Here is a 72,089-nt window from a genome sequence, read left to right as displayed (position 1 = left end):
TCATATCTTAGCGTATCTGTTACTGTAAATTTGCCTGACAACTTCCGTAGATTCCTCCGTAACTTATGGGATTTTAGTATTATATATGCATATGTAAATAATGTATTGCAGGGTACTAATCTACGTCCTATAATCTATTTCTTATCGAAAATTTTTCATCAGATCGTACGAGATGAATCCTGCAACCAGTTCGAGTCTCTCAGATTCCAATAGCTATTCCGATAGTTATTCCGACAGCTATTCCGACATAGATGTTCACCTAAGCTCCGAAAACAGCGTCATCGGCATGAATCAACCAATCAGCCATTATAAATTCATCTGATGGGTTCGTAGTGGACTTAATTAATGGAAACGCGCAGAAGGTAATCCCTTCCACCAACCGAATTCACCTCTTGACAATGAACCTGAAGCGTTTACCGGCGAACCTGTTCGAGACACCATTTTCAGTCTCATTTCCAGGGTAACTCGACAAGATTATATTCTATCCACAATTCCGAACCTTATTCATCCGCTCGTTCCGACCGACAATCATCCTGGAATAATAAAAGAAATCAACGAACTTCGCGCTCGAATAAATCAATTTGGAGAACATGGTGCAAAATGTACCAGCTTCAGCAACATCACCGGCACCAACAGTACCATCAGTAACAGCACCAGTACCATCAACAATCCATGACTCAAAATCTCATCCTATACCTCGTGTATAAACATCGTTCTATGTATCGTTCTACGTATCATTCTACATCAATTATCTTCGTTCTTCATGACGATTATGTAATCTCTAATGTTTTAGAGATTATGTATTCTAGTTCGGACGTGAAACCAAATGAGATTAATATCATATTATCTCATTAAATCCATAATTACATCTGAAGAAAAAATATATATGTAAGTATATTTTCATAAATATTGTAATTAAAAATTCTTTTGTACAAAGTGATAATGGTGAAAAAATTTTAACGGGTAGGTAATACCCGAGGAATATTTAGATTCCACATTAATAAGTTACACTGTACACTCTTTGAATCTGATTCAACAGTCGTTTACTATCTTACTTATATCCACCGATAAACGTACCCGTTCACCAAGGAATAACTATTTTCATTCAAATTCAAATTTCATATTAGGATTTTGACATATCAGAATCCAACAAGTGGCATAATGAAGAAAAAATGAACACAATAAAAATTGATTAGAAACAGACTAATTAACAATATGAAATTTTGTTAAGAATCCACGCTAATAAAATCCTAGCTAACTGTTCCTAGCTAACTGTTAATTCCGTATTACATTTTATTTATCGCAATTTATTTTATCGCCATTTAATTCTCGCAATTTTATTTATTGTTATTTAAATTCTGTTATTTACTTTACGCACTTTATTTATCGTTATTTAATTTCTGTTATTTATTTTACGCACTTTAAATATCGGGACACGTATTCAAGGTTTTGACATATCATATCGACGCATATATATATATTATTTGGAATCACCATAGACACTCTATATGCAGTAATGATCGAGTTCTCTATACAGGGTTGAGGTTGATTCTACAATAATATATATAGTTTGAGTTGTGATCGAGTCTGAGACGTATACGGGTCACGACACGTATTAATTAATTCGAATATTATATATTAAACTATATATATGAATTATTGGACTGTCAACTGTGGACTATCGACTGTGGACTAATAACATTAAATAATTAAAATGAATTAAAATATTGATTATAATATATGAAACTAAACAATTCTTCAAGTTTGCCACTTGATTTCATCTCAAACCTCATTTGTATCTTGAAGATTTCAATCTACGTTCAAACCTTTCATGATACTTAAAAACACCTCAATCGAGAGGATGAACCAACCGCACATCATCCATGGAAGAAAAGATCTATGCGTATAGTTATGCACTTGAAAACACTCGGAACCTGAGTACACGTTTAACAAGTAGCTGTGCTAATTCCTTTAGCGTTATTATTACAGAAAATAACTTTGCAACTCCTGTTCAAGATAGCCAGTTTTGTCACAGCTCCAGCAAGTCAACTTCGACTTTTAATCGTATTAGCTTATTATAACCCTGAAATATATAGGTTGCCTTTCGTCATCGATACCGGAAAACCGTTTATATCTCACTACACTAGCAGTAAACTTACCAGCAACGTCATTGATCTTTGACTTTATGAAAATTATTATATTCATTGAAATTCTATCATCTACTCATCTGCATCTGATAACAAGAATTGCCGTACCAAATACCGAGAATCAGCAATCAGTATTTTGAAATCTCGCAGCAAGTCTACATCAACAGTTATATGTATACATATAACAATTATATCCTAGAATTACGATCTTCAATTCTGAAATTTTGAACAGCACCCGGCCTACGAATTAATACATTGAACTTTGAAAAAAAAAAGCTGAATGAAGCAGCAGAAACTGTAGAAAACCGTAAACGACCTTAACCGTCGAAAGTTTGATGATAAACTCAATAGAAAATTTAGTACCGAGAAGCGGATTATGCGAAACTATAAAGGAAGCCGTGGACAAATCACAAAGAATAAGTTTGACTTCAAAGGATCCAAATGAATCAATACCTGCTGAAGTCTTTAGCGAATATCTTGCTCCTTACTCTAAACCCTTGCGGACAATAGTTTCTATCATCCGCGGATCTTAGATATTCTGAGATATTATCGTATCTTTCATTATAAATATCCTCCATATTTCTGGAGATATTTTTATAACTATTCTTATCTGAAATCATTAATCTCTTCGTGCTATCAGTATTACATTATAAAGAAACTGTTAGTTTCTATATTCTGTAAACTTTCGAGCTTAAAATAAGAATGTTATAGAAGTAATGTTGGGAACTGATGCATGAATTAGTATAATATAATGACACTTGATCAACGTGATTATATTACAGTAAGTCATGCCGAGTTTCTAATGGAACGTGATGATTCACAGATCATATCGTCATCACGTGCCATGTTATATAACTTTTTCATTCTAACTAACTTCTGAACATATCAAGAAAGTATATTCTTGATAGCTCTATTCTCAATGATTCTGGTAATCTGACGAATTAAATCGTGCTATTACGTTCTTTTTTGATTATAACATTAAATTCATTCGAAACTCCATACTTACAAACTCTAGACCATTACTAGCTTTACTAGAGATCGAGAGGAGATTAAAAAGATGAAGAGCTCTGAAACATAAAGGAAGATATAAAACTCGACAACAACACTTAAATTTCAATAATTAAAAATTAAAACATCACGACAATTAAAAATTAAAAGATTACAATCAAACTACTCGTCGTCGTCAATTGTCATCTGCAAAGTAGCGTTCACCAGTCATTTCACCATCCGTGAGGTACTCTGGAGACATCGGTATTTCTCTTGATGCCTCAACTGCTGCTTCAACTGATTCATCGAGGTAACGATAACCCAACGTCTCTTCATCTTCAAGAACCGCATACAAAGAAATGCGTTTACCGCGATCTTCAATGGTATCTTTTATAAAGTACCATTGATCATCGGTACACAGAAAACTTGCCCTACAATCCGCATCATAATCGTCTTTATAAAAGAACACAGACGTGAATTCACACGGAACTTTTTCCTTCAGAAAGGATAGCAAGTCTTGTAAACCAACATCACGAATATCGATATCTTCAAACGAAATACTGTCGCCCCACTTATATTCCTTCGTTTGATTACAGAAATCACCTCCGTAATGAACATCGAATGAAACAATCATTGGGGAAAGTGTTAACATTTTTGCAGTTTGGGAGTGTTTGATTTTGATTTTGAGAAAGGTGGAATTATAAAAGAAATATGTGTTTGAATGTATAAAATGAAGTATATGATTGGTGTTTTTATAGTGTAAAAGTGACCGTTGGGATAGCAGTTGGAATTTTTTATTTTATTTTACTAACGGCTAAAAATATGGCCAAGTTTTTGGGCGAAGGTGGACGATGCCCGTTGGGACCTCTCTCATGATAGTTTCACTCGTACTCTTCAAATAATCGAATTATTTTTATCTGTATTATTCAAATAATGATAAAACTCTATTTATCAGCTCATATTCGTCAGGAAAACATATTTATTGTTAGACATGACGACCTCACTCAAATTTCGGGACGAAATTTCTTTAACGGGTAGGTACTGTGACGACCCGGGAATTTCCGACCAAATTTAAACTTCATCTTTATATAATTCCGACACGATAAACAAAGTTTGTAATGTTAAGTCTTGAAAGTTTTAAAATCTATATTCATGTCATCAGTTACCCTTTGACCAAGCCTGACGATTCACGAACAATTGTTTATAAATCAATATGTATATATATATAAATATAAGAATATAAATAATTATTATGATATATATATTGAATTATATATATAAAGTATAAATATTATATGTTATTGTATATAGATATAAATATCAAATGATACATAATTAATAATAGGTAATATTCAAATATTGAATTTAATTACAAATTTCAATATAGTTATTATGTTATTATTACATTCATTATTATCATTATGTATTAATATTTGCATTAATATTAGTATTATTAACAATATTGTTTTTAACATAAAATGTGATACAAATAACTTGTTATATTTTAATTATCACTTGTATTATTATTAGATATTATTATTAGCATTAATAATAATAATTATTAGTATAAATTATTAATATTATTAATATTAATGTGTTATTATTATTAGGAAATAATACATTTTATGATTATTATCATCTTATTTATTATTACTATCATTATTAGTTATTATTATTATTAATACTTGTATATTTATTCCTTATCAAATATATATGAATTAAAACAACAAATCAGAGGAAGTACCAATCAGGTTGTGTACAATTTTGTTTTGTGCATCTAATTTGCGTACCAATCTTCAATCAAGAACAGTTCCAACCAAAAACAGTTACAACTCGACATCAACTTTTAATATTTTAATTCTTAATCCCTGTTTGTTTCAATAAAACTAATCGACCACTTGTGCTATATAATTGAATACAATTCAGTTGATGAGGGATACCACACGATTTTACACCATCAAATATCATTTACTAGTAACTGCAATAACATTTTTTTTTCCTGATTCAATTCAAATATATATTATTTTTACAGTCACAGAACTCTGTCCCTGAACTCAGTTTAACAAAACTCGATTTCGAATGATTTTTCAAAAAGTATAAATGCCATGTTGTTAGGATTATTTCGTTTCAACTACTTGCCAAGTTTCAAGTTCCAATTGTTAGTATCGAATTAGAATTTTCGAGTCAAAGTTCGTGTTATAAAAAGTCAAACTTATGAACATGTCTCAAATTCGAAATTCCTGTCATGTTTTAAGTTTAATTGACACTCCAGAAAGTTTATAGTATTGATTTACAATCTTTTTCATGAAGGTATTGAGATCTCATAACCTCCCAATCTCAAAAATCAATTATTGTTCTTCGTTATTTTTCAAACAGACCAATGTTCTTAATTTTTTTTTTTCCTTCTTTCTTCTTTTGCTGTTAATTTAAGTCACTTCAAATAAGCGTTGCTGTTTTGTTATTAACCCTAAAACCAATTCTTTGATAACCGAATGGTAGTCACTGGTCGATTTATATTTGAAGAAGATGAATAAAATCAGGAAACAGAAGGATGGGTTATATATAATTGATACGGGAATAAATCAGATAATTTAAAGCAGACGAGTGGTGTTGGGTGTTACGGGTTAACGAGAGGTCTTAGGTTCGATTCTCTGTTGGGGCAGTTTTCTTTTTTTAAAGACAGTTTCATGGAAGGTAGTTTTTCTTATACTGTATACTTATTATTATTATTATTATTATTATTATTATTATTATTATTATTATTATTATTATTATTATTATTATTATTATTATTATTATTATTATTATTATTATTGTTGTTGTTATTGTTATTGTTATTATTTTTATTATTATGATTATCACTAAGATTGTTATTATTAGTAATATAGTAATTATATTTAACATCGTAATTGGAAGAATTAAAAGTACTACTAATGTTAGTATTATTAATATTAATTGTTATAAATATCAGGATTTTTATTATAGTTATTATCATTAGGTATTAAAGTCATGATTATTAGTATTATTATTATTATTAAAGTAATACAATTTGTTACAATTAGTATTAGTATCTTTCTATAAATAATAGAACTATTAATATTAACATAAGTAGTATTAATTGTATTATCACATGTATTATTATTATTATGTAAATACTAAAATCAGTAACATAGCTATCATTAACTTTAAAAATTAATATTTTACAATTATAACTATTAATATCATTATAAATATCATTAAGTATTATAATTACTATCATTTCTACCACTACTAATATTATTTTGGTTTTATTATAACTACTATTATTATTAAACAAATATATATGTTAAAATTATATTTAATACATATGACATAACGAAAGGTAATAACAAAATGAATATATGAAATATATATATTATTAAAAGTATATATAATTAATAAAGTTATATATATATTGTAGGGTTACAACTATGTATATTAATAAATATACAAAATGTTATAGTTTCGTGAATCCGAGGCCAACCTTATACTTGATCAATGATGTTATATGTATTTTTACTACAAAATACATTAGGTGAGTTTCATTATTCCCTTTTTATATACATTTTGGGGCTGAGAATACATGCAAATGCTTTATTAACTGTTTTACAATATTTATATGCGTGAGTTTCATTTGCTCCCCTTTTACTCTTTATATTTTTGGGGCTGAGAATACATGCAAATGCTTTATTAACTGTTTTACAATAATTATATCCGTGAATTTCATTTACCTTTTTACCCTTTATATTTTTGGGCTGAGAATACATGCGCTGCTTTTATAACTGTTTTACGAAATAGACACGAGTAAATCAAAACTACATTATATGGTTGAATTATCGAAATCGAATATGCCCCTTTTTATTAAGTCTGATAATCTAAGAATTAGGGAACAGACACCCTAATTGACGCGAACTCTAAAGATAGATCTATCGGGCCCAACAAGCCCCATCCAAAGTACCGGATGCTTTAGTACTTAGAAATTTATATCATGTCCGAAGGAGGATCCCGGAATGATGGGGATATTCTTATATGCATATTGTGAATGTCGGTTACCAGGTGTTCAATCCATATGAATGATATTTTTGTCTCTATGCATGGGACGTATGTTTATGAGAAATGGAAATATGAAATCTTGTGGTCTATTAAAATTATGAAATGATTATTTATGTTAAACTAATGAACTCACCAACCTTTTGGTTGACACTTGAAAGCATGTTTATTCTCAGGTACGAAAGAAATCTTCCGCTGTGCATTTGATTATTTTAAAGATATTACTTGGAGTCATTCATGACATATTTCAAAAGACGTTGCATTCGAGTCATTGAGTTTATCAAGATCATTATTTAGTCAATTATAGTTGGATATATTATGAAATGGTATGCATGTCTGTCAACTTCAGATGTAATGAAGGATTGTCTTTTCAAAACGAATGCAATGTTTGTAAAATGTATCATATAGAGGTCAAGTACCTCGCGATGTAATCAACTGTTGTGAATCGTTTATAATCGATATGGACTTCGTCCGGATGGATTAGGATGGGTCCTTTCAATAACGGACTTTGCTTATCATGTCAGAATTATGAAATCGTATCGAGAGTTTGATTTCAAATTAGTCGAAATTTTCCGGGTCGTGACAAAGTGTGAGGTCTACGGACCAGGGGTTAACAGAACGAAAGGAACAAATGGTGTCAGAATGAGTAATGGTGGAGCAAGTAGTGTCGGAGCAAGTTATGCCAATGTAGTTTGTTATAAATGTGGAAAACCGGGCCACATTATTAGAAATTGCCCGAACCAGGAGAACACGAATGGACAAGGCCGCAGAAGAGTTTTCAATATTAATGCGGCAGAGGCACAGGAAGACCTGGAGCTTGTTACGGGTACGTTTCTTATTGACAATAAATATGCTTACGTTTTATTTGATTCGGGTGCGGATAGAAGCTATATGAGTAGAGATTTTTGTGCTAAATTAAGTTGTCCATTGACGCCGTTGGATAGTAAATTTTTACTCGAATTAGCAAACGGTAAATTAATTTCAGCAGATTATATATGCCAGAATCGAGAAATTAAACTGGGTAGCGAAATATTTAAGATTGATTTGATACCAGTAGAGTTAGGGAGTTTTGATGTAATAGTTGGCATGGACTGGCTGAAGGAGATGAAAGCAGAGATCGTATGTTACAAAAATGCAATTCGCATTGTACGAGAAGAAGGAGAACCCTTAATGGTGTACGGAGAAAAGGGCAACACGAAGCTACATCTTATTAGTAATTTGAAGGCACAAAAACTAATAAGAAAAGGTTGCTATGCTGTTCTAGCACACGTCGAGAAAGTACAAACTGAAGAAAAGAGCATCAATGATGTTCCCGTCGCAAAAGAATTTCCCGATGTATTTCCGAAAGAATTACCGGGACTACCTCCACATCGATCTGTTGAATTTCAAATAGATCTTGTACCAGGAGCTGCACCAATAGCTGGTGCTCCTTACAGACTCGCACCCAGCGAGATGAAAGAACCGCAAAGCCAACCACAAGAACTATTAGAACGTGGTTTCATTCGACCAAGCACATCACCATGGGGAGCTCCTGTTTTGTTTGTCAAGAAGAAGGATGGTACATTTAGGTTGTGTATTGACTACAGAGAGTTGAATAAACTTACCATCAAAAACCTTTATCCACTGCCGAGAATTGACGACTTATTTGATCAACTACAAGGCTCGTCGGTTTATTCGAAAATCGATTTACGTTCTGGATATAATCAAATGCGAGTAAAGGAGGATGATATTCCAAAAACTGCTTTTAGGACGCGTTATGGTCATTACGAGTTTATGGGTATGTCGTTTGGATTGACTAACGCACCAGCTGTGTTCATGGACCTTATGAACCGAGTGTGTGGGCCATATCTTGACAAGTTTGTCATTGTTTTCATCGATGACATACTTATTTACTCAAAGAATGATCAAGAGCACGAAGAACATTTGAGAAAAGTGCTAGAAGTATTGAGGAAAGAAAAACTGTACGCTAAGTTTTCAAAGTGTGCATTTTGGTTGGAAGAAGTTCAATTCCTCGGTCACATAGTGAACAAAGAAGGTATCCAGGTGGACCCAGCAAAGATAAAAACCGTTGAAAAGTGGAAAACCCCAAAAACTCCGAAGCATATACGTCAATTTTTAGGATTGGCTGGTTACTACAGAAGATTCATCCAAGATTTCTCTAAAATAGCAAAACCCTTGACTGCATTAACGCATAAAGGGAAGAAATTTGAATGGAAGGATGAACAAGAGAAGGCGTTTCAGTTATTGAAGAAAAAGCTAACTACGGCACCTATATTGTCATTGCCTGAAGGAAATGATGATTTTGTGATTTATTGAGACGCATCAAAGCAAGGTCTCGGTTGTGTATTAAGGCAACGAACGAAGGTGATTGCTTATGCGTCTAGACAATTGAAGATTCTTGAGCAAAATTATACAACTCACGATTTGGAATTGGGTGCTGTTGTTTTTGCATTAAAGACTTGGAGGCATTATTTATATGGGGTCAAAAGTATTATATATACCGACCACAAAAGTCTCCAACATATATTTAATCAGAAGCAACTGAATATGAGACAACGCAGGTGGATTGAACTGTTGAATGATTATGGTTTTGAGATTCGATACCACCCAGGGAAGGCGAATGTGGTAGCCGACGCTTTGAGTAGAAAGGACAGAGAACCTATACGGGTAAAAGCTATGAATATAATTATTCGTATTAACCTTACTACTCAAATAAAGGAGGCGCAACAGGGAGTTGTAAAAGAAGGAAAGTTGAAGAATAAGATACCCAAAGGATCAGAGAAACATCTTAATATTCGGGAAGATGGAACCCGATATAGGGCTGATAGAATTTGGGTACCAAGGTTTGGAGATGTGAGAGAAATGGTACTTAAAAAAGCACATAAATCCAGATATTCAATACATCCCGGAGCGGGGAAGATGTATAAAGATCTCAAGAAACACTTTTGGTGGCCGGGTATGAAAGCCGATATTGCTAAATATGTAGGAGAATGTTTGACGTGTTCTAAGGTCAAAGATGAACATCAGAAACCATCAGGTCTACTACAACAACCTGAAATCCCAGAATGGAAATGAGAAAACATTACCATGGATTTCATTACTAAATTGCCAAGGACTGCAAGTGGTTATGATACTATTTGGGTAATAGTTGATCGTCTCACCAAGTCAGCACACTTCCTACCAATGAGAGAAGATGACAAAATGGAGAAGTTGGCTCGATTGTATTTGAAGGAGGTTGTCTCCAGACATGGAATACCCGTCTCTATTATCTCTGATAGGGATGGTAGATTTGTTTCAAGGTTCTGGCAGACGTTGCAACAAGCATTGGGGACTCGTCTAGACATGAGTACTGCCTATCATCCACAAACTGATGGGCAGAGCGAAAGGACGATACAAACGCTTGAAGACATGCTACGAGCATGTGTTATTGATTTCGGAAATAGTTGGGATCAACACCTACCGTTAGCAGAATTTTCCTACAACAACAGTTATCATTCTAGTATTGAGATGGCGCCGTTTGAGGCACTTTATGGTAGAAAGTGCAGGTCTCCAATTTGTTGGAATGAAGTGGGGGATAGACAGATTACGGGTTCGGAGATAATACAAGAAACTACCGAGAAAATCATCCAAATTCAACAACGATTGAAAACCGCCCAGAGTCGACAAAAGAGCTACGCGGACAGTAAAAGAAAAGATATAGAGTTTGAAATTGGAGAAATTGTCATGCTTAAAGTTTCACCTTGGAAAGGCGTTGTTCGATTTGGTAAACGGGGGAAACTAAATCCAAGGTACATTGGACCATTCAAGATTATAGATCGTGTCGGACCAGTAGCTTACCAACTCGAGCTACCTCAACAACTCGCGGCTGTACATAACACTTTCCACGTCTCGAATTTGAAGAAATGTTTTGCTAAAGAAGATCTCACTATTCCGTTGGACGAAATCCAAATCAATGAAAAACTTCAATTTATTGAAGAACCCGTCGAAATAATGGATCATGAGGTTAAGAGACTTAAGCAAAACAAGATACCGATTGTTAAGGTTCGATGGAATGCTCGTAGAGGATCCAAGTTCACCTGGGAGCATGAAGATCAGATGAAGAAGAAATACCCGCATCTATTTCCATAAGATTCGTCAACACCTTCAATAGCTTAAAATTTCGGGACGAAATTTATTTAACGGGTTGGTACTATAGTGACCAGAACTTTTCCATGTTTATATATATTAATTGAGATTGATATTTACATGACTAAATTTTTCCAACGTGTTATGCAATCAAACTTGTTAAGACTTGATTAAATGAAATAAGTTTCATATAGACAATTGATCACCCAAGTTGACCGGCGATTCACGAACGTTACAAAATTGTGAAAACTACATGTTGTGGTATATATAGACATATATATGTGGTTGACATGAGATTATGATGAGTAAGTATCTCACTAAGTATATTAACAATTTGTGATATACATAAGAAATGAGATTACTAAGCTAAGAAACTCGAAATGATATATATAACGATTATCGTTATGATAACGTCTACTAAATATATATGTATCATATTAAGATATTGATACACTATATTTAACATGATAAAATTATATTTAAATATATCATTAAGTGTGTTAACAATGAACTACATATGTAAAAACAAGACTACTAACTCAAGAATTACGAAACGAGACTTATATGTAACGATTATCGTTGTAACGATATTTTAATGTATATATCATATTAAGAGATATTAATACATCATAATATCATGATAATATAATAATTTAACATCTCATTTGATATAATAAACATTGGGTTAACAACATTAATTGAGATCGTTAACTTAAAGGTTTCAAAACAACACTTACATGTAACGACTAACGAAGACTTAACGACTCCATTATAATGTATATACATGTTGTGTTTTGATATGTATTCTTACACTTTTGAAAGACTTCAAGACACATATCAAAGTACTTCTACTTAACAAAAATACTTACAATTACATCCTCGTTCAGTTTCATCAACAATTCTACTCGTATGCACCCGTATTCGTACTCGCACAATACACAGCTTTTAGATGTATGTACTATTGGTATATACACTCCAATGATCAGCTCTTAGCAGCCCATGTGAGTCACCTAACATATGTGGGAACCATCATTTGGCAACTAGCATGAAATATCTCATTAAATTACAAAAATATTAGTAATCATTCATGACTTATTTACATGAAAACAAAATTACATATCCTTTATATCTAATCCATATACCAATGACCAAAAATGCCTACAAACACTTTCATTCTTCAATTTTCTTCATCTAATTGATCTCTCTCAAGTTCCATCTTCAAGTTCTAAGTGTTCTTCATAAATTCCATAAGTATAGTTTCATAAAAATCAAGAATACTTTCAAGTTTGCAAGTCTACTTCCAAGCTTTCTAATCCATTCCAAGTAATCATCTATGATCAAGGAACCTTTGTTATTTATAGTAGGTTATCTTTATAATTCAAGGTAATATTCATATTCAAACTTTGATTCAATTTCTACAACTATAACAATCTTATTTCGAGTGAAAATCTTACTTGAACTGTTTTCGCGTCATGATTCTGCTTCAAGAACTTTCAAGCCATCCAAGGATCCTTTGAAGCTAGATCCATTTTTTTCATTTCCAGTAGTTTTATCCAGAAAACTTGAGGTAGTAATGATGTTCATAACTTCATTCGATTCATACATATAAAGCTATCTTATTCGAAGGTTTAAACTTGTAATCACTAGAACATAGTTTAGTTAATTCTAAACTTGTTCGCAAACAAAAGTTAACCCTTCTAACTTGACTTTTAAAATCAACTAAACACATGTTCTATATCTATATGATATGCTAACTTAATGATTTAAAACCTGGAAACACGATGAACACCATAAAATCGGATATACACCGTCGTAGTGAAACCGGGGGCTGTTTTGGTTTGGATAATTAAAAACTATGATAAACTTTGATATAAAAGTTGTTCTTCTGGGAAAATGATTTTTCATATGAACATGAAACTATATCCAAAAATATTGGTTAAACTCAAAGTGAAAGTATGTTATTCAAAATGGTCATCAAGATGTCGTTCTTTCGACGGAAATGACTACCTCTTTAGTAATTGACATGTAACTTAAATTTCTGACAATAAACCTATACTTTTTCTATTTCGATTCTTAAATTATAGTTCAATATGAAACCATAGCAATTTGATTCACTCAAAACGGATTTAAAATGAAGAAGTTATGGGTAAAACAAGATTGGATATTTTTGATCTTTTTAGCTACGGGAAATGTTTAACAAATCTATACAAATCATATCCTAGCTAACTTATATTGTATTATACATGTATTCTAATATATTATGTAATCTTGGGATACCATAGACACGTATGCAAATGTTTTGACATATCATATTGACCCATGTATATATATTATTTGGAACAACCATAGACACTCTATATGCAGTAATGTTGGAGTTAGCTATACAGGGTTGAGGTTGATTCCAAAAATATATATACTTTGAGTTGTGATCTAGCCTAAGATGTGTATACACTGGGTCGTGGATTGATTCAAGATATTATATATCGATTTATTTCTGTACATCTAACTGTGGACAACTAGTTGTAGGTTACAAACGAGGACAGCTGACTTAATACACTCAAATATTTAAAACATAATAAAAATGGTTGTAATTATATTTTGAACATACTTTGATATATATGTACATATTTGTATAGGTTCGTGAATCGATCCGTGGCTAAGTCTTATTTCCGAAGAAGGAAATATCAGTGAAAGTGAGTTATAGTCCCACTTTTAAATTCTAATATTTTTGGGATGAGATTACATGCAGGTTTTATAAATGATTTACAAAATAGACACAAGTACGTGAAACTACATTCTATGGTTGAATTATCGAAATCGAATATGCCCCTTTTTATTAAGTCTGGTAATCTAAGAATTAGGGAACAGACACCCTAATTGACGTGAATCCTAAAGATAGATCTATTGGGCCTAACAAACCCCATCCAAAGTACCGGATGCTTTAGTACTTCGAAATTTATATCATATCCGAAGGGTGTCCCTGAATGATGGGGATATTCTTATATATGCATCTTGTTAATGTCGGTTACCAAGTGTTCACCATATGAATGATTTTTATCTCTATGTATGGGATGTGTATTGAAATATGAAATCTTGTGGTCTATTGTTACGATTTTATATATATAGGTTAAAACTATAACTCACCAACATTTTTTTTGACGTTTAAAGCATGTTTATTCTCAGGTGAATACTAAGAGCTTCCGCTGTTGCATACTAAAATAAGGACAAGATTTGGAGTCCATGTTTGTATGATATTGTGTAAAAACTGCATTCAAGAAACATATGTCGATGTAATATATTTCTATTGTAAACCATTATGTAATGGTCGTGTGTAAACAGTATATTTTAGATTATCATTATTTGATAATCTACGTAATGTTTTTAAAACCTTTATTGATAAAATAAAGGTTATGGTTGTTTTAAAAATGAATGCAGTCTTTGAAAAACGTCTCATATAGAGGTCAAAACCTCGCAACGAAATCAATTAATATAGAACATTTATAATCAATATGAACGGGACATTTCAGTGTTCATGTATTCATTTACCCTTCGACTATTCCCGACGATTCACGAACAATTTATTTGTAAACAAATATAGTTAAGTACACATGTACATATATATATATATATATATATATATATATATATATATATATATATATATATATATATATATATAGATATAGGTATATATATATATATATATATAGATATAGGTATATATGATAATTAAAAATTATAAAGTAAAATTTAAATATTTGAATTAATTATATAAAATAAAATACGAAATAATTAGGTGCAATTTAAAATAAAATTATATAAATCTATATTACTATGTATAATTACTATTAAATGTACATTGTAATGCATATAATTATCCAAATATGTAATTAGTGAAATATAAGATTAATATATTATATGTAATTATAAGTTAAAGTATAGATGTTATATTAATATTATGATTATTACCTTTTGTATTATTATTAATGATCATATTAATATTAATATTTGTATTATTAGTATTATTATATAAAATGAAATTTGATATGTATAAGTGTTATATTATTGATATTATTATTATTATCATTAACAAAACTAATATTATTATAAGTTGTGTTATTAATAGTGTTATTAAAAATATTATTGTTATCATGTTTTATTACTATTAAACTTATTAAATTATTAATTTTACTAATACTATTATATTTATTATTATTATTAATATATTTTTATTATTATTAATATTATTATCAATATTATAAATCTTATTATTATTTAGGTAATTATTATTAGTATTAATATTATTATTATTAATAAATTTATAAATACAGCTTATAACCAGATATCTATACCTGTACAAATACTGATACACATATACATACGTACAGCTAAATACGTATATACATACAATTATGATTATATACTTAAATATACAGAAACTCATGTATTTAGTTCACCATCCTTATCAAACTGTTTTGTAAATCATTTTATATCTACAACTTGGTACGAATTTTTCCCATTAGTCTTATTAACAGACAAAAGCTGTTAAGATCGATTATTTTATTCTGATAAGATTATTCGGGTCATACCAATCAAACCAGTAAACAAACATTGATTGAATCATATTAGCTGTAATTAAGTCTATTAACATCTATATGTTACTTTGCAAACACAAATTGAGGAAAAACAACAAAAATCAAAAATGTATATTGAAGAACACAGCTCTCTTCTCTGTTTTGGTTCCATTTTTCAAAAACTGTGAAAACAAAACAATTGTCAAAATGTGTAAATGCAATTATATTAGAAAACACTTGTTTAAACAATCTGAAAATTATCAAGGTTCAATTTTATCTATCGAGCCTCAATTTTCGAGTCAAAGATGATATTTTAAAAAGTCAAAGAATCTGTTCTTGAACAAATTCGAAGTTTGTGTTATGATTTATGTTCAATTAATGTTTACAACAGTTTCTAAACAGGATCTCAAACCTTTTTCATGTTGTAATCATCATCCAAAACGATCGATATTTCAAAATTTAATTTCAAGTGTTCTTCGATAATTTTTTTAGCTGTACAGCACTTTTTTTTTCTTCTGTTTATACAATTTAAAATACATTAAATTGTTTCTAAGTAGTTGTTAATTCCTAAAATCAATTTATTAATTCACTAAGTTAATTGGGTGTTGGATTCTGTTGAATTAAACGATGAAGATGAAGGAGATTTTGTAATCGGGTTAAATAGTTTGGGAGGGATGTTAAAACAGAAAAGCTGGATGGTGCAGATGGTCATATGGCCTTGTGTGTGAGCGAGTGGTCACGGGTTCGAGCCCGGTTTCGGGCAATTTTTTTAAAAAAAGCTTTGAAAGGTATAATTTACTACCAAAATTATTATTATTATTATTATTATTATTATTATTATTATTATTATTATTATTATTATTAATATCATTTTTATTATTGTTATTATTATTATTATTAGTATTATTATTGTTGTTAAAATTATTATTGTTATTATTATTAAGTATTAGTATTATTGTTATTATTAAGTATTAGGAATATTATTATTATTATTATCATTAGTATTAGTATATGTATTATTCATATAATTATTATTATTTTTAGTATTATTATTATTTTTAGAATTATGATTATCATTATTAATTAATGTTATTACTACAAGTATTATAATTATTAATACTATTATTACCGCTAATATAAGTATTATGATAAAAATTTCATTTATTATGATTATAAATACAAGTATGAATATTATTATTATCATCACTAACAGTTGTATTATTATTATTATTATCATGATGATTAGGATTATTATTATTATCATTATTATGAAAATAATATAAGTTATCATTATTAATATTAGTATTAGTAACACTTTTGTAACTATTAGTATTATTATTAATAATATCAATATTATTATTATTAATATTATCATTTTTAATAAAGTTATTATTATTATTAGTAAATCATTAATATCAACACTATCAATTTTAAGCAGATAAACATTGTGTACATAAAATATGCTTATTATATATACTATACTTATATTAAAATTTCACATAACTATATATATCAAACCTACTAAGATTATTTATATAAATACTTACAAATAGCAAACTATCGATTTTTAAATATAATATTAAACAAGTATGTATATAAATATATTAATATAACTATATAAATATTAACCATTTTGAATATATACACAAATTAAATATACATAAGATATAAATTAAGGATATAATAAATAAATTAGTTCAGTTACGATTATATGTTTTAATATATAAATGAATAATATAGGTTCGTGAATCCGAGGCCAACCCTGCATTGTTCAGTATCATCATATGTATTTTTACTACAAAATACAGTATCGTGAGTTTCATTACTCCCTTTTTAAATGCTTTTGCAATATATATTTTTGGGACTGAGAATACATGCGCTGCTTTTATAAATGTTTTACGAAATAGACACAAGTAATCGAAACTATATTCTATGGTTGGATTATCGAAATCGAATATGCCCCTTTTTAGCTTGGTAGCCTAAGAATTAGGGAAATGGCCCCTAATTGACGCGAATCCTAAAGATAGATCTATGGACCTTGACACGTCCCATTCGGGTTACGAATGCTTTAGTACTTCGATTATCATGTCCGATGAGAGTCCCGGAATGATGAGGATATTCTATATGCATCATGTTAGTTCGATTATCAAGCGTTCACCATATGAATGATTTTTATCTCTATGCAGTTTGCGAAATGCCTGATATGAGATGTATATTTATGAGAAATGAAAATGAAAATCTTGTGATCTATTAAAATAATGGAAATGATTATTTATGATAAACTAATGAACTCACCAACCTTTTGGTTGACACTTGAAAGCATGTTTATTCTCAGGTATGAAAGAAATCTTCCGCTGTGCATTTTCTCATTTTAGAGATATTACATGGAGTCATTCATGACATATTTCAAAAGACGTTGCATTCGAGTCGTCGAGTTCATCAAGATTATTATTAAGTCAATTATAGTTGGATATGTTATGAAATGGTATGCATGCCATCAACTTTCGATGTAAAGAAAGTTTGTCTTTTAAAAATGAATGCAATGTTTATAAAATGTATCATATAGAGGTCAAGTACCTCGCGATGTAACCAAATGTAATGTATTCGTCCAGATGGATTAGGACGGGTCATGAAACAAAGGTATAAGGGCACATAGGTACGTAATATAACAGGGAGGTTATATACGTTTGAGTATATGTAGTAACAAACATAGAAATTTCAAAAATCATGGATAACATTTCATGTAATACATACGTAATACACAAAACCATGATAGATGACATAGGAATGTCAAGAATTTCAGAAATCATGAGTGACATCCCTTGGTTCCCTTAACCAAGGTGGTCTTATAAAGATAATGCGCGTGAGTTATAGAATATTGTGAATCACAATGGGAGTTCCTCGCGGAGTCACAGAATAAGAGATATGTATATGTGTGATGACCCGTAAATTTCTGACCAAATTTAAACTCGATCTTTAATTGATTTCGACACGATAAGCAAAGTCTGTAATGTTGAAGTCTCAAAAAGTTTGAACTGTTTCATATATTCAATTGACCTTCGACTGCTCTCGACGATTCATGAACAATTAATTGTAAACAGATATGTGTGTATGTATATATAAATAATAATTAGAAATATAATTTGTAGTATTATATGTTGTTGTTATAAAAAAAATTATTAAAATAAGAATAGGATATTATAATAATTATTATTTAAAAAAATATCTCTATATATAAATAAGTATATTAAAAATAAATATTAAATGATTGTAATACTCGTTTGATGTTTCGATTGATATTAAGCAAATTAAATTCAAACTTATGTAATTTTAAAATAAACGGTGATACGAAAATAAGTTCTATAAATTTTAGGCTTATTAGAAATGTATTTAGGAACTATTTGTTAAGTTTTAACACTTTTTATATTTTACCCAGAATTGGGAGGGACAGTTGATGTAATTTTTATTTAACAAATTAAGGATCGAATTTTATACCATAATGACAAAAAATAGATAAATATAATTATTGTAATAATTTAAGAATTTTTCGAAGACTTTTAATCATCACTAATTTATCAAAGGGGTACGAAATAATAGTCCGTGGAAACTGTCGGTAGAAAGAAACAAACTGAACGATGGCTTACTGTTTTCAATTCAGGAGCACACGTTTAATTATTGATAAATTATATAATATTAATTGTTACTGTGCGTTCTTGTTTTCTTTCTTTACAATTAAAGATTACAGAGTATTACATATACATATACAACTCCTTCGTGTAACAGCACAACCTTCAACCACTTCACACCCGAGTCATTGTGAACCACCCGCAACAACAACCCTGCAGTCATCACCCTCTCCCACCATGACCACCGAACCATTCTCCTTCTTCGTGACCACCTATCACCACCAACGGTTACCATCACTCTCATCACTATATTCAACCATCACCTTGTATACGTTTGATCACCAACCCCTTCATCATCGAAACCCCATGAGAACCCATCACCATTTCATTCGAACTAAACCCATATACATACATGCATCATGACTAACCCAAATCATTCATCACTATTATCTATCTCCTACAACCATTCGATAAACACTACCACCTTCATGAACTCCTAACGAGCCACCTTTTTAATCAAAACCATTACTCATCTCCTTATCCATGTTACAAATCGAAAGTGTTCACTAATGATATTCATGTATCTAATCGCTACTGCTCGTCCCTTTTTATTTCTAGTTTTAACCCATAACAAACCCACCATATTACCACCGATGTCCATCACCATACAACTGCAACCTTCATGGCCTCTCACCACCGTAAATCACCAACCAAGCTCCATTGTAACCTACCTTTTGTTCTCGATTCTGGGTGACGGACATGACATTCAAGAACACACCAAATTTTTTTATAGTCCCAAATGATCAACCTGTTAATCGATATTTTTTTTCTGGTTCACTGTTACAACAACGATAGATGATGCTACATGAAACAGCTACTGTGTGTTTCTATCAATGTTTAAGCGAAGATGATGTTTAAAAAGAAAAAGAGAGTAAAGAAAACGTGGCAGGCCACGATTGCAAACACACACTTAAATCTTTCGATGGTATTTTATTTTTTATTTTTCTATTCATTTGGATTAATATAAGTGGAGAACAAGCTAGTTAAGAAACAAGTACGTGGGACATATAAAGTTGGAGTAATAATAATTAAATAGGATTTTGTTGGAACTCCATGTTAATCAATCATCTTTAATAGGAAACGAGCCAGCAAACAATTACTTAATTTTTTTTGGCCGTGAGGTTGCTTGGGCCGAAACCCAGATAATTGGGCTTAAGATATTGATGTTGGATCGACTTAAGACTGGGTCGAATTACTTTTAGTTTAGGTATTGGGTCAAGATCTATATTAAGTTGTCTGTTGGGCCAGAAATATTGTAAGTGAATTTTGCAATATGGACATTTTGATGTTGGGCCGATTGGGCTGCCATATTATGATCTGGGCCACGATTTTTGTTGTTGATCCGAAAAGATGAGAATAAGGAATGAGGGTTACGGTTTATAGATAGGTTTATAGATATTAATGATGGTTAACAGTGAATTACATTAACGATAATGATATAAGGTATAGATGATGTCGTGATGTGGTGATAATAATGAAGTCGATGACGACTCGAATTCGATGATGATAAAGCGTAATGATCATGATGTGATTGAAACTAGGATCGAATGGTTATATGATTAGTGTATGATGATCAAGTTTAGATTGATATTAAGATGATGATAATAATAAAGATAATTAGATGATAACTAAAAACAGAAAAACAGAATTGGAAGTATGGTTAAGGATGTTATCGGGTTAGCGGGACGTCGCGGGTTCGAGTCTGGTTCGCGGCATAAATTTTTTTTTTGAAAAGCCTTGGAAGGTAGTTTTCTATATCAAAACTATTATTATTATTATTTATCATTTAATTTTATCATTGTTATTATTGTTATTATTATTCTTATATAAGTATTCTTGTTATTAGTATTATTATTAGCATTAGAATTATTATTATTACTAGTATTATTATTATTAAGTATTATGAATATTAGTTATTACTATTATTATTACTAATATAAGTATTAGTTACCATTTATTATCATTATTATCATAACCCTAGTTACAATGATGATGATGATGATTATTATTATTATTATTATTATTATTATTATTATTATTATTATTATTATTATTATTATTATTATTATTATTATTATTATTATTATTATTATTATTATTATTATTATTATTATTATTATTGTTATTACTAATATTATTATCAAAATAGGTATTATTATTAAGTAATATGGTTATTAATAGTATCATTAATAATAAGATTTATATTATTATTATAAGTATCAGTATTAACAATATCATTATTAGTACTTTTATTAATAAAGTTATTATTATTATTATTATTAGTAAATCATTATTATTATCAAAACTATCATTTCAAAATAAATAAATATGTTGTACATAAAATATACTTATTACATATATTGTAATTTTATTAAAATTTCACATAATTATATATATCAAACCTATTAATATTATTTATATAAATACATACAAATAACAAACTATCAATTTTTAAATATAACATTAAACAATTATGTATATAAATATGGATATATTAATCTAACTATATAAATATTAACCATTATGAATATATACACAAATTAAACATACATAATATATAAATTAAAGATATAATAAATAAATTTGTTCAGTTACGATTATATGTGTTAATATATATATATATATATATATATATATATATATATATATATATATATATATATATAAATGATATAGGTTCGTCAATCTGAGGCCAACCCTACACTTGTTCAATGCCGTCATATGTATTTTACTACAAAATACAGTATTGTGAGTTTCATTTGCTCCCTTTTTAAATGCCTTTGCAATATATATTTTTGGAACTGAGAATACATGCGCTTCTTTTATAAATGTTTTACGAAATAGACACAAGTAATCGAAACTGCATTCTATGGTTGGATTATCGAACCGAATATGCCCCTTTTTAGCTTGGTAGCCTAAGAATTGGTGTTTATGATAATTGCCACCAATTGACGCGAATCCTAAAGATAGATCTATTTGGCCCAACAAGCCTCATCCGAATTACGGATGCTTTAGTACTTCGATTTATCATGTCCGATGAGAGTCCCAAAATGATGGGGATATTCTATATGCATCCTGTTAAGATCGGTTACCAGGTGTTCAATCCATATGAATGATTTTTATGCAAATGCATGATATTTATGAGAAATGAAATGAAAATCTTGTGGTCTATTAAATTAATGGAAATGATTGTTTACGATAAACTAATGAACTCACCAACCTTTTGGTTGACACTTGAAAGCATGTTTATTCTCAGGTTTGATAGAAATTTCCGCTGTGCATTTGCTCATTTTAAAGATATTACTTGAAGTTATTCATGACGTATTTCAAAAGACGTTGCATTCAAGTCGTCGAGTTCAACAAGATTATCATTAAGTCATTTATGATTTGGATATATTATGAAAGAGTATGCATGCCTATCAACTTTCGATAAAATGAAAGTTTGTCTTTTAAAAACGAATGCAATGTTTGTAAAAATGTATCATATAGAGGTCACATACCTCGCGATGTAATCAACTATTGTGAATCATTTATAATCGATATGAACGGGGCATTTCAATATGTATAATGCAAGTAATAATATTTTAAAGCTATAGGTCAGGCTGTAGACTAGACTTTAATGCACCCAATTAATCTGGGTTATCCACACTAAGACTGCCTAGTTCCCTACAACCACCGCTCTGATACCAACTGTAACACCCCGTCAAAATCGACATTGACGCAGACGTTAACTCTGGTCCCAGTGCATGGCTTGACTTCTAAGTACATCAAAGTTCTACAGCGGAAGCATAATATATAAGTACCTGAGAATAAACATGCTAAAAAGTGTCAACCAAAAGGTTGGTGAGTTCATAGGTTTATCATAAACAATGATTTCAGTAATAGTAATAGACCACAAGATTTAGTTTAAAGTTGATTGATACCAAATATATCAATCTAAAAGTATTGCTGCAGTTTGTAATATCGCGACTAAACAAAAGTTACCCCGTGACACTTTGTTATTCGTGTCGTTGAATCATTATTATGTATCCAAAGACCAACTGTCAAATGGACAGAGATGTTACTCTCAATAGCGCTATTCACAATAATTAAGCTTGCCAAAATTCCAGCAATTGATGATATTACGGTAGGGATTTAGCATGAATCATAGCATGACATAGCATATAAGTTTGAGTACTTGTGTCTAAATGTAAAGCAGTTATAAAAGTAGCGCATATATTCTCAGTTCAAAAAAATATATTGCAAAAGCAATTAAAAAGGGAGCTATGAAAACTCACGATACGATATTTCGTAGTAATTATGCGTATGACGGCACTGAACAAGTGCAGAGTTGACCTCAGATTCACGAACCTATATCAAGTATATATATTAACACATATACTCGTAATCGAACAAATTTATATATTATATCTTAAATTATATATCTTATATATTTAATTTGTGTATACATTTAAAATGATTAATATTTATATAGTTATGTTAATATATATATTTAATTAGTATTATATTAAAAATACCTAACTTGTTATATATGAATATTTATATAAAAATTGTTAATGTGATTAATACATACTTTTATGTAATATTACTTATAAGTATATTTTTATATACATAATATTTATTTGGTAAAAAAAATATTAGTAATAGTAAATAAAAGTTATATTTTATTATAATGATAATATTAATAATGACAATACTGATAATTATAATAAGAATAGTAAATAATGTTAATTTTAATAAAAATGATAGTTTTAATAAAAAATGATAATTTATTTTAATAATATAATGATAATAATAACAATGTTAATAATAATAATAATCAGATTTATGTTAAACTTTGTGTTTAATTTCTAAACTTATAACCACAGTTCCTATAACTCAAATTCATAACTATTTTCCAAAATTTTACCACATCAACTGTTATTATTAATTTCATAATATAAATGTTATTAACATGTTCAAAAATCATTTTAATAATAATAACAATAATAATAATAATAATACTAATAATAATAATATTAGTAATGATAATACTAATAATTTTTAAATGATAATACTAATAATAATAATGATAATAGAATAAATTATGTTTATGATATTAATAATCATAATAATAATAATAATAATAATAATAATAATAATAATAATAATAATAATAATAATCATAATAATCATAATTGTAATAATAATAATAATAATAATAATGATGATGATGATGATAATAATAATAATAATAATAATAATAATAATAATAATAATAATAATAATAATAATAATAATAATAATAATAATAATAATAATAATAGCAGTAATTGTAACTACCTTTAAAGCTTTTCCTAAAATAAAAAAATGGCACAGACCAGGCTTGAACCCGTAACCTCTTGTTAACCTGACAACACCCTAACCATTCCTCTATTTCTGCTTTTCTGATTTTATTCCCAACTTAACTTTATTTAACTAATATTTCTGTCTCTCCTTCTTCTTCAAATTAATTCGATTGACCAGAGTATTTAAGAATCATTACAACAAGACATTGATTTGGTTTAGGATTTATAAACAAAACAGCAACGATTAATTGTGGTTGACTGAATTAACAGAAAAGAAAATCAAAGCAGCAGCAACAGACGCAAGAACACCAATATGAACTCAAACATCAAATTCGAATTTTCGAACGTTTTAGATCACGATTACTACACGAATTATGTTTCGAATCACTCCTAGAAACTTTAGGAATCGTTAATTTAACTTAAATCATAACAGAAACCTCGAATTCGTTCAAGAACAATTGTTTGACTTTTAAATTTAAAAAATTTGACTCAGAAATTCGTACTCGATTTTAGGAATTGGGAGCTGAACCTTTGCAAAAATATTCACTGGAGGATTCCTAACATAATTGCATTTCCAGATTTTTCTAATTCATTAGAACTTGTGCTTTTGTAACTTTGAAGTCGATAACAGGGGACCGACGGTTGTTTTTGACTTTTTGATTTAATTCTACAGAATGCAGTGATTTATAATTGATGATGTAAAATGAGGATGAAAGATTCGAACGGTTTTTCCATAACATTGTGTCGAGTGAATTGTTTTATAACAAGATTAGTTGACAGGATGATTCAATCCAGAGTGAAAAAACAAAAAAAAATATAAAAAAAATAGATTCGTACATATTTTTTGACTTTTAATTTATTTTTAATTGATATTATTATTAAATATATTAATAAATATATTAATAACTGATTAATAAATATATTAATAATAATAATTTGATAATATTATTAATAATAATAAAAGTAATAATAATGATAATAATAATAATTATAAATATAAATATGATGATTATAATATTATTAATGATAATAATAATAAATTGTATTATATAGTAACAATAATAACACTGATATTAATATTTAATATTTATTTTAATAATAATAATGAAAGTAATAATAATAATATTAGTAAAGATAACAAATTAAATGTATTAAATTTCATATATATATATATTATCTATTGAAAATTTTAATATAACTAATACTGATATTAATATTAATATTAATATTAGTATTAATAAAAATAATGAAAGTATTAATGATATTGCTATAACCACTATAATTTAACTTGTAATTAAATATATTAATATTACAATTTATTAACTATGTAATATATAATATGTATATATATATATACATATATATTTACAACAATTGTTCGTGAATCGTCGGAAACAGTCGAAGGGTAATTGAATCCATATAAACAGTTCAAAATTTTTGAGGCTCAGTTTAACAGACTTAGCTTATCGTCTCAGAATTATTAAATCATATATAGATTTGGTTCAAAATAAGTCGAAATTTTCCGGGTCATGACACAGTGTCCCTCCGTCAACCAAAAGTTAACTTTGGACGTTAAGTCCCATCACGTGCCTGAAACGTGAGGGTAAAATGGACTTTTACACTTATTATCTGAATTTGAAACTTGCACTTGCTAAACTTGTTTTTCCCAAAATTAAAAACCCTAATTTTTCTTCATTCCCAATTCATCAAAACTTTTATAACACCAGATCAAAAATCATAATCATCATCGTGACAAACCATCTTCATCTTATCATCTCTTTATCTAAACAACAAAACAAACAAGAGATTCATTTCTATGATCTGAATTGATCGTCAGATTATAATATCATCAAGTCCAGATTCAACTCATATTCATCGTTCATCTTTATCATCTTAACTACTAACCTAAACCGATTTAGGCATTCATCATATTGAAGATTAAACAACAAACTGAGACAAGATCCTTGTTCCTTATTATAAATCGAACCTTCATTATTCATCAAATCAAATAGCAGTTTCAGATTCAACGATTTTCAGATCACGTTCATTGATAGCCGAAAAGACGAACAACCTTAGTGCTCGGAACGATTCGAAATGACTCAGCGAAAAGTGAAAATGCATATGTATTAGCAATGATTTCGTGAACGTTTCTGCAAATTTTGAGGTTGTAATTCCTTCTCTTGATATTTAATTTGTGAGTCAAAGTTGAAAATCGAAAAGTCAAACTGATTTCTATCAATCGAATTAGGATTTTTTTTTTATTGTTTTGGATCCAAATTCTTATTTTCGATTGTTGATAACCTGATTTAGAATCACTTTCATGTTATAAGTTTAGTTTAATTCGAAATATGGATTGAGTTTTTGATTTAAATTTGTTTGTGTTTATAACAAAACTTACACTACAGTTCTTGATGATTCAAGTTGTTTAAGATTCTTAATTCAAGTTTCGAGCATTTTTACTTTTGATCATAGAGCAAGTTCTTAGTTGGTTAAATCAATTAAAAACATTTATAAATTGATTTATGAGTTGTTTCAACTTACACGATCTGCTACTATTCTTCATGTTGATAATATGATATTGTTTAATTTGTGAGTTTAAGTGATTGAAACAGGTCTCTCCATGATAAGGAATCCATTGAACATATAATTTCATGTTAATTCGATATGTTTATAAATGGGTTTCTGACAGAATAAAATAAAATAGGGAATAACAAAATTAGGGTTTGATGGTGAGGATGATAAATTTGTGAAGTAAAAGAGAGGAGGGGAAAATGACTAAAATACCCTCACATGTATTGTACATGTCAAGATTTAACGGACTTATTTAACGGATTGTTGACGGAGGGACTCGGTATGTTTAAATGGGATAATGGAAGAATGCTGTAAGCAGAAGAAAAAAATGAAAGGGATGTTGTTCACTATTTGGTGTATAATGGAGGGACCAACGGCACAAAAAAGTCAAGGTGAAGACTATACGCTAAGTGTATTATGTTGAGTTTAGTAAAACTTCAATCATCTTAACAGATGACAAATATATTTTTTGCTAAGTAAGGGTTAGTAAGCAATAATCAAAATGGGAACTCTTTGATATCAAAATTTCTAGTATCCAAAAGTATACATGTAGTTTGAAAGACAAAAACTACCCGCGACTAACTGTCCCTTTAAAAATGTAGAGATAATCTCCATTTTCCACCCCATGCCATCTAAGGCTACAATTTTCTCGCATGATCCTTTGTTTGTGAATAAGTATGTAGTCGTCCATCGGTAGCAATTTCCTAGACAAAAGTGACTCTCTTAATTCTTGCACCGTGCTCGAGTCCTTCATCTCCAATGGGAAACATGTCGAATCAAGTAAAGCCGATGAAGTTTGCACCACAAATCCTAGTTTACGCGACGGAGGCTCAGCCACAGACCGACTCATGCTCCTCAAAAACACGACGATTTCTGAAAAATCACTAACACCATAATCACTCAGATTACGAAAATCCTCATCCATTTCCACTCCTGAAAAGAAAAGCCTCATTTGCTTAATAGGCGTCCCATCGATAATGTGGATCTTTTCCTTTAGACTTCCTACTGTTTCTGTTTTATCTACTTCTATATTGTGCTTTCGTGATGAAAATTTAACGGTAATTTGGATTTGTGTACGATATTCTAGAGATGGGATGTGATTGATTGTTAGATCAATTTTTGTACCTTCGGTCACTATTGGATAATCATCCAAATCAAGCCCATCAAGTAGTTCCCAATCGCATACGCTAAGAGTTTGTGAAGAAATGGGGATACCGAGACAATTTTCAACTTTTCGCTTGATTTCTAGGATGGTTTCTTGCATAGCAACTTCGATTGTTAATACGTATGCCCGTGTTAATATGTGGATCTTCATATTTTGGTAATTCTGTTATAGTAACAAGACAGTTTTCTATGTGTGTGTGGTTGAATGAGGATGAAAATTGTTTTTGAAGTGTTCAAAGTTTGTTATAAGCATTATTTAGAACCTACGCTCATGATAAAAGAATGAAAATGGTCATCTCTATGTAATTTCAAAACACCAATTTCATGTGTGGATCATGATTTCATGCTATTTTCATTGGGTTCAATTCAATCTCTCTCCGTCCCAAATTACTCACCGCGCTCACACAATTATGGCAGAACAGTATAAGCGCGTAAATAAAGAATAAATGTTTTAATTAGTACTTATATATGATTCGAAGTGACACATTCACAAAAGCCCAAACTATAAGACCAAAAGCAATCTTGATATTATGTACTCCGCATTAATTTATTATTTATTCTGTAAAATCTTGGAATTGCAGTTAAGTATCAGGTTAAACTCAAGTTAGTGAGTTTGAAGGTCGAAAGGTCAAGGAATATATTACTTGTGGAAGATTTACGGGGACTCAAATGGGTCAATAAGGCACTGTAGTGGATTGTTAGTAAATGGGTATGAAATTGATAATCCTTGATTGTTTCTTAAATCGTGAATCACTTTTCGAATTAACTATTTCGACCCTGCAAGCCTCGGGTATCACGAAATGTTAATTGGGATAAGACAAGAAATCAATTCGATTGCAGGCAAGAACAATTCGAATTATAGTATTAGTAAGAACGTTTTGTGAATTCTGTATGTGTTATATGAAAAGCAAAATGCCAAAAACGAATTGTATATTTTGTTGGCAGTTAATATTGAAAGGATACAACCCTTTCAAATTGGCGGGAATAACTGTTATTCACCAGCCAGGGGCTCTGCCCCTTGGACCCCGAAAGGGGGCGCGGCCCCCTTAACTCCCGCCATATTGCGACAATGTCTAGTCAACTCTTACGGGCGTGCACTCCGCACTCTACGAACCCGTTACCAAGTATAACTAGATACTCTTGCTTTTCTAGTAAATTTCAATTACCTAAAATGATTGTTAGATGACACTAAAATCACTAAATGGATATGATTATTTGGTCTATTTTAAAATTCAATCTCATCCTTCAGCGTGCCATAAAAATGGACATCTTCGGATTTGGTGTTGAGAGGTCCCGAGGTTTACCAAAATTCATGTTGCGTCCCTATATATTCTTTTAATAACGTGAGGGTCATCGTAATTGACAAAAGTTACGTAGTGGTTCCTGAAACTAACGATCGTTATATAATTTCGTTAAGTCATTACATGTGCAATCCACGTGAGGGGTGTTTTCCGTTATTTTTCTACCCCCTTCTTCCTCATCTTCTCCCCCCTTTCTTCTTTTTCTCCCCCTCCGTCGTCAAATTAAAATTGAAATTCAGATATGCAAATGTAATTCACATCACACAATTTATAATATCAAAATCAAAATTCATAAATACAAATCAAATCTTTATATTTTGACTGGGTGAAGAAAATTATAAACCTAAACTTATTTTTTTGGCAAGTAAAAATTCCATCGGTGTAAATCAGTAAATCACCATTACCATTCTTAATAAGCCAAATAAATCATTGTTATCAAATCCAAATCCCTAGTGATGACCGGGATCTTCTTTGACTTCATAAAGAAAATAAGCCATTGTTATCAAATCCACATCTGTATAAATTAGTAGATTACCTCTTGGACTTCATATTAATAGCGACAAAATCTTCTTATTTTGATTTAATCAAAATCGATTGAATCCGAATCGATTGAATCCGAACCGATTGAATCCATAAAACTTGGGTTCTGCCAGCGTTACTAGCAATCTATTGAAATCCGAACTCGTATGTTTGATTTGTGTTGTAAATCATCCCAAAGAGCAACTGTACAAAGAGCGTTGTAATCAATGCTTGGATTATTGTTTTAGATTTGATTTTGTTTTTAGGAATTTATAATCGTTTATGATTTGCAGGGTGCTAACAGGTAAAAAAAAAGGATGGGGAGGTTAAAGGATACATGACAAAGTGGGTGGGTGACTGGGTGTACAAAAAGTGGATCAAAAGGGTATAAAAGAGAATTACATCCTCACTTGTGTAAGTGTTGCAAAACTTGCAAATGACTGATTTTTAACAAATTTATTTAACGACCGTTAGTGATAGAGATCCCATGTAACTTCAGTGATTCTCATGTCGAAGATAGAGTACATGGATGCGGCACGAGATTTGTAAACTACAAGGTCATATTTTCTTTACCTTGAAAAAAAGAACTTCGCACTTTTCTTGCATTGCAGTTGATTGTACAATTTTACGAGCAAAGGCGATGATCCTTTGTCGGACTCATTGTGTAGCTTGCTTGAAGAGCAAATGTACATTTGTTAAGACAAAACAATGATCAACCCTGACTAATAAATCTGAGAAGTAGAACCATAATATGGTGAGTGAAAATTTGACCAAGTGTTGAAGTATGGTATTTTTCATACTTCAGGGTACAGTGGAACAACATCGACCAAACTTACGGTGGATTTTTCATGTTTAATTCTCAACAAGACTTCTGATAATTATAAAGATTATTGTTGCACATATAAAATATATTCAAACTTGCTATGTGATCATATCCTTGAAAAGAAGATCAATGTATTTGATGAAATCAAGCGAATCCGGAAGGAAGGGATCAAGCTAAGAATTATTCATTCTATGTTAATCTAAAGATGTTCTCATTGTTAAGTCCCTGCAAATGAACTTATTAATTCTTATTGTGTATTTTTACAGTATATAAGTAAAAGTATATGAATAGAGTTTGTTCAATCTTATTATTCTTCACTTTTCATTGTTCAAATATTGTTATTAATAATCGAATTCTTCCTTTGAAATGATTAATCAAGTTTATGATCTATTCCTAGGACCCAATAGCACCCACCAACACAATGACACTGATTGAAATGCATTTGATATGCTACTTACGATATGGTTGAAACGGACGGTTTTGTTCGTGCCGTGTCGTTAGGCCGCAGGACGTCAGATTCAGTTGATCAGGGTAGCACACAGTGGTTTTGTTTATTTATATTATGCGGGGGCCTAAATTTACTTTTACTTTCTAAGGTGTAGAAGATGTAAGTTAACCTAGTGTCGTGTTTTTAATGGATTAACGAATTTAAGATCAAGTGGATAATTGTCTTTTATTTAAATTACCTAGATAAATGATATTAGTTGTTTTAAGCTAAAAGTTCTAAGTGCGGAAAAGTAAATAAGTGGAAGGATATCCGGAGTATGCAGATCAGGGAAATGTTAACCAAGATATCAGTGTTGGGTTAGGGAAAGGTAATTATGCTTATGTTAAGACTATGCTTGGAATGATGTAGATCTGGTTGGATGAGCCAATTACACAGACCTACTTGTCTCTGAACCCTAGGAGTTCTCTTTAAGCAGTGAGAAGTATGTCACTTGGTTGTATAATTGAAAGGTAGTTATACCTCGGAGGTTATCCTTAGTAAAGTACTAGGTTTATTAGTGAGTTGAGCTCTAATCCTAACCCTCGTTATCAGTTTAGTTAACTGAATAACAACGTGTCGTGTTGATTGAACACTGATCACAAACAGAAGGAGTCCGTCGGTTTAAGTTGGCAAAACCTTAAAAGAAAACTAACAACCATTCCATCATACTAATGAGATCATATCAGTTCAAGCATTATACAGCATTACAGTTAATATACTAAAAGTAAAGCAGATAGAAACCTAATGAATACCTAAACAGTTGATATGACTAAGTCCTAAGGCAACAATCAAACAAGAACATGCAATAGGCTTGGGTCACACAGTGAAGGCACTAACTAGATCTTAACAGCTCCTAAGAAGTCTCTTCGGAACAGTCAATAGGCATACTAGGTCATTCATGTCTCAATTCCTAAGTTCCGTGTCCTAAAAGCGCATTAAATGCCTCTCGAGAACTCCGGTCATACCGAGTTAATAGAATCTTCAGATACAGTATAACCAGGGGTCTTAATCCTATGAAGTAGCTAATTTTATATAGGCGGACAAGTCCTGATCACAACCTAGGTTGGTCAATCCTTAAGATGCTAGCATACAAATCTATCAGACTTCCTAGTTCAGTATTACGACAGTAATCATACTAAATTAACATAATTACGCTAACCTAAACTTCTATCATGGCAACATACAGATTAATTAAGCTATCATGGTAATATCGGAATGTATTATTAAACATAAAAAGTAAGAACATATGTTTAATACAAAAGACAAGCGTTTCGAATAAAAACCTGAAAAGGCCGAAGAAATCTGGCCGAGATCGCAGGGACTCTCCGGGATATCCTCCGAAAAATAAAAGCTAAGCTAACTACTACTAAAAACTAACTAAAAGCTTGAAAACATAAAATGAATTACAAATTGAGTGTTTGTTGAAATGGATGGAGAAAGCCCTTTAAATAGACTTGGATTTTGCCTGCAAACGGCTGGCAGGCTATTTGGCAAGCTGTTTGGCAGGCCCTTTGCAGGGACTGTTGATGTCAAAGCGAGGGGTATACAAAATAGATTATATTTTACTAGGAAAAACTATTAAATATGATACAATTTTACACAAGATATTTATTTATTTATAGAATGGATATACTTAAACCTTGCTACAACACTTATAGGCAGTGTACCTAATCGTACAGTAGTGTAGTTTTTAGTAAGTCCGGTTCGTTCCACAGGGAAATCTTTAAACAAAGCTCAACGCTATATTAGTTTACTTTTATAAAAATACAAATATATATATAAGTAATATTATTATTATAAAGGGGGGTTTTTACCGTTTAATGACCGGTTTGTCGATTTTAAGACTTTAGTCGCAGTTAAAACCTAATGTAAAATATTAAATAAATAAAAGACTTAATTTAAAGCGTAAAGTAAATAACGATAATGAAATTGCGAATAATAAAAGTGCGATAAAATAAAATTGCGATAATTAAAAAGTACGATAATTAAAAGTGCGATTAAATAACAATAAATAAAAGTGCGATAATTAGAAGTGCAATTAAATATAAAATAAAGGAAATTAAATATGAAATAAAAGAATTATGCTTATTTAAACTTCCGTAATCATGATGTTTGACGTGTTGATTTTAGTTTTATGCCCATGGGTTAATTGTCCTTTGTCCTGGATTATTTAATATGTCCGTCTGGTTTTTGTCCATAACAGTCCATCAGTCATAAATATAAAGTGCGAGTGTCCTCGTCAAATTATTATTATACCCGAAGTTAAATATTCCAACTAATTGGGGATTCGAATTGTAACAAGGTTTTAATACTTTGTTTAATGAATACACCAGGTTATCGACTGCGTGTAAACCAAGGTTTTACTACTTTGTTAGCAATTACACCAATTACCCTTGAATGTAATTTCACCCCTGTTTTAATTATTCTAGTGGCTATTAATCCATTCCCGTGTCCGGTTAAATGAACGATTATTCGTACATATAAATACCCCGCCCATCGTGTCCGATTGAGTGTATATGGTAATTTATAGGGACGCCCAATTGTAAATCTTTATATTAACATTAACAAACTTTCATTTAGTTAAACAAATATAAAGCCCATTAATAGCCCATAGTCTAATTTCCACAAGTGTCGTTCTTTTGTCCAAACCCCAATTATGGTACAAAGCCCAATTACCCAATTTTAGTAATTAGCCCAACATCATGATTACTTCGTTTTAAATAAGCATAATAATAACTTAGCTACGAGACATCAATATAAAAAGGTTGAACATAACTTACAATGATTTAAAAATAGCGTAGCGTTACACGGACAGAATTTCGACTTACACCTTTACAATATTCGCTAACATACCCTTATTATTAGAATTATAATTAAAATTAAAATATAAATTATAAATATAAATATAAATTTTACGTATGAATGAGGAAGAAAAAGATGATGGTTTTTGATCAGAATTCGGTTGGCTTTATAGGCAGTTTTCAAATTTAGGGCTCCGCGACTCGCGGCCCTTTTGGCCTTCACACTCCGCGAGTCGCGGAGATAGAAATTACAGCTCACATCTTTTGGAGTCTTTCTTGCCGACGGATTTTATATATAAATATAAAATATAAATAATTAATATAATTATTTATATATTATATTATATTCTTGTGCATAGTAGACTTGTAATTTTTAGTCCGTTGCGTCGAGCGTTGAGAGTTGACTCTGGTCCCGGTTCCGGATTTTCGAACGTCCTTGCGTACAATTTTATATTTTGTATTTTGCGTTTTGAATCTTGTACTCTTGTAATTTCGAGACGTTTCTTATCAATAATTGGAACCTCTTTGATTGTCTTTTGTACTTTTGAGCTTTTTGGTCGTTTGCGTCTTCAATTCGTCGAATCTGTCTTTTGTCTTCACCTTTTATTATTTAAACGAATATCACTTGTAAATAGAACAATTGCAACTAAAAGCTTGTCTTTCTTGAGGAATAATGCTATGAAATATATGTTCGTTTTTAGCATTATCAAATATTCCCACACTTGAGCGTTGCTTGTCCTCAAGCAATATTGTCTTGAAATACTAGAATCACTTCTTTATTCTTCACTCTTTGTACATCAGTGATTTCTATACGGCGGTATAAACAATGGTAGTAACGATATGGTTTACAGTCCCACATGACTATAAAAATTTAGATCCATTAAGAAAATTGGATCTTTATGAAAACATTTGATCTTTTGAAAATTAAATCTAGTTTTTACCCTAGATAAGTTTTCCGGGATAACCCTTTACCGGTGTTTGCAAAATATTTTTGTGGGTTTGGTGGGGTTCAGAATTGAAAATTTTAGCTCAAAACTTGCTGTTTTGTGTCACCCACTTGCTAACCTTGTATTTGGAAAGCAACACGTCCAGTTTACTTGTTCCGTATATTACCTTTCGGCAAACTACCGTCCGGTTGTAAAGGAAAGCGTTGAACAAGCAACTGTTAAGGCAATGTCCCGTGACATGTTTTTGATTATGGTCTATAACGTGTCGGACGCAATTACTATCCTTGGTAGGAGCAATAGTAAAGCTCACCCTTATAATTTTTCGGTATGGCACAAGGTCCTGTCTTTGACCACTATGCAACCACCGTTCTTACGGTTGACACCCGATTTAGTTCAGGTGACCTAATGAATTCCAGGTGAATTCCTAGGATTTTACGTTCAATGGTAATGAACGCATTGAAAATAGGGTTTTCAGAAAACAAATCGGTTTGTAATTTTGATCAAAATATTTTCTCGTTTAAGCTCGAGTTTAGATATCATCGAATTCCATGAGTTTGTAATTCTCAATCTTTAAGTAATATCAGTCTTAAAAGCTGATTTTTAATCTTTAAGGAGATTATCCTTTCTGGGGATCTGATTCATTAGTCTTATCCAGCTAATTTGCATGGTGCCCCCCCCCATTGTACGAGATAAATCCTTCTCATGGTTAGGATAAATCTGACCACTTGGCGACCCTGTTTAATGCTGAGGTCCGTGGATTTCCTGCTGATTTTAGTGATGACTTTTCTAGATTTTTCGTCAACCTACAGCTGGTCTGGACGACAACTTCATGACCTAAATCAAGAAGCGCGTGTCTTTTTCGGAAGACTTTACTTCCTTTTAATGATGGAATTGATTCATCGTGTAGATCCATCTTTTCTTTTCTTTCATTGGGTAAAACAGTTTAGTTTAGTCCAAAGCAAAAGTATTTTCAGTTATTTGTTATAGATATATGTGACATATGTTTAAGATAACTTGGTAAATTTTCCCACACTTGGCTTTTTATTTTTCTTTTTATCGTCCTCTATTCCATTTTAAATGAATTTTAACATTTTAGTTTGTTTCTTAATTTATGTCCTTTCCGAGGTAACAATAATTTCGGTGTTAAAACCTAGTTTTATAGTTCATAAATATGTATAAACATGATTTTGAATTCATTTAATTGAAAATTTTGAAAAATTTTACTAGAATTGGGTAGTCAGTATATAAGACTAGGGCTGTTCTTTTTTATCAGAGAGCACTAGATTCTAATACAACTACTGCTTTACTAGTATTTTTAATGGTAACCAAGTGTATAACGTAAAAAATTTTAAAATCCGAAAGAATTTAACCCCTTCCCACACTTAAGATCTTGCAATGCCCTCATTTGCAAGAAATCAGTAACAATTTAAATTATTGAGGGTGATTAGTGTGAAAATGATTAAATTTTACCAAAGTTTCCAAATATATTGGCGTTTGTTTGCTGAATGATAAATGGTGCACATCATTTGTTCATTCCGTCTTGTTGTTATTTCACATATATTTTGCATCTTGTCGTCAAAATTAGTTGCTTTTGCTGAACTTAATGCCAGTCTTTGAAAATGCGTTGTTTTACCCTGTTGTGTACATAAGATAAACTGCAAACATATATACATATTTTTGAAGTTTGGTATATTACCCCACATTCAAAAAATTATTAAAATCTAAGAATAAAAGTTAGATAATTATAAAAATGATTACAATATTAACAAAAGTATTAAATGTATCAATAATTACAAATTACAAAATAAAAAAAAATAATAAGTAAACTAAGGATGATATTGGTACCAATAGGGGTTCCAGGCATAACCATAAGTGCTATAGAATGCTTCGGCAGGGTCATACGTAGGATATGGTGGCTGCATCTCTATAGACCAAGGAGGGAAGATGGGTTTCGGTGTAGGAATATAGTTTCTACCTATATGTTGGCAATGAGCTATGATCTGGTTCTGATGAACTTGCCAATCTTCAAATGCTCTCTGTCTAGCATTTTCGTATTCCTGAGAAGCTATAAACCTATGCATTTCTTGCATCTCATTCCCCCCTCCTACATTACCTTGCTGCTGGTTTCTCTCCACCTGTGGATGTCTACCATGGTATCGTACTGCGGCGTTATTCCGCCTCTTCAAAACTTTCGCACCATGGTATACATTTAAACCTATAGTATCGCGGGGTTCCGGCTCTTCTAGTAATAATCCCCCCCGACTTATATCCACACCGAGATATTCACCAATCAAAGTAATAAAAATACCACCTCCTATTATGCTATGTGGTCGTATCCCCCGAACCATAGCTGATAAATAATAACCCACACAATATGGTATACTTACAGCGCTTTGTGGGTCTCGAATACACATATGGTAAAACAAATCTTGTTCATTTACCTTTTCTTTGTTTTTACCCCTTTGTGTAATCGAATTAGCTAAAAACCTATGTATCACTCTTAATTCGGCTCTATCTATATCCAAATAAGAGTAATTTCCCCCTTTGAAACGGTGATGGCTTGTCATTTGACTCCACACACCGTGTGTATCAAAATTTTCATCTATCTTTCTACCGTTTAGTATCAATCCTCTACAATCGGCAGACGCTAACTCCTCAGGCGTATATATACGTAAAGCCTGAGCCATGTCCAGTAAAGACATGTGGCGCATCGAACCGCCTAACAAAAATCTAATAAAAGAACGATCGGTTAAACTAGCTACCCAATCATTCAACTCTATACTACATAACAATTCTTCACACCATACTTTATATACAGGTCTACGTATGGTGAATAAACATATCCAGTCATTAAAAGAAGAATTACCATACCTCTGTACAAGTAATTCCCTAATTAGCCCGGCCAATTCTACAGCTTCTAAGGGTCCCCATTCTATGACCCTTGGTACCTCAACAACCTTAGAATGAAGAGTATGCAAACCCCTTTGATATTTTGGATAATCTATCCAAAGTCTGTCAAATCTCAGGTTCGGGTGCAACTCTTCCAAATGCATATCGGAAAAGGTCATGACTGGATGAGGTACATCCTGCTTGTAGTAGTTATCCACCTCATGTTGTTCCAAATTCTCAGCAGGAGCATTGCGGGCTTGGGATGAAGATTCACCCCTTTCATTCTGCAAAACACATCAAACACAATTTTTGTGCATCCAAATATGCATTAGTGTCAGCAAAATCATCAATCAAAATAATTACAATGACATTATCAATTTATATCAAACTTAAGCTCATTTTCATATTTTCATCAAATCTACACTTTTTCAAATAAGCATATACGAAAATTTTCGCCAAGTTCATAAGCATTCAACTCAAATAACATGTCAAAATAATCATTACTAACAATCAAACAAGTCTCAAATGGCATTATCTTTCAAAAATCAAGTTCATGAATTTTAGACTTGAAAAAGTCCACTTTAATTCTCAAAATCATGTTTAGGCCCAAAGTTTGGATCATTTAACTACCTAGACATGTTACACTACTCAATTTAGCAACAATTCATGACAAAAATCGGCCATAACCTGTTTATATCAAAAAGCCCCAAATTTGCTCAAGAACACAAACCCTAGATTACTCAAAATTTGAAGTTTAAGGCTTCTAATCATGTTAAACAGCATCAATCTAGGTTATACAAGCATAATACATAAACAATTTAAATCTAATTACACTAAAAAGTATCAAAATCAAATTGGAGAAAAAATAGCTCAAGAACATCAAATTTCGAATTAAATGGTGTTTAGGTGTAGAAATTTACCATTTTTCTTGAGTAATTCTTAGATAGCATCCTTCTCAATATGATTTTAGCAAAAAATTTGATGATTAACGGTTAAAAATTGGGATTTTTGGGGGTGTTTTTCGTGTATTTTCGGGGTTATGTTCGCAGTATTTTTGGGTGTGGAGTGTGAAACTGAGCTGTTGCAGCTCTTATTTTTTTTTTCTGTAATCCGGTCCTCCCGCGCGTCGCGGGGATTTACCCTCCAAACTCCGCGACTCGCGGAGTTTGGTATATTTTTTTTTTTTTTTTTTATAATCATTAACTTATTAAAACAATTAAGTAATTAATTTTAAAATTTTGTTTCCCTTGTTATTTAGGACGAGGTCGTTTCGGATCGATGTCCTAGTCCGTCCCTCGACAAAATTTTAAAATTTGTCTTTTTGTAGCGATTGTTTTAAAAGCTAAGATTTTTGGGTTTTTTCAATGTTTTTGGCATACTTTAAATCAAAAAGATTAAAAATAATGATAATAAAAGTTCTCGTCCCTCCCTTGGGTAAAGCAATTTCGGTTCAAAGACCTAGTCTTCAACTTACGACGAATTTTAAAAATCATATTCTTAACTTAAATGAGATAAAGTAAATTTTTGTTTTTAAATTCACACAACTTAAATATAAAATTTAAAATTAATATTAAAAATTAACAATTCACACCAAACTTAAAATTTGAAATGCATAAAATTAAAAATTCATATTTTAAAAATTAAAAATTCACACCAACTTTAATTTAAAAATTTATATTATAAATTCATACCAAACTTATATTAATTTTTCAAATATTTACAATTTTAAATATATTGTTTTTACAAAGTTTACAATATTAATTTAAGATTTAAATATTAATTTTTAAAATATGGTAAAAATAAAATTAAAAATCTTTTTGCCTTTTTATCCCACTTTAATCAATCAAATATTATCAAAAATATGCGCCCCTATTTTCGGTAAAGTAATTTCGGTTCCAAGACCTAATTTAACTCATGACGAATTTTTAAAATATTTTGGGTTGATTGTTTAAAGATATTTATACCTTAAGAATAAACGTTAAATTTCGCAGTGATGTAATAAATTTTTGAATGATATCAATAATTTCGGTCGCCAAACCTAATTTTATTTAATACCAATTTAATACTTTTTAGCGAACAAATTAGCGTTTATTATCAAAAGGTTAAAAATAAAAATAAATAAAAAATGTACAGACATACCTGTGAAATAGATTTCTTAGTTATATGATCTATCCCATTCATAAGATAGTCGGTTTAATTGATTTTCCATGGCTACATAGGCGTATCCTAGAGCATTCAGTATCTTTTCTTCTAAACATATGAACGGTCCGTCTCTGCATAAAGTAACAAATTCGGTATTTGAATAGGTTTGATTATTTGAACATTTACCTCCATGTGACCATTTTCCGCATTTGTGACATCTTTCTAGGTGTCGTGCTCTTCTTTTCGCTGCGGATTTTGATTTTCCTTTACCAAATTGTAACTTATTATCTTCGCATCTGGATTCTTTTCTAACTCCGTCCATTCTTTCTCTGATTACTGATACTATTTCACTCGGTAGTATGTCATTATTTCTTTTAGTGATCAAAGCGTGTAGCATTAGACCATGGTTTAGTTCACAGGCAGTCTTCATTTTGTAAAAAAAAAAAAAAATTCAGAATGGGGGGAGAAGACTAGTTCTTTAGGGTCTGCTAGGGAAAGACCATTCGGGTTCCATTTTCGAGAACTACATGAAAACAGACAATCTAACTCTAACAGAAATACATATTATCCTTTAAAGACTTGATTCTCCCCACACTTAGTTAGCTGTGGTATCGAAATTATGATTAACTTCATTGTCGAATTCCATCGGACTATCTATGTAGTGTTTAACTCTGTGACCATTAACTTTAAATTCAATCCCATTTGAATTTATTAATTCTATCGTTCCGTATGGGAAAACTCTTTTGACTATGAATGGTCCAGACCATCTTGATTTCAATTTTCCAGGAAATAGCTTGAATCGTGAATTGAAAAGAAGAACTCTGTCTCCTTCTTTAAATTCTTTTAAACTTCTGATTCTTTTATCATGCCATTTCTTCGTTCTTTCTTTATAGATTAACGAATTTTCGTATGCTTCATGTCTTAATTCTTCTAATTCGTTTAGTTGACTTAATCGTAGACGTCCAGCTTCATGTAAATCAAGATTACATGATTTCAAAGCCCAAAATGCTTTGTTTTCAATTTCAACTGGAAGATGACATGCTTTTCCATAAACAAGTCTAAAAGGTGTGGTTCCAATTGGAGTTTTGTAGGCTGTTCTAAAAGCCCAGAGTGCATCCTCCAATTTAATGGACAATTCCTTCGGATTTGATCCTACGGTTTTCTCTAGAATACGTTTTAAAGCTCGGTTGGTATTTTCAACTTGTCCACTTGTTTGTGGATGATATGCGGTGGAGATTTTATGAGTTACTCCATATCTTTTAAGAACTTTCTCAAGTTGATTATTACAAAAATGAGTACCCCGATCACTTATTAAAGCTTTCGGTGTTCCAAACCTTGCAAAAAGACGTTTTAAAAAGTTGACTACAACTCGTGCATCGTTAGTTAGGAGAGCTTGTGCTTCCGCCCATTTAGATACATAATCAATGGCTACGAGTATATATAGATTATTATGAGATTTTGGAAATGGACCCATAAAGTCAATACCCCAAATGTCAAATACTTCACATACTTGGATGACATTTTGTGGCATTTCATCACGTTGACTTATTTTTCCGGCCCTTTGACATGCATCACAGGATTTGCAAAGAAGGTGTGCGTCTTTGTAAATTGTAGGCCAATAGAATCCAGCTTCATAAACTTTTCTTGCTGTTAGTTGAGGCCCATAATGCCCTCCTGTTGGTCCTGTGTGACAATGGTTTAAAATTTTACTAGCTTCATCTCCAAATACACATCGGCGTATTATTCCATCGGGACAACTTTTAAACAGATGTGGATCTTCCCAGAAATAGTGTTTTATATCACTGAAGAATTTCTTTCGTCTTTGGTACGATAATCCTTTTTCAAGGAATCCACAAACTAAGTAGTTTGCATAGTCTGCTAACCATGGAATTTCTTTATAATCTATCTTCAATAGATATTCATCAGGAAAGTTGTCTTGTATGGCTGATTCATTCAGAACTTCTAATTCGGGATTTTCAAGACGAGAAAGATGATCAGCGGCGAGATTTTCTGCTCCTTTTTTATCTCGGATTTCAATATCAAACTCTTGTAAGAGTAAGATCCAACGGATTAATCTTGGTTTAGCATCTTGTTTTGAAAATAGGTATCTAAGAGCAGAATGGTCGGTATAGACCACCGTTTTTGCTAGAACGAGATATGATCGAAATTTGTCAAAAGCAAAGACAATAGCAAGGAGTTCTTTTTCAGTAGTTGTATAGTTCGTTTGTGCTCCTTGTAATGTCTTACTAGCATAATATATAGGTTGAAATCGTTTTTCAATCCTTTGTCCTAAAACGGCTCCCATTGCAAAATCACTTGCATCGCACATTAGTTCAAATGGTAGATTCCAATTTGGTGTTATCATGATCGGCGCATTAGTGAGTTTTTCTTTAAGAATATTAAAAGATTTGATACACTCATCCGAAAAGATGAATGGAGCATCCTTTTCTAGGAGTTTATTCATAGGAGTGGCAATTTTAGAAAAATCTTTTATGAAACGTCGGTAAAAACCGGCATGCCCTAGAAAACTCCTAACTCCTCTAACATTGGTGGGATGTGGAAGTTTAGCAATTACATCTACTTTAGCTCTATCCACTTCAATTCCTTCTTTTGAAATTTTATGTCCAAGAACGATGCCTTCTTTAACCATGAAATGGCATTTCTCCCAATTAAGTACTAGATTTGATTGTTCGCATCTAATTAGCATTCGTTCCAGATTAACTAGACATGATTTAAATGTATCACCGAAGACTGAAAAGTCATCCATGAATACTTCCATGCATTCTTCTATCATGTCGTGAAAAATCGCCATCATACACCTTTGAAAGGTTGCAGGGGCGTTGCAAAGTCCAAATGGCATGCGTTTGTAAGCAAAAGTACCATAAGAGCACGTGAATGTGGTTTTCTCTTGGTCTTCGGGTGCTATTGGAATTTGAAAATATCCAAAAAATCCATCTAGAAAACAATAGTAACTATTTCCGGCTAATCTTTCCAACATTTGATCTATGAAAGGTAAGGGAAAGTGATCTTTTCTGGTGGCGTCATTTAATTTTCTATAATCAATACATACACGCCATCCTGTTACAGTCCTAGTAGGAATAAGCTCATTTTTCTCATTTTTAATGACAGTCATGCCACCCTTCTTAGGTACGCATTGAACTGGGCTTACCCATGGACTATCAGAAATTGGATATATCAAACCTGCATCTAGCAGTTTAATAATCTCTTTCTTAACTACATCTTGCATATTAGGATTTAGTCTTCGTTGGCGTTGCACATACGTTTTATGACCTTCTTCCATAAGGATTTTATGTGTGCAATACGAAGGACTTATTCCTTTAATATCATGAATCTTCCATGCAATGGCTGGTTTATGAGCTTTCAACACAGAAATGAGTTGTGATTTCTCATTTTCAGTAAGAGAAGACGATATTATTACAGGTAATTCAGATTCACCATGTAAATAAGCGTATTCCAAATGGTTTGGAAGTGGCTTTAACTCTAATTTCGGAGGTTCTTCTATCGATGATTTATATCGATATCTGTCTTCTTCTTTTAGCATTTGAAGTTCTTCTGTTGTTGGTTCATATCCATTATCCATAAGTGTAGCTAACATTTCAGCTTCATCAATTGGTTCAGTTCCTTCTCCTACAGAACATTCTCCCGTTCCTTGTAATTCTGGAAATTCTTCTAACAATTCAGCATATGGATCTACAGTTTGAATATAATAGCATGTATCATCTGCAGATTGCGGTTGTTGCATTGCTCTATCAACTGAAAAGGTAACACTCTCATCCTCTATACTTAGGGTCAGTTTCTTACCGAACACGTCTATCATTGCTTTAGCCGTGTTTAAGAATGGTCTTCCTAATATGAGAGGAACTTGAGGATCTTCTTCCATGTCCAAAACAACAAAATCTACTGGAAATACTAAAGTACCAACTTTAACTAGCATGTTCTCCATTATCCCTCTAGGATATTTTATTGATCTATCGGCTAGTTGTATGCTTATTCTGGTTGGTTTCAATTCTCCAAGGTCTAGTTTAGTGTATAGTGAATAAGGCATTAGATTTATACTAGCACCTAAGTCTGCCAATGCTTCTATTGAACTAAGACTACCCAGAAAACATGGAATTGTGAAACTTCCTGGATCAGATAGTTTTTCTGGTATCTTATTCAACAGCACTGCTGAACAATTAGCATTCATAGTAACAGCCGAGAGTTCTTCCATTTTCTTTCTATTTGAGATTAGATCTTTCAAGAATTTAGCATATCTAGGCATTCCTGAAATCACATCAATGAAAGGAAGATTTACATTTATCTGTTTAAACATATCCAAAAATTTGGATTGCTCGGCTTCAAGTTTTTCTTTCTTCATTTTACTCGGGTAAGGAAGTGGTGGTTGGTATGGTTTAACATAAGGTTTATCCTTAACTGTGTTATCTTCATTAACCTTTTCAACTACCGGTTCTTTTTCCTTATCTTGATCAGGTTGTGATTCTTGCGGAGTAGGAATAGTTTCATCAGAAGTTACAGGTATTTCAGGTGGTTTAAGTGTTGTACCACTTCTTGTGGTAATAGCTTTAGCTGTTTCATTCCGGGGGTTAGCATTTGCATCACTAGGTAGACTTCCCGGTTTTCTTTCACCTATTAACCTTGCTAGGTTACTTACTTCTTGTTCCAGATTTTGAATAGAAGCTTGTTGATTTCTAAATGCTTGAGCATTTTGTTCATTAGTTTGTTTTTGAGATGTGAAAAACTGCGTTTGAGTTTCAACTAGCTTCGTCATCATATCTTCTAAATTTGGCTTTTTATCATCGGTTTGTTGTGGTGGTTTGTTTTGAAAATTCGGTCTTTGCTGGTTGTAAGTATTATTGGATACTTGTTGATTGCTAGGACCTTGTTGGTTGTTGTATGGAATATTTCGGTTATAATTCTGGTTTTGATTGTAAATCGGTCTTGGTGGTTGATAATTATTCTGATAATTATTTCCAGGCCTTTGGTTTATGTATGAAATATTTTCTCTTTGTTCCATTGTTAATTCAATACTGAGACAATCTTTTGTCAAATGTGGTCCTCCACACTGCTCACAACTAATTCGTATTGAGTGAATATCCTTAGTCATCTTTTCCATTCGTCTCTCCACAGCATCTATCTTTGCGGAAATGGAATCTAAGTCATGGATAGAATCGGCTCTAGCTTCTTTAGATGATCTAATGATATCTTTTTCTTGGTGCCACTCATGCGAGTGGGAAGCAGTGTTATCAATAATTTTGTAAGCATCAGTTTCGGTTTTCTTCATAATAGAACCACCAGCTGCTATATCTATGTCTTTTCTTGTAGTGATGTCGCATCCTTGGTAGAATATTTGTACTATTTGACAGGTGTCTAAACCATGTTGCGGACATCCTCTTAATAACTTTTCATATCTTGTCCACGCCTCATATAGAGTTTCATTTGGCTTCTGTGTGAACGTAACAATTTCTGCTTGAAGTCTTACGGCTTTAGATGCAGGAAAGAATTGTTTAAGAAATTTGTCAATTAAAACGTCCCATGTATCAATCGCCCCTTCAGGTAACGATTCCAACCAATCTTTGGCTTCTCCCTTTAAAGTCCAGGGAAATAACATGAGATATATCTGTTCATCCTCCACTTCTCGGATTTTAAATAGTGTGCAGATCCTATTAAAGGTACGTAGATGTTCATTTGGATCTTCCTTCGGCGCACCACTAAATTGGCATTGATTAGTCACCATGTGTAGAATTTGTCCTTTGATTTCATAATCTGGCGCATTAATGTCTGGATGAGTAATTGCGTGACCTTGGCCAGTGCGTTTAGCTCTCATTCGGTCTTCCATACTTAAAGGTTCCAGATTCTCCATAATTGAAATTGTTGAATCGGTATCACTAGATGATTCTGATTTAATGGTTCGTTCCTCAATAATCTCTGTTTGATTGATTGGTGGCTCCGGAGGAAATTTTAATGGTTCAGGATCTACGAACCGTTCCTGAATATTCTCCGGATTCTCAATTGTGATGTCGGGTTCAAAAAATGGATTATCGGAAATTTGAACTGAAGTACTTGGTCGACTGGATGATGATTCTAAAGAAAAATCAACGGCGGTTATATTTGCTAAATGTCTTGATCTAGTTACAGGTGGTGAACGTACAAAAGGTGATGAACGTCTTGCTCGGTGCATTCACTGAATATCCTATTAGTTTTTTAAAAAGAAAGAAAAATTATAATAAGTTATCCAATCAATAGACTTTTCTGATTTTGCCCACGTTTCGAATAGCCAAAAGATGCAGCAGAGGGGCAGGATTCGTTTGGTCTCAATATAATTGAGGACTGTTTGGCTCCAATAACCCGGTCCACGTACAAATCCAACTATTACTACGAACCAGAAAATTTTGATGTCTATCAATTTAACCACTTAAAATAAATTTTCGTAATTTTAAGAAATTTAGATAAGAAGTAGAATAAAAATCTATGTCCTAAAACTAGAATAGCGAGAAATAAGAAAGACAAAGAGTTCGTCGAAAAAGGTCGAAAAAGAAAAAATGGTTGAAAAATAAAAGGTGACGGAAAAATAAAAGAAACTTATAAAAACTTAAAAATACTTGACTAATCTAACCTTATTACTACAACTAACTTAAAATTATAATCGCAAATTGAAATTACTAATTGGAATGATAATTGATACATAGTAAAAGTCGTCTAAAAATATTAAAGCTTACAGGAAAAACTAAATCCCAAATGGAAATAACTTAAAAAGAAACTAAAACTTAAAAAGGCGTCGCAAAATTCTAAAGCACCTAAATCTTAGTCTAAAGAAATAGCACTTAAGGGATTTTACGGCAAAGCCTAAAAATATATGAGTAAAAATGACTATGGCAAAAACTAAGTTTAAAATTAATTATGAGCTAAAAATACAAATATTACGCTACAACGATTAAAAAGGGACAAAATATAAAAATATACAAAAAGTTGTAAAAAGTACAATTTTTATAAAAATATTATTTTTATATTATTTATTTAATAAAACTACTAATTTTACAATTTAATAAAACTAATTAATACTAAATACATAAATTAAATAAAAAGTAAAAGTAAAAATAAAACTAATAATAATAATAATAATAATTAGGGTTAAATAATAATTATAATTAATTAAAACCCGTAATTAATGCTGAATTAGGGCTTCTGTTCGCCTGTCAGAGAAGCTCCGCGACTTGCGGTATTTAATGCTTCAAACCCCGCGACTCGCGGGGTTCAGAAATTCAGTTGACAGATTTAAATATTCGACGCGTTTTTTCTTTATTTTTTTATTTTTATTTTCTGTTTTCTATTTTTATATAAATAAAAGATATTAAAATAAAACTTATATTTTTATAAACTAAACTAAAAATAAAGAAACTTATAAAACTTAAATATTTAACAAAATCTTAAAAATACTTATATTTTTGTTTTTCTTTTTATATTTTTGAATAATTAAAACGTATTTTTACAAAAACGAATTTTTAATAAAAGTAAACTAAAAATCCTTTTTTTTTTTATATTAGCGTTGCGCTTCCGGCTTTTAAGAGATTTCCCCGGCAGCGACGCCAAAAATACTTGATGTCAAAGCGAGGGGTATACAAAATAGTTTATATTTTACTAGGAAAAACTATTAAATATGATACAATTTTACACAAGATATTTATTTATTTATAGAATGGATATACTTAAACCTTGCTACAACACTTATAGGCAGTGTACCTAATCGTACAGTAGTGTAGTTTTTAGTAAGTCCGGTTCGTTCCACAGGGAAATCTTTAAACAAAGCTCAACGCTATATTAGTTTACTTTTATAAAAATACAAATATATATATAAGTAATATTATTATTATAAAGGGGGGTTTTTACCGTTTAATGACCGGTTTGTCGATTTTAAGACTTTAGTCGCAGTTAAAACCTAATGTAAAATATTAAATAAATAAAAGACTTAATTTAAAGCGTAAAGTAAATAACGATAATGAAATTGCGAATAATAAAAGTGCGATAAAATAAAATTGCGATAATTAAAAAGTACGATAATTAAAAGTGCGATTAAATAACAATAAATAAAAGTGCGATAATTAGAAGTGCAATTAAATATAAAATAAAGGAAATTAAATATGAAATAAAAGAATTATGCTTATTTAAACTTCCGTAATCATGATGTTTGACGTGTTGATTTTAGTTTTATGCCCATGGGTTAATTGTCCTTTGTCCTGGATTATTTAATATGTCCGTCTGGTTTTTGTCCATAACAGTCCATCAGTCATAAATATAAAGTGCGAGTGTCCTCGTCAAATTATTATTATACCCGAAGTTAAATATTCCAACTAATTGGGGATTCGAATTGTAACAAGGTTTTAATACTTTGTTTAATGAATACACCAGGTTATCGACTGCGTGTAAACCAAGGTTTTACTACTTTGTTAGCAATTACACCAATTACCCTTGAATGTAATTTCACCCCTGTTTTAATTATTCTAGTGGCTATTAATCCATTCCCGTGTCCGGTTAAATGAACGATTATTCGTACATATAAATACCCCGCCCATCGTGTCCGATTGAGTGTATATGGTAATTTATAGGGACGCCCAATTGTAAATCTTTATATTAACATTAACAAACTTTCATTTAGTTAAACAAATATAAAGCCCATTAATAGCCCATAGTCTAATTTCCACAAGTGTCGTTCTTTTGTCCAAACCCCAATTATGGTACAAAGCCCAATTACCCAATTTTAGTAATTAGCCCAACATCATGATTACTTCATTTTAAATAAGCATAATAATAACTTAGCTACGAGACATCAATATAAAAAGGTTGAACATAACTTACAATGATTTAAAAATAGCGTAGCGTTACACGGACAGAATTTCGACTTACACCTTTACAATATTCGCTAACATACCCTTATTATTAGAATTATAATTAAAATTAAAATATAAATTATAAATATAAATATAAATTTTACGTATGAATGAGGAAGAAAAAGATGATGGTTTTTGATCAGAATTCGGTTGGCTTTATAGGCAGTTTTCAAATTTAGGGCTCCGCGACTCGCGGCCCTTTTGGCCTTCACACTCCGCGAGTCGCGGAGATAGAAATTACAGCTCACATCTTTTGGAGTCTTTCTTGCCGACGGATTTTATATATAAATATAAAATATAAATAATTAATATAATTATTTATATATTATATTATATTCTTGTGCATAGTAGACTTGTAATTTTTAGTCCGTTGCATCGAGCGTTGAGAGTTGACTCTGGTCCCGGTTCCAGATTTTCGAACGTCCTTGCGTACAATTTTATATTTTGTATTTTGCGTTTTGAATCTTGTACTCTTGTAATTTCGAGACGTTTCTTATCAATAATTGGAACCTCTTTGATTGTCTTTTGTACTTTTGAGCTTTTTGGTCGTTTGCGTCTTCAATTCGTCGAATCTGTCTTTTGTCTTCACCTTTTATTATTTAAACGAATATCACTTGTAAATAGAACAATTGCAACTAAAAGCTTGTCTTTCTTGAGGAATAATGCTATGAAATATATGTTCGTTTTTAGCATTATCAACTGTTTGACAAGTCAAGCCGTTTGCAAGGGCCGTTTATCCTGGCCGTTTGGCAAGCCATTTGTGAGCCAGACAGACCGTTTGGCAGGCCGTTTGACAAGCCGTTTGGTCTGCCAGGTCAGCTGATTTTCACTGGATCGTAACTTGATTTCTTGTCTTTCACCGTTTTCACTCTAGAATCTTCGTTTTAGCTCCGTTTTACTTGATTCTTTATGCATCGCCTTCGTAATTACTTAATCTACAAAATCAACCGAAAAAGCGATAATTTTACCGACAAAGTTTGAATCTTTATTGTTCTGGGGCTTAATATTGGGGATAAAAATGTGACTTTTTAACCGATATCAAATACCCCACACTTAGCTTTGCTTGTCCTCAAGCAAGAAGCGAGAATATAAGGTTCTTTCTAATAGATTTTTCCTTGCCCTCCCGTGGATCTTTTTATTATGCCTTCATCATAAGTCGTCGCATCTTTCGAAAGTATTAGAAGAAGTTTCGAGCTTCGATGATTTGGTCGCTAGATTTCAATTGCTTCCATAGTGAAAAAGGCGTACTTTTCAACTCTCAGATGTAGAGTATACATGATCAGGCTCCTAACTAGCGGATCACTCATATCACTCAAGTGTTTAGGGTGTCCTAATCTAATTGTATTGTCACTCAGAAGTCAGTCGTGTAACAGTTCTCATCATAGGCTTGGTAGAGCATCGATATCTCCACCGGTTAAGTAAGGACGGTACTGATCTTCTCCCTAGGCATTCTTTCAAGAGGAAGACGGGTTGTAGGGTTTGTTTGGGAAATTTTAATGGATTGGTGAAAGGTATCCAGGTCTTTTGATTTAGAGAGAATTGATAGACTTCGATTCTTCAGAGTATCCATTTTTGGATAGAGAACGGCTTGGAATCTGTAAAAAGTTTCTTTGGAAGAGGCGAATTTTGCTAAGACTTTGTCTATAATTTTCTTTGGCTCTTCCGGTATCCTTCTCGAGGCAACTTCTCGAGTTTCTCTTTGCCTTTATTTCTAGAGACTTTACTCTTATATATATATATATATATATATATATATATATATATATATATATATATATATATATATATATATATATATATATATATATATTCGCATACCCTTTCTTCATAACTTTTGTCTTTCGTTCCTGGTGCTCAGAGAGGAAGTGATAATCCACTGAAAATAGATCTTTGACCTATCAAAGACAATCAGGGGTTCGGAATCTTTTAACAAGTGCTTTTGAAGCGAATTTGATCGATCTATCTCTTCATTAATCTCTGGATCTTTTGATAAATGGAAAGGGGAATGAAGGTAAATGGGTAGTGTATTTTTGGGAGTGAATTTGGGGTGAATATTTCTGATTCATCAACTCTCTATGTGAGTTGGTAGGTTTAAATTGCGTGGAGTGGAAACGGAAATGGATGGCTTTTTTGTCTTCTCTATTCAGAATGATTTCGGAAGGAGTATCGTACATGCACCACGTATGGCGCTTACTAACCATTGGTCTTGAAACGTATGTCAGAACCAAGTTCTAACTTGAACCGCACACCGTCACGCTCATCAATTAAAATGACAAAGTACTATAGATTTGATGGGTTGTACACATACTTTGGGTCCAAGATTCCTTACCTTTTGGGAGTAGGGGTCGTGCTTGATCATGCGTAGCCTTTTACATATTTTCTTAAAAGAAATCTTTTGACACAAAACATCAGTTTCAGCTTAATCGTTCCGTTCTAATGAATGTTCCGAAAACCGATTTCTAGCAATTTTATTGGATCTTTTGGGCAAAACAAGGTAAGAACTTCTTTCGAAATCACCCAATATCCATTGCTTAATTACTTTTTAGACAAAAGAATTTTTTAAAGCTTGGCGTTTTACGATTACTTGTCCTTTAAACCTTTACCCAATACCCCACACTTAGAAGAACATTGTCCCTAATGTTCTCTGAAAATAATATTTTTATACTTTATAAATTAAGGACAGTGTCTTCTAAAATTTCCAAGTTAATTACGGGGTGACCCCACACTTAGAGATTTTAGCGCGTAGTAATTGAAATAGGTTTGAGGAAGGATTACTTCCCTCTAGTCATGTTACTTTCCTAGTACTGGGCCTTCTTACGATCGGTCTCCTAATTACTGGAAAGGACCAGTCTCTTTTGATAAAATCTCTGCATGAAAAACAAAAAGAGAGAGGCAGTATTTCCACTAAATATAACTTTTTCAGTACAATGCTTCAAAAATATAAAACTAAAATTAAATAAAGTAGTTTATGAGATACTATCCTGATCATTGTGTTAAGTCATGTCTACGAAGTATCCATGAAGTCCGAAGGGATCATCATCATCTTCTAGTCTCGGCAAATACTCAAGTGGTTGCCCTTCATCCAACTCAGGGCCTAGTAGTGAATCCAGACAAAGGTCTGACGGCAACTCCAGGTGCGATAGGCTCGGAAAAGGCTCCTCATCAGGGATGTTCCTGGTAATCTCAAATGTCTGGGCCGTGGGTGGCTCAACTGATATGGGAATCGTGACTAGGTGACAACCCTCAGGTAGCTCAGTGACTGGGACTGCCTCGGTGACTGGAGTAGGTGAAACGGCTAAGACATGCGGCGTGATGGGAATAGGAGTAGCATGTGTTGGGATGGTAGCTGAAGCGACTGAGTGAACTGAGACTTGTGTGAAACGCCTGGGGGTAGTTTGTCATGTTGGCTGAATACGGCGTGCTAGCCTGAATGACGACGAACCCAGAGTACTGTGCGGCATCCCCTCGCACTGAAGGTATGCTCTAAGAGCTCGATAAAGCCTCTGCTGGTCTCTGAGTAATGCCCATGTAACATCTGGGTCATTCAATGTGGATCCATAGTGTATCACCGTCTGTGGCTCATGTGTCTCTAGTGGCTGTGTGTGCTCAGCAGGTCTCCTAGCTAAACGTCTAGATCGTCGAACAGGAGAAGCTGGTGGTGCTGTACCAATATCCTCCTCAACACTCTCTAATATCAATCACCTTGGGCCTAATTGCCCTGTTGATGGCCTATTCTGATCAGCACTGCTTCCTGATGAGTAAACTCTAGGAGTCCTCCTCCTACGAACTGGTATGTAAACTGAAGCTCCTGAACTTTGGCATGTTGCATGAATACATTCAACAAACTTGTAAGTACTAAGCGCAAGTATGGCGCTTAGTTATTAGTACACAGAGATAATATTTTTATAGACTGAAAATAAAGAAAATAAATATATAAAAAAAAGGATAAGCAAGGGGTGCCTCCCAAGAGCGCTTTGTTTATCAAGTCGTTACAGCTCGACTTTTTCTTTGCCAGATCTTCAAAATGGAACAAAGGAGAAGAGGTGCTCCTCCTTGTCGTGGTCTTCTAGATAAGATTTTAGCCGGTGGCCGTTGACTTTGAAGTTGCTAGTAGGTCTTTCTAATTCCACGGCTCCGTGTGGAAAAGCATGTATAACTTTGTATGGCCCACTCCATCTTGATCTAAATTTTCCAGCGAACTTCTTGAATCGAGAATTAAAGAGCAGAACTTTATCTCCAGGAGCGAACTTTGTAGGGATCAATTTTACATCGTGTGTCAGCTTCGTTCGTTCCTTGTAGATGTATGAAGTTTCGTATTCTTGGTCTCTTAATTCAGCGAGTTCATTCATCTGCATCTTCCGATGCTTAGCGGTAACTGAGGGATCGAGGTTGCAGGTCTTCAACGCCCAGAGAGTTTTATATTCAAGTTCGAGGGGAAGGTGATAGGCTTTTCCATAGATCATGCGGTAGGGTGTAGTTCCTCGAGGATTCTTGTAAGCAGTCCGGAATGCCCACAGAGCATCGTCTAGTTTCTTGGCCCATTTATTTCCATGATGGCCAATGGTGCGTTCTAGGATTCTCTTGAGTGCTCTGTTGGTGACCTCTGCTTGTCCGTTGGTCGGCGGATGATAGGCAGTGGACATTTTTTGGGTGACTCCATATTGTTGCATCACCTTCATAAATTGAGTATTGCAGAAGTGTGTGCCTCTATCACTTATTATAGCGCGGGGAGCTCCAAATCGGCAGAAGAGTCTCGTCGGGAAGTTGGTAACGACCTTGGCATCATTAGTTGGAAATGCTTAGGCTTCGACCCATCTGGAGACGTAATCTACTGCTACCAGGACATATTCTTTCCCATTAGACTTCAGGAATGGACCCATGAAGTCTAATCCCCATATATCGAAGATCTCGCAAGCTTGGATATTAGTCCGAGGCATCTCATTCTTCATAGAGATAATACCTTGCCTTTGGCATGCGTCGCAACGCTTTACAAGCTCTTGTGCATCTCGAAATATAGACGGCCAATAAAATCCTGATTCGTAGACTTTTTTTGCAGTTAAGTTTGCTCCATGATGACCTCCAGTTGGTCCATGGTGACATTGGTGAAGAATCCCTGCTGCTTGTTTTACATCTACGCATCTCCTGATTATCTGATCAGGGCAAATTCTAAACAGGTAAGGGTCTTCCCAGTAGTAGTACTTGGCATCCCTGAAGAACTTCCTTCTTCAGGATGTGCTCATTCCCTTCTGTACTACTCCGACAACTAGGTAGTTGACCATGTCGGCATACCAAGGAGTATCAGTGAATTGTGATCCTATGTGAGCTTGTCCTAAACTCATAAGCTGTTCTTTTGGAAATTTATCTCTGATATCTTGTTCAGCAAGTTGTTCCATCGCTGGGTTCTCCAAACGACTAAGATGGTCTGCTGTGAGGTTCTCTGCTCCTTTCTTATCTTTAATTTCAATATCGAATTCCTGAAGGAGTAAGATCCATCGTAAGAGTTTTGGTTTAGCGTTTTGCTTGGTGAATAGATATTTAAGGGCTGAATGATTTGTATAAACCATAGTTTTGGACAGTATGAGATAGGAACGGAATTTGTCGAAGGCGAATACTACAGCTAGCAGCTCCTTTTCCGTGGTAGTGTAATTCTCTTGAGCTCCGGTTAAGGTTTTGCTGGCGTAATAGATTGGATGGAAGTGCTTATCTGTCCATTGTATGAGTACAGATCCAACTGCGAAGTCACTCGCATCACACATGATTTCGAATGGTAAACTCCAATCAGGAGCTATCATGATGGGTGCATGTGTTAGCTGTTCCTTCAGATAGTTGAATGCTTTAATACATTCTTCATTGAAGATAAACGGAACTTCCTTTTCAAGGAGATGAGTAAGAGGTCGTGTGACTTTTGAGAAATCTTTAATGAAGCGTCGGTAAAAACCGGCGTGTCCAAGGAAACTCCTTACCGCTTTTACTGTGGTAAGTTCTGGAAGTTTGGTTATGGTCTCAATCTTAGCCTTATCAACTTCTATTCCTGCTTTTGAAATCTTATGTCCTAAAACTATCCCTTCTTTAACCATGAAGTGACATTTTTCCCAATTCAGAACTAAATTTGAATCTTCACACTGGGTAAGCATCTTGTCAAGGTAAGAAAGGCACGAATCAAACGTACTACCAAAGACTGAGAAGTCGTCCATGAAGACTTCCATACAACGTTCAATCATGACGTAGAATATTGCTACCATGTATCACTGGAAGGTAGATGATGCATTGCATAACCCAAAAGGCATGCGTCGATAGGCAAATGTTCTATAAGGACAGGTGAATGTGTCTTCTCTTGGTCCTTTGGATCGAAGGGAATCTGAAAGTAGCCAGAAAAACCGTCAAGGAAACAATAGTATTCGTTTCCTGATAGACGTTCCAACATTTGATCGATGAAAGGTAATGGAAAATGATCTTTTCAGGTTGCATCATTTAGTTTACGATAATCTATGCAAACCCTCCAACCGGTGACCTCCCATGTTGGAATAAGCTCATTATTCTCATTGTGAATTACGGTTGTCTTTCCCTTTTTGGGTACCAGTTGAACAGGACTAACCCATGATGAATCGAAAATGGGATAGATGAGACCGACATCCAGAAGTTTGATTACTTCTTTCTTGACGACTTCTTGAATCATAGGGTTGACCCTTCTTTGCCTCTGAACTGATGGTTTGAAATCATCCTCCATGAAGATCTTGTGGGTGCAATAGTTGGGGCTGATTCCTTTTATGTCGGAGATCTTCCAAGCAATTGCCTTCTTATGTGATTTCAAAACTTGAATCAATTTCGCCTACTCTTGTGGCGTGAGGTCTTTCGAGATGATTACGAGGAGTTGCGACTCTCCTTCTAAGAATCCATACTCCAGATTGTCGGGTAACTTCTTTAATTCCAATTCCGGAGGTTCCTCGATAGATGGCTTCATCCTAGCTATCTCCTTTCGGTCTAACGGGTCATACTTCTCCTGGAATTCTGATTCTTCAGTAGCGGTCACTGATGCTATTTGTTCTTCGTTTTTGGAAATTGTCCTTCTTAATGCTTCCTCTTCAGAAACATCTTCCTTAGTCTCGAAGGTAGGTTCAAGAATTTTCACACAGTCCTCTTTTGACTGGGGTTCCTGATATACCGGAATGAAATCTGTTTCTTCATTCGGTCTTCTCCTTAACAGAGGTAGGGGAATGCCTTGTCCTAGCGGTGCTATTTGGATAGTTTTGCTAAGAAAATTACTTTCAGAGAGGGGAGATTTGTGTTGACTAAGGTCTATGACTGAATGGGTGTCGAGATTTCCTTTAGGAGGTGTAAAGAATAGATCCTTAGAAATTTGATCTTGACTACATATAGCCATGGTTTCTTTCAGGTATTCGTTGACGAGTTCTTGAAAAGAATCAGAGAGATTTACATCTTCTTCGCGGGGATGGTTCATGAGACGATCAACATTGAATGTGATTTCTTCTCCTCCAACCCTTAGTTTCAATAATTTCTCGTGCACATCAATTACGGCCTTGACAATATTCAGGAATGGTCTGCCAAGAATGAGTGGGACCTTCATGTCTTCCTCAATATCCATAATGACGAAATCAACGGGAAATGCGAACTTATCCACTCCGACTAGAACATTTTCAGCTATTCCTCGAGGAATCTTAACTGATCTGTCCACGAGTTGGATAGTCATTCTGATAGGCCTTAAATCATTTAATCCTAGCTTTTTGAATAACGAATAGGGCATTAGGTTTACACTGGCTCCTAAGTCTGCTAATGCATTGCTAATTTGGACATCGTGCAGGTAGCAAGGTACCATAAATCTTCCTGTATCTCCTAACTTAGGGGAGAATTCCATGTTGTAACACTAATGAGCATTCTTCATTTAAGGGCAAGCTAACTATCTCTCTTAATCTCTTTTTGTTCGAAAGCAGTTCTTTGAAAAATTTAACGCAGTTTGGCATTTCTACTAAAGCATATACTAGGCGTACATTCAAATGCAAATTCTTGATAATATCCCAATACTTAGCGAATTTTGCTTCTTGTTTTTCCTTCCTAATCCTACCTGGGAAAGGTATGCGGGCGCGCAGAATAACTTCCGGGGCCTTAGGAGAGATAAGTTCTGGTGGATTGAAAACTGGGTCAATTGACACAGGTTCCTTATCGGAAAAATCTTGTATGGGTATATTGACAGTTGTTTCTTTCCCTCCTCTAGTGATTACTAGGGCATCAAACTCACTACACTCTATATCAACTTAGTGGTTAAACGTTTAAGCGTAAGCTAAAAATTGGTGATTAAATCTTCAAAAGTCTTTATCAAAGTGTCGAACTTATTTTGACATACTATGACTTGAAAGTTTATCATGTATTGCTTTTTCATAAATTCAACTAAAATTTCCTTACAGTGGAGAGTAGGTTTGTGTAACGGGAAGATTACATTATGGTCCGAGCTATTTTGCTGTTTATGTGCCTATCTAGGGTAAGGATACCTTAGATTGGTTATAGTAGCACCGGAGTTTTTAGGAATTGGTAAACTTTGAAGAGTGAGGGTGAGATCTTGTAACCTGGTTTTCAGCATTTTTACCGTATGAGCGAAGACGTCATCCTTCTCAGCAGCTTCATTGTTCCAGTCTTCCCGTTGTGCAGCTATTGTATCCAAGAGATTCCATGCTTCGTTTGCTATTCAGGACATGAAATTGCCTTGCGAGGCCATGTCTAGGAGAGACTTATCATCCTTGGTCAAGCCATTGTAAAGTGTAGTGACCCGTCCTAATCCATCTGGACGAATACATTACATTTGGCTACATCGCGAGGTACTTGACCTCTATATGATACATTTTACAAACATTGCATTCGTTTTTAAAAGACAAACTTTCTTTACATCGAAAGTTGACGGAATGCATACCATTTCATAATATATATATAACTATAATTGACTTAGTAATAATCTTGATGAACTCAACAACTCGAATGCAACGTCTTTTGAAATATGCCATGAATGACTCCAAGTAATATCTCTAAAATGAGCAAATGCACAGCGGAAGATTTCTTTCAAACCTGAGAATAAACATGTTTTCAAGTGTCAACCAAAAGGTTGGTGAGTTCATAGGTTTATCATAATCAATCATTTCCATAATTTTAATAGACCACAAGATTTCATTTTTCATAAACATCATTCTCATATCAGGCATTTCGCAAACAGCATAGAGATAAAAATCATTCATGTGGTGAACACCTGGTAACTGACCTTAACAAGATGCATATAGAATATCCCCATCATTCCGGGACTCCCTTCGGACATGATAAATTCGAAGTACTAAAGCATCCGGTACTTTGGATGGGGCTTGGGGGCCCAATAGATCTATCTTTAGGATTCACATCAATTAGGGTGTCTGTTCCCTAAGCCTTAGATTACCAGACTAAAAAGGGGCATATTCGGTTTAATAATCCAGCCATAGAATGTAGTTTCGATTACTTGTGTCTATTTCATAAAACATTTATAAAAGCAGCGCATGTATTCTCAGCCCCAAAAATATATTCAAGAAGCGTTTAAAAAGGGAGCAAATGAAACTCACAATACGATATTTTGTAGTAAAAATATGCATACGACGGTACTGAACAAGTGCAAAGATGGCCTCGGATTCATGAACATATATCAATTGTATATCTATTAAAACATATAATGGAATTTACATCATTTCCATTTATTAATTATATAATATTTATTTATTAAGTGTTTTAATTATATAATATTCATACTCAATTCTAATTAAGATACATACATATATATATATATATATATATATATATATATATATATATATATATATATATATATATATATATATATATATATATATATATATATATATATATATATATATATATATATATATATGTATATATACCTCATATTATATCTTCAATTATATGATACATATATTTATTTTGAAAAATAATTAATGTTTATATATATAGCTATATTAATATATGTATATAAGTAATTAGTATTATATCAAAATCCATAATTTGTTATATGTAATATTTATATAATAAATGTTAAAATGTTTATTCTATAATTTTATGTAATACTAATATAATTATATTATGTATCAATTATATTTTTATGTATCTAATATTTATTTGATAAAATAATGTTAATAATAATAATAATCATAATAATAATAATCATGTTTATGATGAAAATAATAATAATAATAACAAAAGTAATAATAATAATAATAATGATAATATTAATAATAAAATGATAAAATAGTAATAATAATGTTAATTTTAATAATAATAATAATCCTAATCCTATTAATAATAATATATTTATCATAATTATATTAAATTTACATATACACAATAATCATACTTATAATTAATTTATAATCATAATTTAGTTATTATTATCTTTAGTATACAATCTAAATTATATTTGTAAATAAAATCTATAATAACTTATCTCATAATCATAGTAATAATAATAATACTTAATGATAATACTAGTAATAAGATTAATGATAATAATAATTATATTTCTAAATGTTAAGAAATAATAACAAGTACCATAATAATAATAATAATAATAATAATAATAATAATAATAATAATAATAATAATAATAATAATAATAATAATAATAATAATAATAATAATAATAATATTAATAATAATAATAATAATATTAATAATAATAATAATATTAATAATAATAATAATAATAATAATAATAATAATAATAATAATAATAATAATAATAATAATAATAATAATAATAATAATAATAATAATAATAATAAAAAGGAACAAAATACTACCTTAAAGAAATAGCTTCCTAAAAATTAATGTCATAGCCCAGGCTTGAACCCGGGACCTCTCGCTCTTCTAACATGCACCCAAACCATCTGCTCTGCTTATGTTTTTCTAAAATTATTCATACTTAAATATATTCAACCTGTATATCTATTTTCCTTCATCTTCATATCACCATGATCATCATCTTTCATCATGGACTCGCCATCATTATAATCATGCCCACCATCATCATTATCGTGAATCATCTCGATTATCATCATGAATCATTATCATCCTATACATCATCAATAACAACATCATAATCATCTTCATTATGATCATCACTTCCACGATCATAATTACCATCATCTTTCATTTTTAAGATCATTGTTACTCCTCATATCGCCATCGTCTTAGTAGTAAAACCGAAATAGAAACACAAATCAGATAGCAGCAATATCAATCGGTTATGCTTTCCTGGTGGCCCAACAACATAAAAGCTTAAAGGACTAACTTGCCTAGTCCAAAAGAAAGAAAGAGGAGAGCCCAAGAGAAAATATTTGGCCCAACATAAACACTAGTATCTTGCGGCAACAGGAAAAAAAATTCGACCCACTTTAGTCCAATAACATTTTGTGACATGTTTGGTTGTTACCTTCATGGTGGCCGACAAAAAAAAATAAAATAAAGAAAAGAAGAGATAAATGGTTGTCCTCGGTGGTGATGTGGGTGATAGTGATGGTTTCCTTGTATCCGATTAGGAGAAAGAGAGATAAATGGTTGTCCTCGGTGGTGATGTGGGTTGTTGTGGTGATGTGTGGTGTTGTTGGGTACAACAGCCGGTTCTAGTTCAATAATAATCGCAAGGAATTGAATAACAAAAAAAAATGAGGTTCTAAGATAGGTTATGGTGAATAGTTGTGGTGGTTTTAAGGTGATAGTGGTGTGGCTGTCGAATCATAGCAGGTGGGTTTCTTTCAATGATGGTGGAAGTTGATGGTTTCGATTGATACAATAAAGAAACGTAGCTTGGTGGCGGTTGTTTGATCAAAGAGGAGAAACAGAAAGATACATAGGATAGTGGATTAACGAGGTTGGTGATGGAAGGTGATGGTTACCGTAGGTGGTGATTGGTGGAGTAGGGTGGCGGTTATGGGTGTTGGAAGTGGCATGTTTGGGAGGCTGCAGAACTCAAGAGAAGGAGAGTTGAGGTTTTGTGCTATATCGATACATGAATGCATATGTGCATAAGATGTAATAATAATAACTAAAGTATTAATATAATATTGCTTATGAAAATAAAAAGTGCCACACTATATTTTTATCTGCCGACACTTACCAGGGGTATTATTTCGTGCTCTGTTGGTAATTAGTGACGAATAAAAGTCTTCAGAAAAATCTCACTTTTTTAAATTAGTTATATTTATTTATTTTGGTCATTATGGTATAAAATTCGATCATTAACTATTAAATAAAAATTATATTAATTATTCACTCCTAATCCCAAGTAAAATATAAAAAAATTTAAAATTCAACGAATAGTTCCTAAATACATTTTTTTAATAAGCCTAAAATTTATATTACTCATTTTCGGATCACCGTTTATTTTAAAATCACCTTAGTTTGAACTTAACCTTTTGAATGATAAACGAGTGTTATTATTGTTTCCTAAATGAATTCAAAACCATTTATTTTCGAATTACATAAATATATATTAACTAACAAATTAATTTTTAATTCAAATCATCAAATCATATAACAATTTATTTAATATCTCTAATTAATATTATATATACCTATATACATATTAATACTTGTAATATTATATATACCTATATATATATATATATATATATATATATATATATATATATATATATATATATATATATATATATATATATATATATATATATATATATATATATATATATATATATATATATATATATACAAATAATTGTTCGTGAATCGTCAGGAACAGTCGAAGGGTAATTGCATATATGAACACAGTTCAAATTTTTGAGACTCAACCTAACAGACTTTGCTTATTGTGTCAAAACCATATAAAGATTAAGTTTAAATTTGGTCGGAAATTTCCGGGTCGTCACAGTACCTACCCGTTAAGGAAATTTCATCCCAAAATTTGAGTGGAATAGTCATGGATGACAATAAGTATGTTTTCATGACTCATACAAGCTGAAAATTAGAGTTTTATCATCATCAAGTAATATAGATAAAACAATTTGATTTTGTGAAGAGTACGAGTGATGCTTTCACAAAAGAATGAAATGAGTAAATGAAGGTTCGACTTAAACGGTGACATAGTCACGGTTGATTTCCGGAATTTAAGGGATTTGAAGAAAATCTTTGAAATCTGAATAAGATCTGATTTCCTCGGGATTAAGGAAATTAGGATCTCTCTAATTAAATGCAGAAATCTGCCTTGATTTCTTTATCGGTTATTTCACTATAAATTAACTTCTTCCGTTCCATTATTTTTACCACTCCTATACTAAATTCTCAAATTCAAAAGATTGTGAAAATACTTAATCCAGTTCTGATTCTTGTCCTTATCCTTACTATCTCAACAATCATTCTCCTTTTCCAACTACCACCGGAGGAATCTGTTTTCTTCTACTTCGCCCTTGGAGTTATAATGTTTTTAATTCTCCTGTGTCTTTATGTTGCAATAAACATTGATATACATGGTTTGTAATTTATGTGTTGTTATTGGGCTTTATATTCTCCCTTATATTTCGGAGCTCTTTTCCTTTTTATTCTCTTCTCGACTCTAATTATAACAAGTAATGGTCCAGAATTTGTAGGTATGGTGTTTCGAATGAACATGGCTAATGTTCTAAGAAAGAAATTATATTAGCACGATCAGATTTGTTAAATTACCAGACATCACGGAAAAGATAGAACTATTAAGAAATTATGTTCTTGATATGGTTATAGATTAGATAGAATGTAAGAGTCGTGTAATATGACACATGATGACGTTATAATCTGTGAATCATCACGTTCCCTTTAGAAACTTAGCATGACTTACTGTAATATAATCACATTGATCAAGTGTCATTATATTATACTAACTCATGCTTCAGTTCCCAACATTACTTCAAAAGCATTCTTATTTTAAACTCGAAGGTTTACAGAATATAGAAATTAAAACAGTTTCCTTTTATGATATAACACAGATAGCGCAGAGAGATAATTAATATTGGGCGAGAATATTTATGAAGGTATATTCAGAAATATTAAGGATATTAATAATGAAAGATACGATAATATCTTAGAACTTTTGAATCAAATTGTGATGAAGAAATTCATTCATGATGATTTAGAGCGATTAAGGAGCAAGGTATTCGTTAAAGAATTCATCAGAAACAGAATCATCAGGATTCTTTTATGTACAAGTTTAGTCCTTGTTCGGAGTCTCTTTCATGATTTGCTCAATTCATTTTTCAGTATCAAAATCTTTGAGCTTTTTCAACACTTCATTCTTTATCATCAAACTTTTGACTGTTAAGGCAGTCTTCAGTTTTCACTGCTTCATCAGTTTTTTTTTAAAAAAAAAAACTTAGGGAACTGATTCATAAGCTAAGGCGCTTTTTAGAAATTCAGAATTGAAGTTCGTAAATCTAGAAGAGAGAAGTTATATTTATATATATATATATTTATATATATAAAATTTTTGTCGTAGAATCGCGGAAAAATTCGAGATTATCGATTGATGCCTCCCGGTATTTGGTATGGTAATTATCATTACAAGATGCCGATGAGTTCATGATAGGGTTTTAATGAACAAATATAATGGTTCTGCGGAAAGATTTAAACCAATGAGTAATGAAGTTGCTGGTAAGTTTACTGCTAATGTGGTGGAATATATACGGTTCTCCGATAACGATGACGAAAGGGCAATCGTATACATCAAGGTGATAATAAGACTAGTACGATTGAAAAGTCAAAGTTGACTTGCTGGAGCTGTGACAAAATTGGCTACTTTGGAGAGGTATTGTAAAGTTATTTTCGATAATAACACGCTAATGGAGCTAGCACAGATACGTGTTAAACGTTTACTCAGGTTCCGAGTGTTTTCAGGTGCATAACTATATGCATCAATCTTTTCTTCCGTAGATGAAGTGCGGTTAGTTCATTCTCTTGATTGAGGTGTTTCCAAGAATCATAAAAGGTTTGAATGCAGATTGTAATCGTCAAGATACAAACGAGGTTTAAGATGAAATCAAGTGGCAAACTTGAAAAAATGTTTAGCTTCATATATTATAATCAATATTTTAATTCATTTTAAATTGTCCAATGTTGGTAGTCCACAATTAGTAGTCCACAGTTAGTAATTCAATATTTCATATGTAGTTTAATATATAATATTCGAATTAATTAATACGTATCGTGACCCGTATACATGTCTCAGACTCGATCACAACTCAAAGTATATATATATTATTATAGAATCAACCTCAACCCTGTATAGCTAACTCGATCATTACCGCATATAGAGTGTCTATGGTTATTCTAAATAATATATATAGATGCGTCGATATGATATGTCAAAACCTTGTATACGTGTCCCGACATTTAAGGTGCGTAAAATAAATAACAGAAATTAAATGACGATAAATAAAATTGCGAGAACTAAAATTGCGATAAATAAATTATGATAATTAAATTTTGATAAATAAAATGTAATACAAAATTAATAGTTAGCTAGGAACAGTTAGCTAGGATTTTGTTAGCGTGGATTCTTAACAAAATTTCTCATAGTTAATTTGTCTGTTTCTAACAAATTTTATTTTGTCAAATGTTTTCTTCATTATGCCACCTGTTGGGTTCTGATAGGTCAAAATCCAAATTTGAAATTGAATAAAAATGGTTATTCTGCGGTGAACGGATTCGTATATCTGTAGATGTAAGTAGGATAGTATATGACTGTTAAATCAGATTCGAAGAATGTACAGTGTAACTTATCAATGTGAAATCTAAATATTCCTCGGGTATTACCTACCCGTTAAAATATTTTCACCATTAACAGTTTGTACAAAAGAATTTTCAATTACAATCTTTATGAAGATATATAAACATATATATTTTCTTCAGATGTAATCGTGGATTTAATGAGTTAACATGATATTAAACTCATTTGCTTTTCGGTTTGAGTTAGAATAAGTAATCTCTAAAACTTTTAGAAACCGCATATTCTTCGCAGAATATTTCTTTAATGAGGTTATGGATCAATACTTCATCGTTCATCGTTGTTGGTACTCCTTGGTATCTAAGGTACGTATGACGTTGATGTTCGAGGTACAGATTGTAATGTTGAGGTGTGGGATGCGGATGTTGCTGTTGGTGGTGGTGATGGTACTATTGATGTTGTTGATAGTGGTACTGGTTATGCTGCTGGTGCTACTGCTGGTGTTTATAACCTTTGCACCATATTCTCCAAAGCCACTACCCGTGCGCGAAGCTCGTTGACTTCTTCTATTACACCGGGGTGATTGTCGGTTCGTACAAGTGGATAAATAAAATCTAGAATTTGATGTAGTATATAATCGTGACGAGATACTCTGGAAATGAGAGAGAAAATGGTGTTTCGGACAGGTTCGCCGGTAAGTGCTTCAGGTTCTTCGCCAAGAGGGTAATGTGGTGGATGGAAGGGATCGCCTTTTTCTTGTCTCCGATGATTGAGGAGGCTACGAACCCATCAGATGAATTGGGGATGGCTGATTGGTTGATTCATTTTGGTGACGCTGCTTCCGGAGCTTAGGTGAACATCCATGTCGGAATAGCTGTCGGGTTCCGAAGAACTTGCACTAGTGACGAGTTCCATTTCAAACGATTGAGTAAAGGATTTTTTTTTTGATAGGAAATGATTTCCGGCTATCGGATGGTATTCTAATTATATAGAATATCTATATATATAGAACAAAACATTTCGTAGATTACGGAGGAATTTACGGAACATGTCAGGCAAAGTTTACAGTAACAGATACGCTAAGATATGAATTTATCTATACACTGTCTATGCAATAGAGGCAGTAAGATGTGTCTAGACTTTAAGGATGATAAGCAAGTAATTTTTGACACGAAATGATAAGCAAAACTTTTGACATGCAGACACGGTCGAAGTCCATACCCACTAATGCATCTAAATAACTATCAGTTAGACACACTAATGCAAGACCTGGTTCGCTAAGACCACTACTCTGATACCACCTGTAGTGACCCGTCCTAATCCATCTTGACAAATACATTACATGTGGTTACATCGCGAGGTACTTGACCTCTATATGATACATTTTACAAACATTGCATTCGTTTTTAAAAGACAAACTTTCTTTACATCGAAAGTTGACGGCATGCATACCATTTCATAATATATCTAACTATAATTGACTTAGTAATAATCTTGATGAACTCAACAACTCGAATGCAACGTCTTTTGAAATATGCCATGAATGACTCCAAGTAATATCTCTAAAATGAGCAAATGCACAGCGGAAGATTTCTTTCAAACCTGAGAATAAACATGCTTTCAAGTGTCAACCAAAAGGTTGGTGAGTTCATAGGTTTATCATAATCAATCATTTCCATAATTTTAATAGACCACATGATATGGCCGAAACGGATGGTTTTTATTCGCGCGGTGTCGTCAGGCCGCGGCTCGCCAGGATCATCCACTCGTGGGAGGAAGGTACTGTTTTAAATTTATATTTTCTTACTACTCCTTATACGTAAGGGAAGTATGACCTAGAGTCATATTTTTTGAGATATCAGTAGAATCGAACCTATATTTAAGCCTAAGATAGTTAGGGAATAGTGAATATTTATTTTTGGGATTTTCTAATTTATAAGACAGATAAAGTAAATGCGATAAAATTCGTAATTCAGATAAGGTTAAAGTGAGTGCATACTATGACTTCATCAGTTATTCTGCCGAGATTATGGAATGCTGGCTCATGAATAGGCAGAGGCACTGTATTCATTACACTGGTCCTAAACGCCCCTGTCATAAGACATGTCACTGGGTACTGTGTTAGGCTTGAAGATTCTGAATAGACAGCAATGTCCCTTACCCCCGACGCCCGTGCATTCTGACTACAGGCATACACGTTCAGACGGCTCATCCAATTGAGCGACTCAGTTGGGTGAAGTATTAACATTCTGAAATGGTCTAAACTTTCTTAAGCATAATAGAATACATAGTTTACCATATCCGAGAGACGTGATGCGTTTCAATGCTTTCGTTAATGATTGATAAAAGATAGTTAGGCCCTTAAAAGGAGTTTAACCATTAAGAACACCATGGCCAAGTCAAGCTGACTTCCATGAACACGTTCGGTTATCCTAACGGTCTAATCCTTTATGTGTCTAAACAAACAGTTCCTTAATTAACTAATAATCCCTCAAGCGGGGTGAAATGCTTGAGACCGCGTTATGGTGCAGTGTACTGGTCGACACTAACCGGGTTCCATGGCCTTACTTAGCAGAGGTACAGCTTACAACAACTGCTGTGCTTCAGCGTGCACATATGAAGTTTATATGCTTGGTGACTACACTAGCATGGTCTAGGACCGACAATGTACTAAGGGTCTAGTCAGATGTTTCACTACGAAAGAGTCCTCAGTCGAAATCCAAAGCTTGATAGACTCACTACAACCGGTGTGCCTCGATCGATCTTACGTTGTATCCGATAGACTTCTCTTACCAAGGGGTGACGCAGATAGTGTACTCTGAATTGGGGTTCGCGACTTCCTAATAACAGAGCCTATAACTACATTCTATTAGTTGGAAAAGCGATTGAGTTTAATGCATAATCGGAAAGCATTTCGACAGCATACACAAACCATAATATTATTTCGGCATTATAACTGCTTACATCATAGTAAACACTAAAGATAACTACTCGCTAATCATGGAAACAATATCATAAAACATTATATAAGATAAAGGATAGAAGTACCAGTAGATTAAATGAGTTCTGATTACAAAAGTGACAACTTCAAGACTCCAGACCACTCCTAATACAATCTTCAGCGTTCTTCTCCGGGTACTGGGTTTCCCGTACGGAGTCGAAGGCCTTGAGAGTATGACTAATATTGTACAAGAGAGAGAAAGAAGTGAATTGAAGTGTGTTTTGGAATGAATGATAAAGACCCTTTAAATAGACTAGGATTTTGCCAAAATACGGCTGGCTGGCCGTATGGCAGGCCGTATGGTGGCCCGTATTTGGCAGCCTGTTTGACTGGCAGCCCGTTTCTTGAGGGCGTTTGCTGGGCCGTGTGGCAGACCGTACCCCATACTGGCAGGACGTATGGCAGGACGTATGGTAGGCTGTATCTGGTGCTGGTCAGACTTGATTCCCTGGATCGTAACTTGATTTCTTGTCTTTCACTTTTTTTGCTCTAGAATCTTCGTTTTAGCTCTGATTCTCTTGATTCTTTTTGCACTGCCTTCGTAATTACTTGTTCTTCAATTCTAACTGACAAAGTGGGTATTTTGCTGACAAAGTTCGAATCTTTCTTGTTTTTGGACCTTAATACCGGGGTGAAAATGTGACTTTTTAGCCGATATCAAATATCCCACACTTAGACTTTGCTTGTCCTCAAGCAAACTCTCATTTTTTAAGAATCTTTTCGGTGTTTCTTTTCTAATAGCCTAAGTGGTTTGCTTTTATTATAAGAGCAAAAAGATAAGGTGAGTCATCTATGTTAGGTTTGAAATTATCTTTGCAAGCATGCGAGGATGTTACATGACATAGGCTAGCTTTCATGGGTCACTCAAATCACTCAAGTGTTTAGGGTTACCTATAGATCTAAGAAATGAATACACTCATAGTCAGTCATGCTGCACCCATTGTCAAAGGCTTGATAAAGACTCAAATCCTTGCTGCTAATGCGAGAATGGTAGTAATCTCAGCTTTTATAGGTCATTTGTCAATGATGGGAAAGGAATTTTGGAGTGGTAGTGAAGTTGTTTTTGAGGGGTGAGATAAAAGGGTAATGCAGTCTTTCTACAGACTTTTATTCGGATAGATAGGAGTGCTGAAGTATTTTGAGAAGCACTTTGGAACTTTTCTTCATTTGATAATCATTTTCGGTCGAGTTCTCTTTGGCGTTTCTCTTTATATAGTTCTGCTCCTTTTTTTCAGAACTTGAAAATCAATTTTTTTTTTGGAGACTTCATCTCAGGAAACTTTTTGCCGGTAAACTTTTTCAAGACCCTTGCCATGATACTAGAGAGGTTTATAACATCAAGTTTTCGGAAGGAATCCCATTTTCTGGATTTTTCGAGAAATAGTGATGTGGATGTGGTGGTGGAGTAGAAGTAGTGGAGGTGGGGAAGGTTTATATTTGACAAATGGCTAGCTGTTTTGATTACAACCGAATCACATTTTGCTGCTTGGAGATGTAGATCTAAAGCAAGTTCTGATTCTGGGCACAGACATTGGCACTCTCAACGGAAAATAGTGAAGCATTAAAGATGAATGCTGGTCTTATTTGAGGTGCCTTACCATAATCAATTTAGGTCGATAATTCCTTAGTCATGCAATGCTCTATTAGAGATTTCAATCTAACAAGATTTCCACCTTACTTAAGCCTTATTTTTATTGACAAACGTTTCAGGTTTTCAAAAATACTCTTTCGAAAAGGGTTTCTTTTGCAAAAATTTTGAAATTTGGCTTAAGGACTTGGAATCTTCGTAATGGATTATTATAATACAGCATAAAAAGGTACCAACATCCCACACTTAGACGAACATTGTCCTCAATGTTCCTAGTGTATCCCACACTTAGGAGTTTTAGGAGTATTTGTCTAGTGTTTTAATTGGGTGTTATCCCACACTTAGTGATAAGCTAGGATGTGGCATAGTTTGAATCTTGAGCTAATAGCGAAAAGAAAGAAATACCCCTAGCAGATGCGGCTGGTTTCTAATCCTTGCGTCTTTATCGGCTCATTTGTCGTCCTTTATTCTTCTACTCTACTTTATTGCACGGGTTGCCTCCCGAGAAGCGCTATTGTTTAAGGTCGTTGGCTCGACCGTAGTGATGCTTCAAAAAACAAACATTCCTCTCTGATGGTTGTGATCTTGGTCTATTCGAGGGAATGTGAGTCTTGGTAGATAAATCCTGAGAAAGTGTCGGACCAATAGTGGTAACAGATCCGGTACTTCTCTTGAAGATCTTCTAAAAGATAAGTAGTGCGCAGTTTCGGCTCTTGATAAGTCTTGAAGTCCGATGAGAATATGGTCCACAACTCTGTTGGTTGACCCATGAATGTCAATCATAGAAGCAGTGCCGGTGTTGATGATTTCTCTGATGGGATGCTCATTTTGGAGGTCTTCAAACAACGTCAGAAATTGTATCTTTAGAATTTCGAAGTCTTCGGAACGGTGATCTCCACTGTAAGAGTCTGTTGCTTTGCATAGATTAGTTAAGAGATGAAGCTGGAAAGAAGTGAACAGCAATCCTGATCCGAGTATTAATTTCACCGTCTTTGAGTATATCTCCCGACATTCAGCTTTAAATGTGAAACTAGGATCTGTGGATTCGTGGAAGATACGTGATAGCTGCTTTGTAACATAGGTGGCAATGTTGACTCGATCTGGTTTAAGATGAGAGAATGGATTGTTTCGCCTTGCTTCCTCCATAACAGCGTCTCGTAACTCTTTGATAATCAGATCAGCGTGGTGATCAATTGTTACGTAAATCACTAGTCTGTCTGGTGTGCTTTCGAAATTATCTCTATCCAAAAGAGCGAAAAAGCTGTGAATATCCTCGATCATTTGCAAATCAGAGAGATAAGTCAGGCGTCCGGTGGAAAGATCCATATGCTTCCGGATGAGAGTCAGTAGAGCTCGCTGGTTTCGTGAGAACGGAAGTGCAGATCCGGCTAAGGCGTTATAAACCCTAGAGTAAATGATCTTCTGATCTCGACAGAATCTTGTCTCAAAGATAGTGCGAACCACTGAATTGTGCTCTCGTTGCCTTTCTTCGTGATAGATATGATCGTGAAGAGAATTGATAAAGTCTTGAATGCGTTCTTCTAGGATTTCAACATCATTGTCTTCTCTTTGGAGATAGAGGTGGTGTTCTTCTCTGATAGCCATAATTCGTTCTGTTAAGCGTAGCAAAAAATCAATGGTTGATTTTCGGATGGCTTCGAGAATGTCTTCAAATTCATCGGTATCATTGATGAAGGTGATCATGTCTGCATGTGTGGATATAACCAGAATTCGATCTGAGGAAGAGTCCGGCTCCCCTTGACCTGGTTCGGTTAGAGAGTGCGAATTATTCAGAATGTATTCATGTTGCTCTTCCTCGTCATCATCGGTATCTTGTTCCTCTGAGGATGCGTCTAATGAACGGGTTTCTTCAGTATTCTGATGTAGTGACCCGAACTTTTCCATGTTTATATATATTAATTGAGATTGATATTTACATGATTAAATGTTTTCAACATGTTAAGCAATCAAACTTGTTAAGACTTGATTAATTGAAATATGTTTCATATAGACAATTGACCACCCAAGTTGACCGGTGATTCACGAACGTTAAAACTTGTAAAAACTATATGATGACATATATATGGTTATATATATAGTTAACATGATATTATGATAAGTAAACATATCATTAAGTATATTAACAATGAACTACATATGTAAAAACAAGACTACTAACTTAATGATTTTGAAACGAGACATATATGTAACGATTATCGTTGTAAAGACATTTAATGTATATATATCATATTAAGATATATTCATACATGATAATATCATGATAATAT

The 72,089-nt window shown here is 32.6% G+C and overlaps 1 protein-coding gene across 1 annotated transcript; it reads right to left on the bottom strand.

The window, feature by feature from the left end:
- Positions 1 to 28,053: 28,053 nt before the first annotated feature.
- Positions 28,054 to 28,800, bottom strand: LOC139855319 (ubiquitin-like domain-containing protein). Its single transcript, XM_071844547.1, has one exon. The coding sequence runs from the start codon at positions 28,798 to 28,800 to the stop codon at positions 28,054 to 28,056; it is 747 nt and encodes a 248-aa protein (XP_071700648.1).
- Positions 28,801 to 72,089: the final 43,289 nt, after the last annotated feature.

Source organism: Rutidosis leptorrhynchoides, chromosome 6, assembly GCF_046630445.1.
Source record: "Rutidosis leptorrhynchoides isolate AG116_Rl617_1_P2 chromosome 6, CSIRO_AGI_Rlap_v1, whole genome shotgun sequence".
NCBI lineage: Eukaryota > Viridiplantae > Streptophyta > Magnoliopsida > Asterales > Asteraceae > Rutidosis > Rutidosis leptorrhynchoides.
The sequence above is the reverse complement of the archived record's forward strand: the minus strand, read 5'-3'. Positions and strand labels throughout refer to the sequence as shown.

What these genes read in the sequence shown, in the direction of transcription:
- LOC139855319 (XM_071844547.1), bottom strand. Translation starts at nt 28,800, where the DNA reads ATGAAGATCCACATATTAACACGGGCATACGTATTAACAATCGAAGTT.